At 43.7% G+C, this 72,089-nt stretch overlaps 3 protein-coding genes across 8 annotated transcripts in view; 1 reads left to right on the forward strand and 2 right to left on the reverse strand.

The window, feature by feature from the left end:
• prkar2aa (protein kinase, cAMP-dependent, regulatory, type II, alpha A) overlaps positions 1–3,643 on the reverse strand; it is a 37,898-nt gene extending 34,255 nt beyond the window's left edge. The window contains exons 1-2 of one of the 4 annotated variants that reach the window (XM_086214240.1): positions 3,263–3,643; positions 1,033–1,312 (exon numbers count right to left, since the gene is read on the reverse strand). In XM_086214240.1, coding sequence (XP_086070366.1) covers positions 1,033–1,312; positions 3,263–3,274 — 292 coding nt within the window. In that variant the 5' untranslated portion in view covers positions 3,275–3,643. Of the gene's footprint in view, positions 1–1,032; positions 1,316–2,186; positions 2,658–3,262 lie in introns of those variants that run through there. The other 3 variants (XM_086214243.1, XM_086214242.1, XM_086214241.1) reach the window with 3 other exon arrangements.
• A 2,446-nt stretch (positions 3,644–6,089) lies between these two features.
• mgll (monoglyceride lipase) lies at positions 6,090–39,426 on the reverse strand. 3 transcript variants are annotated; one of them, XM_086214248.1, is made up of 8 exons: positions 39,204–39,426; positions 37,404–37,539; positions 26,096–26,202; positions 22,912–23,048; positions 15,317–15,427; positions 14,696–14,785; positions 12,971–13,186; positions 6,090–12,515 (listed from the first exon to the last, which is right to left on the reverse strand). In XM_086214248.1, exons 1-8 carry the CDS (start codon positions 39,232–39,234, stop codon positions 12,384–12,386), a joined length of 960 nt encoding a protein of 319 aa, XP_086070374.1. In that variant the 5' UTR covers positions 39,235–39,426; the 3' UTR covers positions 6,090–12,383. The 3 variants fall into 3 exon arrangements, with proteins under 3 accessions (XP_086070374.1, XP_086070375.1, XP_086070373.1); XM_086214249.1 differs by lacking the exon at positions 39,204–39,426 and adding an exon at positions 38,856–39,164; XM_086214247.1 differs by lacking the exon at positions 39,204–39,426 and having other exon boundaries at positions 37,404–37,777.
• Positions 39,427–50,078: 10,652 nt separating this feature from the next.
• LOC147256326 (uncharacterized) lies at positions 50,079–63,305 on the forward strand. The gene is made up of 11 exons (XM_086214250.1): positions 50,079–50,463; positions 51,744–52,203; positions 52,311–52,414; positions 52,498–52,770; positions 52,889–52,982; positions 53,097–53,164; positions 53,274–53,489; positions 53,599–53,733; positions 53,822–53,890; positions 54,002–54,067; positions 54,179–63,305. The coding sequence occupies exons 2-11, from the start codon at positions 52,101–52,103 to the stop codon at positions 62,288–62,290; spliced, it is 9,240 nt and encodes a 3,079-aa protein (XP_086070376.1). The 5' UTR covers positions 50,079–50,463; positions 51,744–52,100; the 3' UTR covers positions 62,291–63,305.
• The last annotated feature ends 8,784 nt before the right edge of the window (positions 63,306–72,089 follow it).

Here is a 72,089-nt window from a genome sequence, read left to right on the forward strand (position 1 = left end):
ACTGTTAATTTTGTCTGGCATGCAAAACTTCCAAAGCAACTTAAATTCCTCTTTTTTTTTTAATTTCAGAGGGCATCAGCGGGTTGCGCCCTGGTGTTTTGCAGTTTAGATCTGCTTTGTTATGAGTTTAAAGAAAACTTTTTGGTAGAAATCGTACATAAAATCTTGTGTAAGTGAGGGCAGAACTTTCAGTTAAGAGTCTGCACAGCATGTATTAAGCTTTAAAAATGGCTAAAAACGTATTACTACAAACTTAGATGGATAAATGACCAATTTAAATCCCACCGACTGAAAATGAGAATAGTAAAAAGAAACTATATCATGAATGGCATATAAAATGCAGCCTGCCTCACTTAACAAGAGCTGAGTGCAAGTGTGCATATGCATAGAAATGAATCAGTGAGGACTCTGACTTCCACTTCATTTTAATCTCCTTCCCGCTCCAGCTCCCTCCTTCACATTCCAATCTATCATGTTTCACTCCGTCAACACAAAAGCTGAAAATAATTTTACTACAAAAAGCAAAACATCTCTGTACAGCTGTCTCTGACTTGATTAACTCGACTACCTCTCATCTCATCAAATACAAACCTGAGATACATGCATTACAAGTACTACAAGTGTAGTACACAGTTTGAGGAATGGAGTCAAAGGGGGTCTGGGGTCTGACATGAGAGAGGCACTGAGATGAAAGACAAGATTCTGGATAGATTTGACGCTGACTGTATGCATGTGATTATCAAAGCAGTCAGAGATCAAAGTGGACAGGAAAGCAGACTAAGAATTTGAGCAGTACACTGAGATGAAAGGCAGAATGACTGAGATCAAAGTCAGAAATTGTCATCAAAGTTTTGTGAAGTCACATTATCCATGGCCCAACCACTCCAACAAAGAGCACTGCAAGGGATTAAAGTGCCACATATGTGGTGGTCTGGGATCAAAGTCTAGTTCAAGTCAGAGCCCTGAGATCAAAGAGAGACCTCAGAGACCAAAGTTAGAGAAATTTTGTCAAATAACAAAACATCGACTTACGCTCAAAGTCAGAATCATCATCTTCATCATCTTCTCCGTTGGACTCTGTCTGCATTGGCTCTCCATCAAACATCACTCCCTTCCCTGTCTTGCCACCAGCGCCGGCCCCATCTTGACTTCTGGTCTCCCGTAAACGGGTGAAGTACTGTACCGCAAAATCCACCAGGTCTGACGGCCTTTGTCGCAGCACCTCCACGGTGTAGCCCTGCAGCAGTTCTGTTAACCCCACTGGTATCTCAATACTCATGGTTGTGTGTGGCTCAGTGGCAGCGTTCTCTATCTACTGGAGGAGAGATCATGTGTCAGTGTTAGTTCTGATACGGTCATACTTGAGTTTAAGTCCTGAACAGTGATGTGGTCAGGAGTTGCGTAATTGTTGATTTGAGAGCTGACTTTTACTTTGCCAGTACCCTGTGTGCTTTTGTGTAGTTTGTGAATGTTAAGTGACTGGTGATAGCTGTGCATTAGAAGTGGAATGCACGAGGACTTGCCTTGGTAGCTGTATAAATAATACTCCAGTTCCTCATATGACCACCACCTAACACTACCGTTTTAAAGAAAGGTAGTGCAATGTCATGAATGAGGAATTGCTGTGTGACATTGTCACTGAGGGGCCACTTCATCTAGGGTTGAGCCAGGGAACACAGAGTTCCCACAGCTGCACAGAACAGATATGAACCCATCACTGGCCATGAGGGGGGACTGATAGCCAATGACATTTACTACGTTTCAGTAACATTACAGCATGTCAGAAAGTGAACTGTCAACTTAAGGCTGGTGCTTGCTGACACTAGCTAGCGAAGAGGCTAATTTGCTAATTCTCAAGACAACGAGCTTAGGTAACTACGCTAATCGTTCCCACAGGCAGAAGCACTGACCGTTTGACTAAACTAACTTAGCAAACAGACTGCACCAAACACAGTGCGAGTGTGATAGTGGCATGTCTAGCTGTAAACCCATTAGACATTAGCTAACGTGCTAGCTAGTACGCCACCTTCAAGGAAGCATTAACCGTTAGCTGATGTCCAAGTATGGCGCACGGTCCGTGGCAGCTAAGCAAAAGATAAGTGGCGGGCAAGGTAAACAGAACAGGTCGTTTGGGGAAAACTAACGCTACAAATATTAGCTGACGTTACAAACTGAGTGTCACTTACGTGCAATACTGTCTCCACGGCTAAACTAGCCAGTCCCCTCTTTCACGGTTTTCCTTGTTCTCTCTTATTTCGCCTCTTCTTGGTAGCCAGTCTATTATCCAGTGTAGCGACCGTATCCCTCCACACACTTCACTTGTCCGACGTAATGCCAACAATTATTGCCACCTAGCTAAACGTAGGCTGTAAGTATTAAGTAGGCTATTTTAGCTAGCAAGCCAGCCAGCTGTACAGCGATGCTGGCTAAGTTTGAGTGTAAAAAGCTCTCCGCTTCACCGCTGCAGCCTCTCACGACGTCCACGCACCGGGTAAAGGGTGGGACTTGCTGCTGTGGAAAGTGGGGAGCGCTGCCTGGAGGACAAGCTAACGGATCTGACTTGCTAACTACTTGTTAGCAACTGCATGTACCCTTTCGGCAGCTGCCGAGCGAACTCTCTTCTCTCGTCAAGAACGCCGCTCAACTTAGCATCCGAGTCTCACCTTCTCTTGTAGAATTCTCCGGTCTACCTTAAAAGCGGCACAAAGCACCTGTAGATGGCGCTGTTGACTCGTTTTCAAACTAATTCATGAACCAGTGCGATTACGTTGAAGACCAACGTTGAGAATACAGTCATGATAATTAATTTTATAATTATGTACAGACGGACACCCGTTTTCGATTCTAATGCAGTTTTTCGCTGGTTACGGTTACACTCGAAAAGACTGGCTGGTGGCAGCTTAGTCCACCTGAATTGGAATTTGAAGGGTCAGAGGTCAGTTGTATGAAAACGTCTCTAACTCATGTCTATGGCTTTAGTGTCAGACTTCCCCCAAAGTATCAAAACAATCCAGGGTCACTTTTACTCACTTATTCACTCAATTTTTGATATTACATTTTCTTTAATTTGTAATTTTTCGGGAAATTAACCCTGATCAGGAGCACTCACGTTTGAGGAACAAATAATCATCTTTGATCATGAAACTTAGCTTGAAAAAATGGTGAAACACTAAGAAGAAGAAGAAAAATGTTGTTATTAAGTGAAGCTGATAAATAAGTTATATAAGTTAGTTAGTTTGTTTGTTTGTTTGTTTTTACTTACAGTAGGTAGCATAAAGGCTCTGCATGATCTGGAGTCTCCTTGGTACTGTGGTGCGGGTTCGACCCCTGTAATGCTTTTGGCTTGTGATTCATTCTCGCTTCATTATGAATCAGCTTGAGAATGACTCGACAGCGCCATCTGCAGGTGTATTGTACTCTTAAGGTGGCTCGTGCAACTCTTCCCCGAGACACAAGTTCCTGCAGCCAGGTAACCTATCATAAACTCTGCGTCAACAACATGACACCAAAAGCCTTGATTAAACCTGATAGTATAAAATGAAGAACCATTAAAAAAGAACGGTTTCATGGGGGATTTTAGCCGCACGGGGGCTGGTTACATCACGTAGTTGCCCGCATCTTCATCTGCCGGTGAGGCACTCCTCCACAGCTGAACATGCACGAATGGACCGCTGGCTTCAGGAAGTGTGAGGGGCGTGGCCAGCGGCGAAGCTTTGACATTGATTGACACAAAGGCTGACCAATCAGAGTAAAAGGACCTCAGTCTGGGTGTAGAGGCGGGATTGAAGGATGAACCGCTCCGGATAGGACCCCACCCACCCAAGTGGCTCTGTTAAACGGATGAGTAATAATCTACACGTGTGTTTCCAGCCAGCTTGTCCGGACCCGGACGCCCTCGAACAGGTACCTGATAGCTGTGTGAGCGCTGCATCTTCACCTGTGATGACATGCAAACAAGAACATTTCTTTTGACTCACTTATGGGAGTTTGATTGTTATCATGATCTCAAACTGATAACATCTCTGGATCACACACTCTGGTACACCTGCAGCCTTTGTATGACTTGCAAAGCCTAAATGTGTCAAGTAAGGGCTAAAAAGACCCTTTTGGTCACCATCACCCACACACTCCCTCCCCTATCACCCGCCATCCATCTTTATTCTCTGAATTCAGATCAAACCTTCAGACCACTGTCTGAGTGATATTTCAGGGCACAGAGCTTCTGCGGATAATTATCTCTCTCTCTCATCCTCTCCTGGAGAGACCCAGGGGTCATTGAGGGTGGACTTCCAGGTCTGTCTGTTCTGACAGGTTTACTAGAAATCTGCGTGGCATCTCCTGTCTTCCATTCCTCAGCTCTCTCTCTCTCTCTGTCTGTCTCTCTTTCTCCAAAGTAAAGCCGTTGCCATAGCTACACCAAACCCGGATTTAATTCCTCTTTTTCTGTTTGGCATCAAACACAGACCTAAAACACATCTCTAGACTCCCTCTGCTGGTGGAGCGCTTTGTTTTTTGTTTTTTGTTTTTGTGTGAGTGATTTTCGTTTGCAAAGATTGATAAAAGCAATCATTTATCTTGATAATGTTCTTCATGTCGGCTAATGGATGTGAATTTTCTCATGATACGTCTCATCTCCCGCATCCTCCCGAGGGAGAAGGTTCTTCTGTGGGGAAATTTCCTGCTGGAGCCGCAGGACCATGAACTAGTAAAAGGTGTAGATCACATTTACTGAGAGTGGCACGAATATTCACACATGCAGAGGACAGTTTCGCTCCAGCTTTCCTAGAAGACCAGTCCTCTTGGGGGAAGTCCAGTTCCAGCAAATGCCAAAAATGTCTCAAGGAGAACTCATAGCCTACATACTCAGAGAGGGAGGGTAGCAAGGGAAAAGAAAGTGGGACACAGAAATCGAAGAGGCAGATAGTGTGTGTATGATGTTGGGATGTGTGTGTGTGTGTGTGTGTCCCGTATGTTCCATATGGACTGGGGTAGAGGTGTATATGTGTGTGTGTGTGGGGGGGGGGGAACAAAGTGAAAGCAGTGATGATCCTGGTCTTGCACCAAAGTTACACACATGCAAAGACTGAATCAAAATGGCTCCTTAGTTTCTCCCTCAGCTACTATTTGTTCTAAGAATAACAATAACAATAACAATAGAAACAATTAATATTATCGTGTTTTCTTGTCACTTCTATTGCCTAATTTGCAATTTTCCAGGCCAGCATTAGTCTTATGAATATTATAAAACAAAGGGTTTAATGCAAATAAATCAACTGTCATGTATGGATTTTTTAAATGACTTTTTGTTCAGTCTGTAATTATATTGGATCTAATGTTATTTTAATGGGTTTGAAAATATTTTCATCATCATTTCAGCTTTTTGCTGATACTCTGAGACAACAGACAATTAGAAACAAACCGAGCTGCTGACTAACAAAAGATTATAAAATCGAGCAGGTGTTTGACATGATCAAAACCAGTGTTTCAGAAACTATTGGAAGGTGAAGATGGTTGTGAGATAATCTAGTTAAGAAGGTTTAGTGCACCAGAACCTGTGTAAATGAGAGTAAAGTAAGAAAACTCTCCCGGTTTGACAAATTCCCCGAGCCTGCAGTCAAACGCGTGGATCATTCATGCTCGTGTGCAATAAAATGGAAACACAGTTCGGTCATTCAAGCAGAACCAGAAATTTCTTCAATGGATTTATGATGCACCACCGCCATCTACTGGTTGGCTGCTGCTTTTCAGGCGTCACGTTCTGGCCATTCTGGAGAGCTCGCTGGGCAACATTTGGTGCGGAAAAACAAATGAAATTGAAAGAATTTTACCTGCTGTTGACGTTGGAATCGATCTTTAGATTCAATCTGTAGGATTACGAGCGTTTTCATATTTCTGCAACGATATAAATCAGTCAATCAATCATGCTTTCTTCATACAGAGCACCTTCCAAACGAGTGAAATGAAATTCAGAGTCCTTTATAAGAGCTCAACCGAATATAAGGGACTGAAATAAGACACAGAGATTTATAACCCTGGATGCTAATATGCACTGAATGATCAAATAAGAGAAAATATAGTTAGGATAGGAATAAATTAAAGCAGGATTTAATTGTGAATGGCAAAAAAGCAATTAAAAATAATCAAAATACAGCACATATCAACAAAAGATATATCATTCAATTGTTTAAATAGACATCATCGTAAAACTGAAATAAAATGGTAGTAAAATATTTTAGAGCAATAAAAAAATGGTAATCAGAATGAATAAATGTAAAAAAAAAAAAAAAACCTATACGACTACATAAAAGCCAGACTGTATTTTTAGTTAATTACAATTATATTCTATCATTAAATTTCTCCTCTCCTCTTCATGGCAGCAAACCTACAAAAATATGAACGCTTGAATCATTTGCATTTTATACCTTTTTTTTTTTCCAGCTGAACAAAATATAACAAGCCACATGCATCACAAAATTCAGTTTAATCTGTTTAATCCAGTTTTAAAATCCTCTTATCGATCCAAAGTTAAAATAATAATCCCGTCGGGCTTCATAGTTGAACAGTCGTATCCTTTATTCTGTCAGTGATTATCAATGTCCTCCTAACAAGAGGTTCTCCATCAGTTATCTACATCTTATGTACAAAGAGTCCTCATGCTTGGACGGAATAGTCTGAGCTGCTGCTCAGCTATGCTACAGGGTTTTGTTTTGTTTTGTTTTTTCATTCTACAAGATCACGTGTGTGAACCCCTCTGTACAAATGTCTGATAAAACAACCTGTTATTGAGTACATGAGCACCAGAGAACTGTCAGAGTTAAGATTTACATTTCCTCGCTGAAGTAAACATCCATGTCAACTCCGCTGAGCTCAACCTGACAAAACATCCACCGTCTGGTATTTGAGTGTTTTTTTTAACATCACAAAGTTTACCTCCAGTGACAACGTTCAGGTGATGATGAGTTAAAAAAACAAAACAAAACTGTGGAAAGACACTGTGACAAAGACAAAGGACGACTGAGCAAAAAAAGAAAATTAAAGACGCATATTAATGACACACATTATTATGACATTATTTTGACTTGTGGTCTTTATACACTCCATGAAAAACATGGAAAAGTTATGGAATTCAAAAACAGCAATCTCCCGGCCTGGAAAAAAATCCTGATGAAGTTCATGTTTGACAGTGTGGGAGTATAAAATCTTTTATGGAGAAAGAGTAATTACTTCTTTGTCACATAAATCCATCCACTTCGGGGGGTGGAGCCTATCCCAGCTGATTTGGGCGAGAGGCGGGGTTCACACTGGACAGGTCGGCAGTCTGTCGCAGGGCCATCAGGAGCAATTAGGGGTTCAGTACCTTGCTCAAGGATACTTAAACATGGTCGTCAGGGAAGTGAGGATCAAACCATCAACCCTTTGATCGCTAGACGGCCACTCTACCCCTGAGCCATGCCACCCCAAGTCATGAAAATTTACTTCAAAAATACCTGAATATTCCAGTGTATGTGGTTCTGTTCCAATACATTTAACATGCGCTAGGCTTTTGCAATTTTGGGTAAATATACCGCCAACCATTTTGACGTGTATTTCCTTGTGTATTTGTTCCATGTACAAACACACGTTTCAGAGATTTTGTGGTTGTGATCATTTTTCATTCACTGATGTGCACAATTAACAAGTAAAAGAGCAATTAATTCCTGCACTTTCCAAAGTTTCTAACCACACTGACTTCAACACTACAGGCGTTAAAAGTATCAGAGGATTTAATAAGATTTCAGATGGACAAATACACAGAAAAAAGGAAATAAGGAATGTTGTAAACTTTACATCTATTTGTTTTATTTTCAGTTTATACTCAAATATTGCCTCTATTAGGATGGCCTTAACATATGTGCTTTAAACTAACCTAATACAATTTCTGTCGAAAAAGTAGAAGTTAATTCAAGTCAGTGCTTCAAGTTTTGAATGAGAGAAAAACAGCAGGAAGAGAAATAAAACTCCAACAACCCTCAAACAGATGTGAGAAAACACACAAGTAGATATGATGAATTCTACACAGCTCGACTACAATCGACACACACACGTGACGGGGTCGCACGAACGCGCTCACCCACTCACGTCATATCAATAAGGCACAAACAACGAAATAAACATACCATACAAATCCCTATAAAAATCTCAGAATGGTAATTAATGGAATAAAGATACACAGATGAAGGATGGACACCTGATAACTACAATTCATATTATCATGAATGTTTTTTTTTTTTAGTTGTTTTTTCTGATAGAAGTGCAAGAACATGCGATAATAGCAACCTGGCTGTTAAGATCCAGTTACAAAAAAAAAACAACAACAACCCCAAAACATGAAGATTCAAACATTCATAGTTCGGTAACAAACTGCAACATGAACTTTTTACTCCAACATAATGATGGCTTAAAACACACACACACACACACACACACACACACACACACACACACACACACACACACACACAGAGTAGTAAAATAATCTCTACGTGCAATCAGATTAGAAGCGTTGTCCTACATCTCTGCATATGAACCTTCTCAAAAAAGTGTTAGGATGCTTTAAGCAACAGCAGTAAAAATTACACGTGACCAGTTGACGGTATAAAAAAGTGCCTCGTTCTGATGTGTCATCAATATATATATATATATATATATATATATATATATATATATACACATATATATATATATACACACAGTATATAGTAATATGTATATATATATATATAGTTTTATATATAGTATCCTGTACATAAAATTAATTCCTATAAATACTCTTCGCAAGACAGAGATTCATAAAATGCCACACAGTCTTAATTTGATGTAGTTCCATCGTGCCTTGTTAGCAATGCTATGCTAGCATACAGTATTATATCACCCAGGAATTGTTGAGAAGACAAGTTGAATTCTTCCAAAATGGAATCTGAACTCTCACTGGCTTATGTTCTCAGAGGAAAGGAACCATTCGCCATTTCACAGATTTGATGATGGACTTGGATTTACAACGTTTTTTTTTTTTGGAAAACACCTCTTCAGTTCTCTTGAGTCCATTCATGCAGTTGAATCTCATCTGGTAGAAATACAGAAACGCCAGCCCGTGCGCCTCATTCCTCCCCCCCTATGTATAACAGCTCTTTTCTTAGAAACAGTCATAAAGTCGAGATGAAAAAATAAAATAAAAAAAAAACTTTTATAAACCAGCAGAATTCCAAGCCCTTGTCTTTTTTTTCCTCCCTCCTTAATGAAAACGCACCCTGAAAATGAAGACTACTAACAGTCAGTTATTCTATGTACATGCATGTGTTCTGGAACTGTGTGGCAGTCATGCTTATGGACGTGCCAGAGAATTCTAATCAAATAAAACTACAGTAATGTCAGTAAAGGAGCTTCGCTCACCTCTTTATAATCAGTCTGACTGCTAGACCTCGGGGTAAAAATGAACACACACACAAACAAAATTTTGGTCTTTAAATCCAAATACCTCAAAATATAACCAGCAGTGCAGCCTGATTTAAATTCAGCCAATGTGTGTGTGTGTGTGTGTGTGTCTCTTATTATACTCTGCAAGCCCACGTTACTAATTGTTCGCTCTCTTATCTCAACGCTCACACAAAAGGGGAATCCTCGGAGCGGCGAAAAGGACAACTGGCCCCTGAAAGCGCAGCGGCGTCTGTTGTACATCCTGCACCAGTAAATGAATACATATTTTTCACTGGGTGATTTTGCAGAAAAGAAGGCGCTGCCATGGTTACTGACAGCTCCTCTCATCGCTCTCCTCTCACTCCATCCCTCTCCCTCTCTCTCTCTCTCTCTCTCCACCCCCACAGCTAATGATAGCAGTAATATGCACTCATGTCATCTGACAGGTAGAGCTTTGGAAAGTTCCAAAGCTGCCTGCGTGGTTCTATTGTGTTGATACTGTGCAGCAGGAGTTTCTGCACACCCAGGGATGCTTAGTTGTGTGTGTGTGTGTGTGTGTGTGTGTGTGTGTGTGTGTGTGTGTGTGTGTGTGTGTGTGTGTGTGTGTGCGTGTGTGTGTGTGCCTGCGCGCATCAGTTTTTGAGGGTCTGATTCCCACTCGGACTGGATTTTCTGCTGCCTGAGGACAAAAAAACAACTCGCACTTACACCCTGATTCAATTAGAAATAAACTGACTTCAGCTTATTTCGATGTGTGTGTGCTCCTTTTACATGCATCCTACTTTTAAATGGCTTAGGATTTATTTGTCACTGATGCATCATGTAAAGCCCTTGGAATTGGGTTGGGTCATATGCTATCATGCTAACCTGCCTTCCTGCAGGTCTAAAATCATCAAGTTATTACTTATCAACTTCAATTCTATCAGTACACCTACTAAGATTATATTTTTATCCATCATTTGTTAGTCTGTCAACAGGATTACATGAATGGTGGTGGTGTGGCAGAGGACATACATTTTGGGGTAGACCCATCCAGAACACAGCTTTTTGTCCCCCTCTCTCTTCTTTGCATTGGCCTCAGCTTTCTACAGGCTGCTCATCACTGTGATTCAGGGATCTAAAACAACAGAGGCCACAAACATTAGGAATGTGCTGTGATGGCCATCCTGAGCTGCAAATCCTCGCCGGCAAAAAAAATTGGCTGGAGAGAGCGAGAAGCTTGCAGGGACGTTATTAGACCGTTTACGGTGGAAATTTGCCAAATTGCTCCATAAAATCACTATAATTGGCAGCAGAGGTGCAGCTCTGGCTCACATTATTAGCCCCCCTCTGATCGATGAGAAATGTGTCAGCTCGTGATAAAATTCTGTTTTTAGGAAAACCAAAATCTCCACCGTCACATCCCTACCAAACATCAGAAACCAGTCAAAGTGATGTCAGCAGATCAGAGGGTTTCAGATCAAACTTGGAACAGAATCAGAGATTTTTAAGGAAAACATCAGAATACACGTCAGGTGAAATGACGCATCATCTGTTGAAAAACAAAAATAGAACCAAAAAAGCAGCGTTTGTGATAAATAACCGTAAGAGCCAGTGTGGGTGTCTGACATGATGCTCAGTAGAACAAGGACTTCTGTGATGGGCAGGACAAAGAGTGCTGCTGGTCACCACAGCAACTCAATGAGGAAAAAAAAAAAAAAAGAGGACCAGATATGGTGTAACGGGGTGAAATGGGGTGAGAGATGGGGAGTGAGCTGGTGAGCGTGAGGAGATGGAAAGTTTAGCAGCAGAAATTCCTCTCATTCAATCAGTCTGGCAGTGATCGCCCTGGTTACTACACATGTATGATGGCCTGCTGCCGTGGTAACACGAGGGCAATTGTCACCGTGGATACTACACCCTCCACTCTCCTAAGAATCGCTTTGGAAATTGGGGCAATTAAAAAAATAAAATAAAATTGGGGGCTGTAAAGAGCTGCTGACTGGATGTGGCGCTTTTCTTCATTGTTTTCTCAGTATCTGATCCTCCCGTCTGGAATCACCCTGACGTCTCCTCCTTTGATCGGAAGAGCGATGATCTTCTGTGTGACTGAGCTTAATGACAAACACATGACCCCAGAAAAATGACCTCAACAGTGAATTTAACTTTTTTCCTAAAAGGTCAAAAGAGGAGAGATCTTTGACCTTTGCCCCCTTTTCTCTTTTTTTCTGCATCTTCAGAAAAAGAAAGAGAGAGGGAAAAAAGAACTTTACTCGGATGATTCATCAAAAAATAAGAAAAATAGCTTTCAATAGGTGAGACAATCATCAGGTCACAACTTGACCACTCTTCATATCCACTGCGTCTGCCGAGCACCCGTTTCCAGGGAGGAGACGCATGGAGGACGCGAGGAGAAGAGAGCATGTGTTCTATTTCAAGAGAGCCTTGTGTGTTTGTATGTTTATCAGAAAGCTGCCTGTATCGAGAGAAGGGCTTATTTACGAACGAGCACCATCTCGGAGGAGCCTCCAATCTGACCGAATGCTGGATGAGCAGTAACATATATGTCCCTGTTGTTGGATGACTCACACGTGAGGTCACGACCTCATCATTGCAATTCAAACTGCCGCAAATGAATGTTTAAAATCAGCCCAAATAGACGAGGCCTTCTCATCAGAGAAAATAACATTAAACTGTGTTTTTTTTTAGACCCCATCATCAAATCTAATCTACATAGTGGGGGGGGGGGGGGTATTTTCAGTAGAAAATTTGATATTTTGACTACTAGGAGGAATGACACAAAATACTCAAGAAGTACATTGCATACCAAGAGAAAGAGGTCAGTTTCATACTGAGTCAGTCTAAAAATTGGACAGGAGAGAGCTGTAGTACTGTTAGGCCTGGATGACCACTGGCTGAGCTTTGCCGTACACGTTAAGGTTAGGGTAAGCCTAGGAGCCTTGAGGTTGTGGCAGTGGCGTGGTGGGAAGGCGCTCTGTGATCCAGCTGGTCACCTCCTTCAGCACAGACGCGGCCACCTCCGGGAGGTCGTGGTGAAGGGCGTGGTAGCCTCCCTCATACACCTGGGAAGACACGGGAGGCATTAGAACTGGTTCTAGTAAACCCTGAAGAGGTTATTCAACATTCAAGCCATCTGTGTACCACCACGTGGTTGTGTAGATCAGTGGTATGATGACACGTGGGAGTGGGAACTCGGGAACTATTTCACTCCTCACTTCCCTTTTTTTCTCTCCAGTTACCCCATGTGTGGAACCATGTGACTACTGAGAGTGTGAACGCCCTTCTCTACATTCACAGCACGCATCCTTCTGCAGGTCAAGCAGCCTCAAGTCTGCCTGACCCCCTGGACTCATGACGACATGTGACATATAACAAGGTTGAATTCAGGTTATCGTGAACATAGTAACGTGTATCTTCTATTGCCAAAACAGATTATTTCTCTTCCTTTTCTTTCACCTTATTCAATTTTTATGGTTTGAAAAAAGAAAAGAGAAGAAAAATAAACAAAACAACCCACCTTGAGTTTTTTGTCTGAGCTCGGAGCATTTTCATACATCAGTTTGGAGCCTCTGATGTCACAGAGCTTGTCAGCGTCGCCATGCAGGAGCAGGAAGGGCCAGTTGATGGATGAGATCTCCCTCTCGATGCGGGCCGCTGCCCCCATCAGCTGCATACCGAAGGATACACGCATCCCACCGTGGAAGTTCAACTCGTCACTGTCGTACGCCTCCACCTGGCGATGAGGAGGAGACACGCAGACGAGCCCTAAGTTCATCATACATCTGACCGTTCTTACTTTAAGTACTGCATTTGGTCCAACTCTCTCCCCATATGACATGAGATGTTTGTAAAGTTTGTACAATGTGTGTTTAAGAGGCACGATATATTTTACAGTGACCTAAACATGTGTAGTGGCTCACAGGGAGAAACTTTAGACATCACAGGGCTCCTGGGAAGTAAAGATGATTAATAAATGGACGGGAGGCTTTTATGTTAAGAGAAACAGGAAAGAATGAGAGGGAAGGAGAGAAAGATAGAGGAGAGGAGACATTAAAGCAGACGGGAAGAACAGATCAAAGGGAAGAAAAAGACTTTATGATGCTTTCAATCAACCAGACACAACCATTTCCTTTAAACATAAAACAAGTTCCATGCATGCTCTCACATAAGTCACACACACACACACACACACACACACACACACACACACACACACACACACACACACACACGCCTGTATCTCATGGGCTTCTCTGTAAACACAGCTGATGGCCCATTGCGACACAAGGAGCTGCTCTCAGGCCACATTTGCTGCTGCTGTGACTCAGAAATGAGCAGGCAATGTTTAGCAGCTCAGACGCGTCTGTGACACCCACAAACGCCGTCTTCATGGTGAGAGATTTCCTTCCAAATGGAGGGAACATAGGAACATAGGAATACACACACACACACACACACACACACACACACACACACACATACACACACACACACACACACACACATATATATATATATACACACATATGTATGCTTGAACTGCTTGCTTGACCCAGCAAGGGCAAGGGTTCCTATCTTCTTGTCTGGCTGTAGGGACGATGGCAAATAAGCATAGACACCAAAATGTTGGTGTGTTCATGTTTCAGCCTCACTATCTAATGAACCTATTGTGTCAGTCCAGAGACAAAGTCAAGCAAAGAGGCACGAATGGTTGCTTTTCTGCTGGTCATATTGAGGTTACATTCACATTACCTGTGAGGTCACATTCAGGTTACATTCACGAGGTTTTTTTAAAATCTGCCTGGTACATTTTGTATACTCCTGCTGAGAGAAAAACAAAACCACACACAAACAGAAATGGGGGAACACCTCCATGGCAGAGGTGATAATGCAGGGTTGCACTACCAAGGTGTGTGTGCACCCGACTACCCACCCACCCCACCACACACCCCATACACACAAACAAACACACACAAACAGATAGACAATAAAACGCTGTCATTCAGGAGGTGGTCTTTCCGCGTGGGCTTGTTCAAAGAAGTCAGTGGTTGAGTTCACACACACACACATCTTTCCCATGAGACCTCCGTTGTCTGTGATGCTTGTACCTGATGTTTAAACACCAGATAAGAGAACAGATAGTCTCCTCAAAACACACACACACACACACACACACACACACACACACACACACACACACACACACACACACACACACACCTCATCCCCTATTGTATCTCACCTGCTTTGTGTCCCGTGAGACCCATTTGGACTCAATGGAGCCAAGACTAAGGCTGGGCAGCATGTGATTCAGAACCTTCGCCAGGAAAACCTGCACACACACACCACACACCACACACCACACACACACACACACACACACACACACACACACACACACACACACACACACACATCAAGCACTTCAGTTGACACATACATCAGTAGCTTTGGAGCATTGTTTGGTGTACCTGAGGTACTTCAGTTCTTTCTCCTCTTTCCAGCCAGTACTGGAAAGGGATGTATATTTTCCAGCAGAGAAAAGAAGTGTCACCCTGCCTTTTTCTACTGTATGTTAACATTTCTGCTAGATTTAAAAAGACACATTCATGCTAATAAGAGTGAGATGCGTCCTCTCTTTGAGGTTATCAGGGCTGATTTGGTAAGAGACACCAAGAGGTACTTAAACTTGCTCCTGCCCCTGGATGCTGAATATAGCATGCGCCAGTACTATATTTATTATTTCAAGTGGAGTAAAACAACTTGCTACTGGGAGTACTTCACTGAGAAGTGGTGTCTAATTAGAGAGGAGAGAACAAGAGAACGAGAATGGAATGTCAAGAGTGTAGTGAGCGAGTGATACCTTAAACGGCGTGGCTGAGTCTGGGTTCATCTGGACCATTGGAGCTATCAGAGCCACTCCTGCAAAATCACTGGGTCGCTCGCAGGCCGTCAGGATGGATATGGCGCCGCCCTGAGTGGACAGATCACGATAGAACAAGACTTTGAGAGAATGAATGACCACATGATGTTTACATAATGTTTTGGGCTATAGTTGACCAACCTAGAACCCATGTTCTATTAATGCAGAGAAAAACCACTTCGAAAAGAAGTGTATTTGATGACTTTTGTGAGCAGTTTCTCTACTGCCCCTCTGCTAGCGTTCATTGTTGCTAAGCGAACAAGCAGTCAGTTGTCCAGTGAGGGTTTGGAGTTCTGTAATGCTCACAGAGAGGAGAGAGGGTATGTGTCTAATTGTCTGGCTCTAAAAAAAATGATGCAAAATAAGTGTAATCCCCAAAAAGTTTGTGTGTTCCTTTAAGAGGGGCTGTTTGAATCCAGTTGGGAGTGAATGAGAAGAGATTTCTGAAGGTTTTCCCGCTTTCGACGAAGCTTGAAAATCAGGAAACATGATGGACATCAGTCATCAGAAAATGTGAACAAATCAGTTCTCCTGCAGACAAATGTTTCATGAGATTCCTGTAGAATCTGTACAGAAAATACGTGATTTTGCGTCAGTATTGTCTGACAGTCCTCTTGCTCGGAGGCGACTGACTGATTTTCATCCTCCAGGCAAGTGTGTGCCCTGCCAATTAGCTTCTAGGTCTTGACTTGCAGCCAAAGTCAAAAGCTTGCAACTCCACCGCAGCTTCTCTCCATGCGCCCATAAGAGAAGTCGGGGTACAGCAGGGGCTGGTGCAGCAGACATACCACTGTTCCTGGTAGAAAAGTTCTCTGTCTACTTTTAAAGCCCTGACGGTCAAAAAGGGTGGTAAAGTCACATCTCTGTTTGTCTGTGGTTTGGTGTTGGTGATGCTGCCATGTAGTTGTTTATCACAGCAGACTGGCGTGATTTTGCAGGTTGTCGTTTCTACGCTAGATTTTGACCTGGTTTTGTTCTTACACTGCTTGCAGAGACACCTGGAGAGTCGCAAGCTTCAAATGAGGACAAAGGCTGTGAAAAAGAGGTAGATTCTGGAGCAAAACTGAGCCACTTGTGGGACTAAAAATGGAACAAAGACCCTTCTTCAATGGGGGGATGATGATTTGAGTTTCCTCATCAGTCTGTAACAGAAGACAGGGAGTGTCTTCTGTCCTCTAACAGGAGTGGGAAGGTCTTAGCAAAGTAGGTGAGAGGTTCTGGAGCCAGGAGCAGTGGGAAAACTCCTCAGAGGTCAAGACGAACATAAAACAATCTGTCCTCTGTTTGGACGGGTGCGAGTTTCCACCCTGCACCCTTTGTTACTGTTGCTCTTTACAGAGTGGGAGAGAAATGTGGACGTGAGCCCACAGCCCTCGGGGGTGCAACGGCAGAACAAGGCCACACCTTGGTACCCACGCTGACATTTGGTATTGTGATTCAAATCTGGAGATGAGGGGCCGTGATAATTAGCAGCTCTGTGACGACCGGGACTCACATCAGTTGGTTATGGTTGACATTGGCGTGCTGAGCAACACACACACAAACACACACGCACGCACGCACGCATGCACGCACACACACACACACACACACACACACACACACACACACATACACACACACACACACACACACACACACACACGATTCTCTCTCTCTCTGGAAACTAATTGGCTTCAACTTTGTTTATGTGAGCGTTCTTTGTCACTTGTGTGAATATTCATCAGTCTGGGGCCAAAGACGGGCTCCCTTTAAAAAGAGCCACTAAGTAGACGAACACAAAACATTTCCCACCAGAAAATCTCACCTTCTAAAGACATAAGAACACAACCATGCACTCACACAGCACTGCTTGCATGCATGCATATTGCTCTCACTGACACAGGCTTGCCTGCTCAGTCTCCTCACAGGCATACTCGATATGTGACACACAAATATAGCTCCAGCAAACTGTGGAATGTCTCATGGCTGATGTCCAAAAGGCAGATCAGTCCAATGTATTTGATTCTGGTGTAGTATGACTGATTGTCATTTGGTGAATAGGACCATTATGGTTCCCTCACACATGCATGTTTTGTCTAGTGAGCTACACTGACAGAGATGATAGAGTGATAGACTGTGAAAAGGGCTGATAAGATTCTGCGGGAGAGAGATGGAGGTCGGAAGGGACAGAGAAGCTCAACGAGACAATGATTAGAGGCCTCCTTATGCTTTCTCTCTGAACTTGAGCTGACAGGATGAATGCTATGTTGATGAGTACTTTGAGTTACTTTAATAGCTAACAGGCTGGAATTATAGCCATTATTCAAAAACTGGATACTCACAAAAATAGTCACCATACCCGACAAGTCCTCCAACACATCCTGCTACGTAAGTCATTTGTTCAGCCCTTCTGATCAGATGCTTTTTTTAAACCTAGATGCGTCTGATCAGAGGAGCCGAACAGATAAATTTAAATGTAAAAATTTTGTAATCTGCCTAAGCAGTTTTTATCAAGAATGTGCACAGCTGATATTCCAACGCCACAGTTTGTCTTCATATAGAGAGCAAAGGCTCTGAAGGAGGACAAACTGTAGGAACGCATCAGGGTTGAACGTCTGCTGTGCAGCTTCACACACACAATGATGCGTGCGCTTCAGCACTGCCTTTTGCATCATTGAAAACGAATATTCTGTCTGTTTCAATTCGCACATGCACGTTTCGATTTGCACTTAAACACTGATTATCTATGAGCTGAAAATTGTAGGTTGATTTGTATCCACAATCTCTCTGCTTGCTCTTGTGGGGAGGAGAGGAAGTACCAATCTTTTGGTTAAACTCCTAAATCATGTACATCATAGGGACTAAACACTAATCAGCTGATACACTGACAAGGATGCAGCTTTTTACTGAAATGCTATGACAGACAAATAAGCCACAGCAGGAAATCCTTTAATTAATAAGTAATCCTGGATTAATTTTTTTTTTCAGTTACGTGACAGTACAGCTGAAAAAGAATTAAGTCATTAAGGATGCATCTCAGTCATCCTTGTGGTGCAATGTCTGGGGATCCAACCCACTGGTCTGGAACGGCACTGGTCAATAATTCCCCAAGGCACTTAGCAACATAACAATAGTGAAAAAAGGGTAAACAGATCAAAGTCTGAATCGAGTCATCTCGTTGTGAAATGTGGTAAAGCAGAAGAATGAGTTATGGAAACAGATGGAGGGTGGAAAAGCTAAACAAACAGAGCGAAGGACTTAAACAGTGATGTGGCATTACATAAAACTTTGGCACCCGGGAAGTAGGACAAATGAAAATGGGCCAAAAATATTGATAGAGAAAAAGAGGAAGAGTGGGAGGAAGCAAGAGCTGAGACAACTCTTGTCCAACTTCTGAATTACTGCAGAGTGAAGCAAAGGCTGGTTCTGAAACACATGCGAGGCTTGTAGCTCCTTACTTTAGAAACTCTTTTCATTCATAATCATTGCTAAATATCTCAAGTTACACTTCCCCCAAAAAGTATATTTTGCCTTTCAAGAATCATGTTTTCCTTTCTGCATCACTTCTTTGTGATGCCAGAAAGCAGAAGGAGCCAGCTACACCTATTTAGCTGGAAGCTAATGGCAAACTTGATCTGTTTCTGTGTATATGCAAGCTAAATTTAAGTCTTACTGCCACCTAGTGGTTACACAGAGCAAGCCTGATGTAACAAACATTTAATTTCCATCACAATTATATTGTGGTGTCTTCATGTGATGTACATGTACAATATAAGATAATGCAAGTTTGCATAGTGAGCACATTTCACCTCCCTCTCACTCTCACTCCTGCCAGGAGGTGCCAGGAAGTTTTTCTCAGTGGAATTCTGAGCTCTCCCACTGCTTTCTATTTGCGTATGAAACATTTTCAGGAGACTGTAACTAAGGTACTGGCCATATTTCACTGTAGCCAGACTGTTATCTGTCTTCTCTTCAGGATGTTGTCACTGCAGCAGCGTCCCTGCATATATACAATCTGCAGGTGGTTTTCTTTGTCTTGGGGTTTTTGCGTCATCCCTGCAAGCATGCAAGCAGACGAGCAGAGGAAAAGGCAAACAGAAAAAGGATATGAAGTCATAACAAAGGGAAGCCGGTAAATGAGGCCTTTAAAAACACAGCTACCCCAGGAATTGACTTGAAATTATAGCTTGTTCAAGTTCAGATAAAAACAAAACTGAATGAAATGCAACAAGAAGAGAGGCAGACGTTTGTAGGATGAGCGTACAGACAGGTGACAGAAATGACAGGAGAAAATAGAGCCAGGAAAGGACAGAGGTGACTTCATCTCTGATATTTACAGCCTCTGATGTATGTATAAACAGGCGCTTGGCCTCCATCTGGGATCCCACGGGTGAATTTACACAAAACTATTTGTGTGTCACATTGTTTGGAACTCCATTCTGCATATAAATATACTGCACTGCAACACAGCACCCTAAAAGGTTTGCAAAAACAGCCATGAATTTAATTTTGTTTAAATATTTAGTTAACTGATTCCAAAAAATGTGACCTGATGGACAATGACAGAAGTGGATTGGCTGAAAATATGAAAAAATAAGAAATGTTTCATTAAAAAGCATCTACTGGCACTCTTTCTTTATAAAACTCCATTAATGTAGCAGTTACAAATGATTAAATTTTGGTTTAATTAATTTCTGACTTTATCAGCTGTCGGTTATACAAATCCCTTTTGCTGCCTGAGAGTGAGACATGTTTTAGTCAGTTAGGGGCATCCTTCCAGATTGAACATTTGTGTTTGCTAAGGACCAATACTCACTGAACCTCCTTTTTTTTGGTCTGGTGTCTTCTTCCTCAGCTTAAAGTGATACTTTCCCAAAAAATGTGTATGTGGTGTTTGAAGAACCAGGATTACAGTACATATCGGACAATGCTCTTCAGAGATTAGAAACGGACAGTTTTGTTACTGTTTGTGGTTGTGGCCACGAGGCTTCGTTAGCGTCAGGCCAAAAAAAAATACAATATATGGCTGGCTCTTCCTGGCTCAAGACCTATTTGTTAGTACTTGAAATACACTTTTTGGATGAAGTACTCTTTCGTACAATATAGGATTTTTCTATATTTTCAAAAATTAGCTGTAACCTCTCCTGTCTGTATGAAAAAGCGGTCCTAATAGAGGTCCGTAAGTTTCAACGTCTTGCTCAGAAGCAAATGCAAATATGTTTTTCTTAACCAATGTATCTAATTTTCCACACAGGTCCTCATATCAGCAGCAAACACGTACAAAACTAAATTATCTGCTGTGTAACGAGATAACAAGAGTGGAAAAAAATAGTCCAGTATTGAATTTGCATTTCTCCTCTGTCTTCTCTGCTTGAAGCGTCTCTTCCAGCTGTGAAATAAAAGAATAAATTATTTGCTTTTGTATTCAGCCTCCAGTGTGTTTCATCCAGGTGGTGCTGAGAGAGCCTCTTTTATGTTTTGTGAAAGTGAAATCAGCTTCTTCCTTCTACAAGATACTGGAGACTAGATGAATCTCCGCATGAGCCCAGTTGTGCATGATAAGAGAACCCATCAGAAACAAGCGCGGGCCGACCTACAAACACTGATGGTTATAAATCATTATATAACTCAGCACTGCTGTTGGCCGTATTAGGTCACAGAGAACAACAATGCAGCTCTGTGGAAAAACTGAATAAATGCATCAGTTAAAAATAGTTCCCTGGCTGGCGGACTTCAGACAGTTTGTGTCCAGGCATTATGTCAGTTGTCTCTATGCAACCCCCCCCCCCAAAAAATCATCTGAGAATATTTAAGTGGTGTATGGGTTGGATTCAAGGCCAAGTTAAAATCACAAGCAACTCCCCCCTCCCCATTAAATCATGGAACATCTGAAACAATTAAAGGGAACCTCTTCTAACTGAGGGGTTGTACTGCTGGTGATGAAGGAAGAGAAAGTTGTTTGGATCATTTTTCCCATATTTTGTCTGAAAGTTGTTTTTGCTGCAATGCATCTAACTCTCTAGCCCTTCTAACCACAAACGGCAGCAGAAAGACGCAGTTGCAAATTTCAGGGGCTGCTGCTTTGACTAGGAAGCAGTAAATGAAGGGAGCGACCGCCTTACGCCTCATTTTCCTACTTTGCATATGTACTTTATGTTCCCGCAAGATGATAGAAATGGCTGTTGATTAGCTCGAGGTGATGAGATAATTTGTTTGGTTATTGACTCCTTGATGTGTGGAATATATGCATGACACACTTTGAAGATAGCTGCAAAGAAAGTAAGAGCCTGTTATTTAGCTCTCTTGGAGGCTGTTAGCACATCCATGGTCCATCCAAAAGCTTTAAATGTTACAGAAGTTTCCCTCAATATGAATATACTTGTGGTTTACCATACTGCATTCAGACATGCATAGTTCACCTAGCCTCGCCTCCATCATCGCACACACACTACAAGCTTTTTGAAACTCCCATTTCCAACATTCAGGTCTTGAAGAAAACTATGAATATTCCAAATATTGTATTTAAAGGGTCAGTGCGTAGGATGCAGGGCTTGAAGCATTCTCAATTTAGTGTTTCTTCTCAGCCTATATGACTGCTGCTTCCAATTTAGATTCTACTACAATTTATTGCAATACACAAATCATAAGCCTTATTAGTTGCCATAGCAGTCAGCCGTTCAGAATCATCTGGTGCAAACAGTGCAAATGCATTCGGCAACAAACTTAGAACGACAAGCTCAAGAAGAATCAGCTTATATAGGTTATTACTAGTAAACACTGTAAACAAATATGATTAAAAAAAAGACCTGATCCCTATGAAGATTGAAGGCTCCTGCTAAGCTAAGAAAGCAAACAACTCTTGGTTTCGGGTGATCATACACCAATGAGAAAATAGTATTTCGGCAAAAGGAGCCCTCTAAATCCTACACAACGCGCCTTTAATGGTTTGGCATACTGGAAACACACACTTGTCGACAGCACACTACAGAAACAAGATCAAATGTGGCTAAAAGGGAAGAATTTTATCAGTGTAATTCTTGGGCTGCCGCACACTTTCTCTCCTCCAACAAATACAGGGGCATTGACCAGGTCACTAAACCTGAGACTGCTGTGTTGGAGCCTTTCAAAGACCAGTTGCAGTAAGTTGTGCGTCACTGCATGAAAGGGAAGCAGGATTTTAGAGACTGATCTTTTCATCACAAGTTTGTCATTGATGACTGTATGGGGGGGGGGGGTAAAACATCTTGGCCATATACCACTGAGAGAAGAGAAAGTGCTGCATTTGTCATATAAATTGTCTCAAAAATGGTCTTTTCATTGTTGTGCTGTTGTTTTATGCTGCTTTCTCTCTTTGTATGTCAAACGCAGCACAAGGGACTAGGAAAGTAATTTCACACCAAACAAAACAGGCAAACACATCAGCGAGAGTTCCACTTCCCTCCAACCAATTATCTGAGTAACAGTTCCATGTTGACAGGAAAACACTTTTGCTGCTAGAAGATGATACACAAAATGTCTCCTTGGGCTGATGCAGATCGTGGGAAATGTCCTACCATTGAGTGACCCACAATGAAGACAGGTAGGTCGGGGTGGCGGGACTTCATCAGGTCGATGTGCTGCAGGGAGTCCCTGATGTAGACCTGGAAGTCCTTCACGTTCATCCTGTCTCCTTCACTCTGACCGTGGCCGACTGTGGAGGCAAACCAGACTGGTTTTCAACCATAGACACCCAATAGAAAGAATTATTGTTCTGCTAAAGTTAGTGATGATGAATAAAAACTCTCTAGAAGGCGTATAAGAACTTGAGTGATTGGTTGGTTGAAATATCTACATTTCTTTTCATAATTGTAAAAAACACTGAGCTTATTGGTAAGCCATTGGTTTCTCCTCCTCTAAATCCAAAAAGAAGCGTAGAAAAGACGGAAAGTGGATGCAAGAGTAAGAGTGGAGATAAAAATGAATGCAGAGGGGGTGGAGGTGGAGTGAAAAGATGGAAGAGAAACACATAGATTCATGTATATGCATGCATATACATGCATGTCCTTGTGTTCTCCTCCAGCTCTCTGCACCAGCGGCTGAGCGAGGTGATGTGAGTTGTCATGACAACCATTGATTCAATAACACCAGCGAGCTCCTAATCACTCACAACATGTGCTTTGCTCACCTTCATCATCCTGTAATTTTAATCTATAAATATATGTGTAGCACACGAGCAAGAACGTCTTTACCATGCTCCAACAGCTCTGCGATTACCACAGTATGCACATCAATGTTCAATCACAGCTGCAGCGATCAATGACCTCACACTCACACAGACACACACACATACACACACACACACGCACGCGCGCAGTCACAAAACACCCAAAAAGGAGACATTTGAGAGCACAGAGTAATGATTTTTTTTTTTTTACCAGCAGCTAATTTATGTTGTAATTTTGAAAGATGCATATATGAAATATGAATGAGGGTGCTTTATTTATCTATAAATTAAATTACAGTCCTGCAAATGTAGAGAATGCAAATGGAAAAAGGGACATGACCATTTTCAGTGGAAACAACCAGAAGTGTGTCCTCGGTGTGTGCTTGATTGTTTACCTAATTGACTCCTCTCTCAATTAAGTCTTAAACCTTTTGTTTTTTTAGCCTCTAATTTACCCCCCCCCCCACACACACACAATGACATAATTTAACTTATTATTTTGTCAACAGTCCAAACCCTCAACAGATATTCAATTTACATGGGAATTTTTTTTTTTTTTAACCAGCAAACCATGAAACTATTATTACATTGTTGTTCACACTAAATGTTTCAGTAATAAATGGAAGCTTTGGTTGCAGTTTGGCAGCACTGCCACGGAACTCTTTCTAAGATGTTGTGTGGAGAAAGGGTTTCCTTTGTATTTATAATTTGTTATGATGTGTTTGGTGCTTTATACCAGGGGATAAATGGTGCCTATGTAATGTCCTCAACTTGATCCAGATGGCCTCTAAAAGTTAGTCACTTGCATCTTGTAATACTATATGTCTGTCCACCAAATAATTAAATTCTGTGTTATTAGTTTTGGAGATATATTTAGAGATATTATTACTAATACTAATAATTATTACCATTTTCCTGAAAAGAAAAGATAACTTGAATTGATAATCACTGAAGTCTTCTACTCTGATACTTTATCTTGTCACTCCTGAAGGAAAAATATGACATTTGAACTAAACTTAATCTCTCGGTGACATCAGCATTCAGTCGATCATGTTCTGTAACATCGAGTGAGTGAGTCTGTACTTGTTCTTAAGGAAATGACATTAATTTGACTGGTCAATAGATGCAGTGTTTGCTGGACTGAAGAAGCCTCCACTCTGTGCAGGCTGTGAATGACAAAGGCCCATAAATAGAAAGAAATACATGAGAGAGAAGAAAATGTGATGGAGAACAAGCAAGTGAAAGATCTCAATTGGTGAACTCTATCGGGAGGTGCCTGAGGGTGTGTGTGTGTGTGTGTGTGTGTGTGTGTGTGTGTGTGTGTGTGTGTGTGTCTGCAGGGGCTTGTTCCAGTTCAGTATTTTCCATTTAACAGTGTGACATTTTACTGTGAGAGACTGAACAAACTGCTCCTGTGTGAGCTGCCCCGCTCGTTCTTGTCCTTCAGTCTCTATGAGGTCTGTCTGCTGCTGATTAAGAAACCTGCCTCTGGAAGTGCATCCAAATTTACTTTATTTCTTTGTCTTTGTATGCTTGATGTATCTGCTGTAAACAGTTCAGAGCTTTTTTAGCTGCTTCTGAAGTGTCCAGTACAACAATAAAAACGACAGAGCAATAGCCGAGCTGAGCTGGGTTCAAACCCCCTCGGTGGACCAATGTATCATTAACACCTAATTCACCTCTACTACAAAATAAACTGCATGTTTTACGTATGTATGTATCTGCCATATAACTGTTAAAACATAATGCTGGGCTCAAGAATGTTCAGTACACTGAAAAACGTTGAAACTGTAGTCTTGACGTGTCCTCTGTGACATGCATCTAACTGTCATCAACAGCTTCTCCAAACCCTGCCAAGGTAATCAGTCTTCGCTGGATTTGTCTAGAGCCAGTTTACGCTCCTAAAGTAAGCTTGTTTCACCTGTCTGAACTGTTCATGTGCCTGCTGCCTGGATCAAACACTTGATCTCTTAGGATCTATTACCCTGCTGGCATATCCGGTTCATTCCTCTACGCCACGAGTCTCTTTGCCCTTTAACTCCTGTTGTGGCGTTCAACAGAATGCACAAGTTGGGCCGGATAAAATAGAAATGCTGACCAGGAACAGCAGGAAAGGGGTGGAGCATGTAATAGAAACAATGTCTTTAATGTCTTTGTGATGTGACACAGCTTGTGGCTCCGCACCTAAAACAATGAGCACTGCACTACCATTGAATATGACTCGAGCAAGAAACTTCTCATGGTTATTTTCTCTGGCAATAAGACTCACCTTCACCAAGCTGACTAGTCTCAAGTCTCAGCTCAGAACCACCAGCAAAGAGTTTCATTGAACCTGCAGCTTCATATACACGTCACAAACCCCACAACTTCTGTTACCGTCCCGGTGATGCTTTTTGATTTGGTCGAGATTGTTCTTAGTGTGTGTGTGTGTGTGTGTGTGTGTGTGTGTGTGTGTGTGTGAGCTACTGCTGAGCCTGAGCGTGAGTGTTAATGTATGCAGGCATTACTGTACTGGGGTGTGAGTTGTGGCTCACCATGGTCGTGTGCAAACACCAGTAGGGACAGGTCCTTCAGGCTCCGCGCAATCTCATCATATGGCCCACAATGCTCGCCGGCACCATGGGCAATAAACACCAGAGCCCTGAGGATCGAGATGAGAGAAGAGAAACAATAAGTTAATTTCCGGGCTCAAACCCAGACGTGGCCTCTTTATCTCTTCCACGCACAGACAAACAAACAGCAGATGTTTGGAGGTTTTTTTTCCATTCTTCTTGATAAATCAAACTGTGCTGGTGGAGGGAAATCTTGTGTATCTTTTTCAACCAGAGCATTTTTGATGTGAGAGATCAGGAAGGACAGGAACTGATGGGGGAGAAATGATAATCTAAAAAAAGAAAACAGGCTTCACTGATAGTGGTTTAGGTCTCTGCAGAATCTTTTCCCAAGTGAAATCTGCGTTCATCAGTTCATCACCGACTTCCTTTAACTGCTTGTGTGTTCGTTCATGTGAGAGATATAAAGACTGGATAAGACAAGGCAGAGGAGGATCAGTGGAGGACAACAGAGAAGGAGAACCTGTGTTTGGAGATATCCATTAGAGCGTCTACTTGCCAAAAGACAAAATATTTTCAAAGGGATATTTAATATACAACCACACCTACATGCATAACAATTTAGTAAACATTAAAATGAGACCGTATGCAAGTATTTCAGCTGATTCAGTGATCAAGTTTAGCTTAAAGTATAGTTTTCTCTTTTATTTCCACAAAAATAAACATTTCACGGCAAATACCCTGATGCTCCTGAGCTGGTTTGGGGCACAACCATTTTGTATGCATTGACATGTGCTGGAATTTCATTAATAAGATGTGTTTTTATTGTGCTATTTGGAAAATGGGTTTTATAATGATGTTTCTCAGCCTAGTTTTTATCTACCTCAACTCAGTTGTTGGGGAAATACATTTTGGTGCTTTTCAACCGCAACTGGCTGAAGTAAACTTGCGCCAAAGCCACGTGATGCAACAGTATCAATGATCATGTGGTCAAGACTTGTTAGTCCCATATGGTATTCAACCCCAGAGAGGAAATGATTTGTTTCAAAAGTACAGAAGGCTGTCTGCACAGGTAGGAGACAGACCAAACAAAATATATATTCAAACAAGCTGCGTGTGTGGAGTGCAGAGTTTGAAGAATGCATTCAAAAGGTCGGTGGGCTGAGACGACAGTCAGACTGACTGAGATGACAGAGAAGACAGTCTGGATGACAGTCAGGATGACTGAGATGACAGTTTGGATGACAGAAAGACTAAGATGACGGTTTCACAGAAGTTTTGAAATGACAGGATTCTGGATAGCTTTGATACTGTCTGTCCTCTGTGTGATCAAACTCATTTGGACTGTTAGTTCTTTAATTCTAGGTATATTCTGAACTGATCAATATTATTTTCATCAAAAACAAAAACACAACAGATATATACAACAACAGATAAACCACAGAGATATCTTTTGCCAATTCATGCAGTGCAGAGTCTCCACCAGCTCAAAGATGTTTTTCAAGGTTCTGTGTCTTCTATCTGCATGTTAAGCTTTCCTTTAGAAAGCAGCAGCACTGAGAAGCCTGTGAGAGCTTCAATCAGCGGCAGCAGACAATTAGCTCAAATGCATTCAGCTACAGAGAAAAAGGGCAATGAAGTGACACACAGGGAAAGTGTGTGTGTGTGTGTGTGTGTGTGTGTGTGTGTGTGTGTGTGTGTGTGTGTGTGTGTGAGTGTGTATAAAGGGGGGGGTGGTAAAGAAGAGTGTGTCTGTTCATCAGGCCTCATTTTCAAATCATTCTGATTTCAATCCTTTTACAAAGCCATTGCCTTGGAATAAGACTTCCTCTGCACTTGTTGGAACCGAACAAGTGTGTGCACAATATGAATGGTTTTCTTTGTATGGACATAATGGTTTTTAACACACATGCCAAGGGGCAGCAGGGGATTAATGCAGCTAATCTGGGTTCATTGTGGAGACGACTGTCTCCAACAGGCTGCACACTCCAACCAGAATTTTAATGTGACATTTGCTGTCACCCTGTACGTGACTCTTTGGACTTCTTGCTTAGGTATCTTGGTTGAGAAGGTCAATTTCAGTAGGCGGTACCAAGCCCTTTAAAAGGGATTTTAATCTTAAAACATACTTTTTCATTCAACTACAGCCGAGCAACCAGTACATATTCAGGCGTCAAGAGCATGCTGTGCTCTAGTTCCACTTTGCTGTCCTGGTTCAGTCAGTATTCATTTGTTTAGGCTCATTCTCACTAGTGTGAGATGTATTTAGATGTGAAAGATCTGTTTATCTTACATGACAAATGAGCAGTTCGTCTTTGCTGCAGTAAAATCCAAAAGCTTTTTAAAAAGATATTTTAACATTGCAGCATTCTTGGCAAAATAGGCCATAGGGGCCTGGATTTAAGATTGGTTTGACGGATTTGGCATCTGAATCTTGGGGGATGTTTACTAGAATCAAGTCAATTCACAAGTTCTGGCATTGTGGTTCTGATGCTGAAGACAACAGGCCCAAGTGAAGGCCGGACTGAGGATATAAATATTCAAGAGGACTTGGGTATCCCAAAAAGTATCTTGGCTTGCACATTGTGTAGAAATTCATTGAAGAATCAGAAGAGGGATCATTCTAAAAAGAAGTATAATAGTTAAAAGGGTTCTTTATGCTTCCCAGACACAGCATGGCATCTTAAAATCACGTGCAGTCAACAAGCTAAATCCCATCCATCCATCCATCCATCCATCCATCCATCCATCCATCCATCCATTTTCTATACTGCTTATCTGTTAAGGGTCACAGGTGGGGCTGGAGCCTGCTGACACTGGGTGAGAGGCGGGGTTCACCCTGGACGGGCCGCCAGTCCGTCGCAGGGCCATCAGAAGCAATTAGGGGCTCAGTACCTGGCTTGCGGGGGAAGTGAGGATTGAACCAGCGACCCTTCGGTTGCTAGAGGGCCACTCTACCTCCGAGCCATGCCACCCTACAAGCTAAATATTGAAATAAACAGCTTAAACCAGTACTTCACCAAAAAGTGTCCTTCAAGAATTTCCTTTTTTTTTCTTCTGCCAAAAACATCCATTTTCATCCACTGTGGCTGACTGAGCATACAGCCAGATAAAAAGATGTGAATGATATGGAATGTTGCAATTGAGTGTTTGTACTGTAAATAGGTGTTTTGGACAGTCTGTCACTGTAAACTTTATGCTAAATATATGTGGCTGGCTTTTACTGCATTCTGGAGTCACAAAAAAAAAATGATGCAGGAGGGAAAAAACACATTTGTGAGTCCAAGAACTTTTTTGGGGGGGATCTTGAAGGGGGAAACTTTTTTGGGGTCCCGTATCACTTTCACAAATGATCATGATTGATTGATCAGTTAGTAACACATTCCCTGTTAATTAAGGACTCGATTTTGCTCCAACAATGAATACCTAGTTTGAGAGCGAAAGCGGGGGCAGCTTCACATTCTTACTAATCTTCATCGTGTAAAGCTGTCCAACATTCCTTGTGTGATTCTTCTGTTAAGAGGCTATAAGGAGAAAACAGGCTTTTATTTCATGTTCTCATTAACTGCCTTCACTTGCTCATCTCTCATGGGAAATGGAGACCCACTTGTCTCCCACACGGTTTAGCGGCTGGAACAACATGGCTTCTAACCAGCATTATAAAAACGTTCGGAGAGAATTCTCTCTCCATCCATGCAAAGCCACTCCAAACAACCACAGGGAAGGAGCCTAATCCCCTGGATGCAATCATGCCTGGGGCTAACTAACCTGCAACACCACATTCTGCACCTTAAACTGGGATTATTCTTTTTAAAAGGTCCAACATTTGAAGCAGCTTCAGTGTCCAGCTAATGCTCACATGTACATTGAAAGCTGAACATCATTCAGCAGGCAAGTAAACATGTAACTATTTAATAGTGATGTATATTAGGAACATTTGTGCTTTTCTTACTATGACAGCTATAAATAAGGCATCGTAACTCCCAATACTCAAGTTTTGTTTCATCTGTGCCAGTTTGAGCTGCCAAAAAAACGAAAACACTCCTACTCAAGGGTAGAGTTTACATACAAATATTGGCTCACAGTTAATTTATCATGTTGTGAGGATGGCTGACCTACAACTTGATCATTCATTAGATTTAAACTCAGTTCTGTTGTTGTGTTATTGTTGTCATCTGACATTTACAATTCTTGAAGCTGGTGTAGCTGTGAGGTGCATATTTAACACCATATGGAGTCCATTAACTTTTGCTTGTGTATGTAGAAACTAACATGAGAGATATATTAACACGGGAGACATTGCTGTGCAGACCAGGCCGGAGTCAGAGGACGCGACGCAACTGAACACTGGCATGTTAATCTGATTAATGGATTTAAGGCTGTTCAGAATTTCAGAGTGTGTGTGTGTGTGTGTGTGTGTGTGTGTGTGTGTGTGTGTGTGTGTGTGTGTGTGTGTGTGTAGTTTAGATTAAAGCCTGCTGTGAAATTGTTTTGGAATTGAATTTATTCGTGTGTGTACTGGTGCAATATTGCAGCACATACAAATACACAATCTTGGTGCGAGGGAACAAGATTAGCAGACAGGGAATAAATTAGCTACAATCTCAGCAGGTCAATGTGCCCTTGTATTGTATGGCAAAAAGGGAAAATTTCAAATGAAAGCACAATTTTCCCTGCAGTAAATAATCCTCTGCTAAAAATGTTCAACATTTTACTTAATTCTAGATATTTCACCACTGTATAAGATGTGAACATGATGTGACATGATGGGGAAGAACCAAGTGGAAGGTGAGACAGAGTCTGAGAGGAAGAAGAAAGGTGATAAACAGAAATGGTTCAAGAATTTTGGATGTTTTTTAGAGGAAATTGTGCTGCACAGGGGGAAACCCCACACACGAGGAGAGGAAAAGGAACTTATTGTGTGATGGAGAGAAATGGAGGCAGACAGACAGCAGGCAACCTCAGCAGGAAGGTTTGCACCAGTGAAACCTTACAAACAGACAGTGGAGATGAAACCAATCTGCTGCCCGGTGAAAGGCTTATGATTGGTTATTCAAAAGTCATACAAGTAAAGCTAAGAAACACTGGCAATTCCATGCAATTATCTGTGTTTATAGTGACAAGTTTAACAGGAAACTAAATATTGGGAGTGCTTCTGGAAACATTCTCTCTAAGTGAGGGAAACAAGTCTTCATGGGCGAGATTTACAAGCCGAATAGGTTTCCATACCGCAGTGTTTCCCATACAGGCTCTACCTGGGTGGTCCCTCAGGTCAATTAAGACCCAGCCAAGTACATAAAACCCTCCTTTTCTGATTGGGTGGTTGCAGAGATCATAATCATTAAGAAAACTTTTTTTTTCTTTTTTTTTACACAGTGACTCTTTGAAAAAGTGTGTGCGTAGAAAACTTATAAACTAAAAAGAATGTCATTTTTGAAATTTCTCACCGCAATTTACATGATTTTTATGGTTCCGCAGCATCCTGCCACATTTTGCAACACACCCTATGGAAGTCTCTGATGACATAAAAAAGGCACAGCTGTTGCTTATTTACTCCATCTGTTATGAATGAGCGCATCATTTATATGTGACATCATGGTATGATTGGTGCTCCGCCCCCAGACAGACGGCACTGCACTAAATCATACTGATGTTGTTCATCTGTACATACATTTTTTTTATAGAATCGACAGATAATTATTCACACTCTCGTACGAACTATACATGGTGATCCTCATACCTCCTCTAACATATTCAGAAAATGAACAAACCATCATCAACGTCTCATCATAAATGTTCTTCCCAACTGGCAAAAACAGGTTTTCCAGATCACTAATCCAGGAGATGATATAGAAGCTAAATACTCCCTCTAATCAAGATACACGGACACAAGTTTAATCAAAATATGTTCAAATGTTTTGAGAATAAAATCAAAATTAAAGATGACATAAGATTAGATTCAATCAACAATACTCTTCTAATACCACTCCAGAGTCGAGGCAGAAGCCAAAACATTTCAGCCATTTTAGCCAAAATCTGAGTGAATTTCATCGATGAACTAACCCAAACATCCCGCCAAAGGCCAAAAAGAGTCTTCTGAATCCAAGATAGGCAATTTTAAGACAGATTTCCAATATTTAAACACTTTTTCCTTGTAATATTACCTATTATTCTGCCAAATTCCGATACATTTGTGACATATCCTGCCAACATCACAAAAAGACAAAACGAAACATGTCAGACTGAACAGAATGCTCCAGCTCCATGTGGCACTGCGGCAGCAAAATGACCCCAAAATTAAGTGAAGGGAAGGAAACACATCGATCCAACCATCATGACCCAGTTACACAAAGTGTGTGTGTGTGTGTGTGTGTGTGTGTGCGTGTGTGCGTGCGTGCGTGCGTGTGCGTATGTGTGCATGCGTGTGTGTGCTGTATGCCAAAATGTATGTAAATACAGGTGTGCATGTTCTTGGCTGCTGGTCTCCCTGTGAGTTCAACTCTCCCCTTGGTCATCTGCTGGATGATCTGTCAATCATTGTCAATGCCCCTCCTCTCCACACTGCCACCTTTCACCTACTTCCTGACTCTAATGAAAGGGCCTTTCAGGAGCTGCTGACCCTTGACCCCGACCGTCTCATTCTCATCCAAACATCACTTATTCAAAAGTCCCGTATGGTCACTTATTACAGTAGCATCTTATTTCCCTTGTCAGCGTTATTAATAAATTCACATGTTCAACAGTATGTTGTTAAAAGAAAAAATAAGAAAAATGCTACAAAATCAGAGAGGAGTTTGTCTCTGCTTCTCGAATCTGCACGACAGACTGCTGGAGAGACAGCTTGTGTTTTCAGGGAATATTTACTGGTGAGTACATACTGTTCACTTTTCATGATTTCATACATGATCTATGGAAAAAAAAGAAAAAATACTGCCTCATTTCATAAGACATTTCTAAAAGATGTGATAACATTTAAGAACATGACAGGAGCTACAAAAGTTATTTTAAAACTATTGACGTGTGACCAACATCTGTTGACAACATTGTAGTATCCATTTTAAGATTTGTATTTTCCCTCTTTAAAACTATATATCCCCTATTTCACTTAGTTTTCACGTACTGCCCTTCGATGACATCACTACTGTCCCTCTAGGAGATCCACGGCCAGTCCATATTTGTCCTACACGCTCTTTCTGTTTGGGAACGTACAGAAATCAGTCTGCTGCCCTTGTTTTCGCACTGTTCCCCCCCCCCCCCCCCCCCATCCATTTACATCAGACCATCTGCAACTGTCAGTTAAACGATCTGTGCAAAAGGGGAAGTTGGGGATGTTTGGTCCACCAGACACAGAGTTATTGATTAGACATGTTTCCTGAGACATATGGCAAACTGGCTGCTGTATCTGTCCTCGTTTGACTGATGGCTCCCCTGAACGTAAAACACCAGCATCTGGATGTGCTGCTTTTCTAGCTGAGAATCTTCTTGACTGGAGTCGCTACCTCCCGAAAAAATAGCCAGAGGACTGTTATTGTTCAGTATAATGATGTGTGTGACATTTGTGAGGCATTTTTATCATTATGTGCAGTGCAGGAACCCCTGCTTTGTGAGCCACCTTTGGCCATCAACATCTAATCACTTGCTTGTGGAAATGCTCACTATTTTATGGCTGATCAACAGTAGAGAAGATACTGATTGAGATTTGATAAACTGCAGAACTATATTGATTTGTTACCCTCCAACCTTTACAAATAAAACTGGATCTGATTAGAAGTGGGGGGGGGGGGCGTGGACTTGGAAGAAAGGAGGGCAGAGGATGAAAACCATTTGGGGGTGCGCTGGTCTGAAAATGGCTTTAAATTGATTTCAATTAGATTGTTTCTTTTACTCCTCAGCAAGAGCCAATTCATTCAAACCCCTGCTGATAAGATGGAAGCCAGGGTGTGATTTTGCTGAATACCTTCTGCCTCACTAGCCTATAAACCCACAGGAGCTGCAGGCTCAGCTAAAAGATTTTAATTAAGGGTTCTGTGAGAGATTAGAAGTAGCTTTAGCAGCTTTATCACTGGGGTATTCAAACAGTGGTGCTCTCCATTTGAGCTACATTGCACAGGAAAAATACACAAACTATATCTGTAGCATCAACGCTCTCTTTGCCATGACTCTATTTTAGCATGACTGACTGGCTCTCTGTGAGAAATCGCTTATATAATCCACGCAAAGCCTCAGTGCTCTACAGTTATAACAGAGAGCTATTTTTAGCCTCTCATGATTCAGCCTTTTAATTCAAATACACATTTTCAGGAAGAGGGTAAAGCTGCTACATGATTACATTAGCAATTAGCATCATTTTTTGCAGTAGGAGTTATTTGATAGGCTGCATTTACCCTGCATGTCCTGATGCCCACTAATGTTTTTTTGAGCTACAAAGACAGCTCACAATTAAGTCCCGTCCCCGTTAACATTGTATGGAGGTCAATTCTGTCTGCTAGCTGAGAACTGGAATTACTTTAATGCTGGTCAACATCACGCTAACATGCAGCTGACGTTGCCTTAACCATGAGTGCTAACAGGTTAGCGCTCTGTATGGTTGCCATAAATGTAGAAAAAACATCACCAGTCCATTTACATTCCTAACAGCTAATTAGAGAATAATGTGGGGACATAGTGAAATCTGGCATTTCCAGCTTCACACAGGAATTTTTAATTGACAACATGATTCTGAATTTATTTCCACATGATTCAGGCCTGAAAAATCTAACAATATGTGATTCCACACTCGATTTTTTTTTGTTTTTGTTTACATCTTCATGATACATCTTTGATCTGTGCCACATAAGCAAAAATTTAAAAAAAAATAAAAACACACTTGTATAGAACCAGGTGGCATAAATGTGGCTTGATTAATTCCCAAATGTTCAAGATTTAAATAAATTTGAGCACGCAAGTGTTTGCTGAAGTGGGAGTGTGAGACTAGATGTGTCTCTGTTTGAGAGGATGCTACTCTACCAAAGAAAAAACTGCGATGGTCAACTTCTAAGAGGAACAGCCTGCGCGCACAAATAAAGATGGCAGGATCGATGCAAACTTGAGTTTATGGAACCAGCGTTGGTTAATGAGTCACTGCTCTAGCGAGGCTAAGCACGTGTGAAATGCTCAGTAATATCTTGACTGCAGATGTTTTGTGGGATGTTTCTGCAGTCTGTCACGTCTCCTAGCGTCTGTGCTGTCACACTGAGCGTTCATGTGCGACATCTGTCTTCTGTTTGCTGCTCTGCCAGAAAATTGAGGGACAAATTACATAGCAAGAAATTGTGGAGAATGTTGTACTTAAATGTGTCACAGTTGGTGTTTTTTTGTTGTTGTTTTTTTTTTTTTCAATAAGCTGGACCGGACTCGTTGTGTTCTTCTTTGTCGATCTGGCCAGGAGTCTTTCACACACCAGAAGGCCCTAATGAGTCAGGATCTCAGGCCTTCTGTAAGTGAGGTGGTTCAGTAGAGTCAAAGGAGAACCAGAGAGTGTGAGGAGACAGATGTTGACATGTCATGGCAAGTGTTGCCTCAGCCTCTAACCTCACTCTGTCTGGTTCAGACTCATGTGTTCCCTGGCGTGACGTGTGCTCAAATGCTACTAGATGTTATAAGTGTTTAATACACTTTCAACTCTACCGCTTCCATGACGACACCCTCAAATCTGTAACTCTTCACGTATCGCCACCCCTCCACCCAAAAGCTAAACCAGACTCCAACAGCGGAGAACAGAAACCACCTCCATCCACAGTGAACCAACAATGAGAAAAAATAACACAAAATGTGGTGATACTTCCCCTCCCAATACAATATCAATATTCAAGCTCTTAATATAGATTTTTTTTTTCAAATGAAAATTCATGTTTTTAATGGACTGTGACTACAATACACCTTTCACACCTCAGCTACCACCCTCACCTGTAGGAGTGAGTGAGGCAGTCGAGGAAGCGGCCAGTCAGAAGCTAAAATGGAGGTGAAAAATAAAAACGCCAGGAAATTTAAAGGGGATGGACAAAATAATAGATGGGGTAACTGCTTCGAGGTTGTTTATAACGGGGTCATGACCCAGTAGGGTGCGTCTGGTAGGCCTGACCTGGGCCCTGAGGAGATTAACATAATCATAATATTCTAACAAGCTCGGGTTACAACAATGAGACCGGCATGTACAACCCCCCCTCCCGCACACACTGATTTTATTTTGCTTTCTTAATAACCTGTTGATGTTTTTGTTGCCTATTTTATGAGACAACATGTTTCTTCAAGGCTCTTCATCACCCAAAAAAGCCCAACATTTCTAAAAATCCCAATTAGTGTCTCACAAAGATGGTTTTGCTCATCACTTCGTTGTGACTCCATGCAGGATGCAGAAAGAGCTAGCCATGTAGATTTAGCTTTGACGCTAATGCCCCCACATAGCTACCACCTACAAACAAATAATCCATAAACATCAGGTTTCAAACTCTTCAACAAATCGTCTTGTATCATCCACATCTTCAACTGCGTGTTCAGTAATCCACAAACACTTTGATTTGAGCAACAAACATAAACCCTAGACCTTCAGATTCATGCTTGTCCAGTGGAGCACAGTTTGAAGCTTGTTAGTCAGTTAAAATTAGTTATGAACGGAGAAAACGCATCTTTGTGAGCTCAAGACACCTATTCGTGAGGCCTGGAAATGCAAAATAAACTTTTTGGGTGTCATGTAACACCTAACTACTCCTTTTGCTTTATCAAAAATATTTTCAGAGGCTGATATTCAACTTTTTTTTTTCTTTGATATTTTTCCATGTTCTTTCAGCTTTGGAAAAGCAGATTCAAGCAAAGGGTTTCTTTATTCAGAAGCGATCAGACAAGAGCCTACTTCCTGTCGAACTTGTTTGCTGACTGAGTTATCAGATTCTCTGCGTATCCACTCAGCCCGGGTTGGGATGTGCGTTTTCACAGTCTGATCATGAGGCTCCTGTCCTGAGGCGCTACTAGGGGACACAGACTGGTGCCTAAACATCCAGCACCATCAAAAAAGTAAGAAAGCGCTCATGTGACTGCAGGAATGAAGCATGTGACCGCGCTTACTGTACTGTAGGTGACGCGCTTCATCTTGAAAAGTGCATCATGAATGTGCTTCCTCAGCTGTCTGCGCTACTGCATTTCCCACCTAAAGGGAACTATGTGACACATAGCTACACAGCGCGCGCGCGCGCGCGCACACACACACACACACTGATTCGTTCACCGCCAGTTCTACCGCTCCGCGCTCACTGACCTCGGCTCGGCGGCGGGCTCCCAATAACGGCAGAACAGGTGCAGTCCGTCGGCGTTGACGATGTGCTGCAGGTCGGTGTAGGGGACTCCCTGCGGACTCCGCCGCGGAGTAGCTCCCGGCTCGGGCATGGACGAGTCTGCAAGAAAGACACGGAGCAGCGATAAGAGCACATCGCTGCCGTAGAGGAAGCAGCTGACGCCGGCGACGAGGAGGCAGGTGGCCACGGTCAAAGCGTGCATTGTTTATTTTTGTTGTTGTTTATTTCTCGTGGTTTTCAGCTCAGGAGCAGGAGATAAGGGTGCCGGATCTAATCTGACACAAACACACATACACGAACACACAGTCACACGCACGCACGCACGCGCACAGACACATACAGGCACTGTTGTCAAAGCGTCGTTACGTCACGTGACCATATGTTCTCTCTCTCTCTCTCTCTCTCTATGGTCTCTCTGAAATTAAAGAAAAAAACGTCTCTGTGGAATTCACACGTGCTTTGTGTGTTTTGTGTGTGTGTGTGTGTGTGTATGACATTTAGGATGAAACTGTGATTATAAAAGAGGAGCGACAAATGTTTTGCACTTTGCCTTCCTCCAAATACACGACTGCGTTACCACACCGAGACACCGACACTCTATTCCCTGAAGGCTATGATGCTGTAGCCTCGTGTAACACTTTATTGGTCTGATTCCTACATCTCTATACACTCCGGCGCGCGCGGGCACGCGTCATTGCGCGCGCACGTGTCACGTTGCAGCCAAAGCTCTGACAACATTGAAAAAAAGAAGCACTCCATCTACAGAATCTCTCTCTCTCTCTCTCTCTCTCTCTCTCTCTCTCTCTCTCTCTCTCTCTCTCTCTCTCACACACACACACACACACACACACACACACACACACTTCAACAGATTATCCTGCAATGGAGTAGCGACACTCCCCCTTCTATCTCCTCCCGCATCACCCAGCTGACGAGAATCACTCTCAATCTTTTGGTCCAACAACACATAAACACACCTTCATGAGGGCATGTGCAGCATGACAATGAAGGGGACGGTGTGTGTGCGTCTGTATGTGTGTGTGCGTGTGTCCCTACTGACAGTAAAAATAGCCCCGGTGTGAAGCTATGATCGGATTTCAGCTCGGTGGTCTGCCTGCTTGTGTGCTCACGGGCGACTTCAATATTTCATGTGTTTAAGATGATTTGTCAGTGAGGAGGTGAACTACACATTGGTGTTTAGGTCTAAATGGGAGCGACCCGGGTCTGAAAAGGCGGGTAGATACTGAGGGTACTGAGAGGAATTCATGCGCCTCAGAGGTGGAAATAATCACACATTAAACTTGGATTATTGGAATCTTCGTCTGTTTACAATCTAAGCAGCGCTCGCGCGCGCGCGCACACACACACGTATATTTATATTTTTATATATACAGTATATATACACACACACACACCTTCGCAGGGCTTCATCTCCACTTTAATGGACAGTAAAAGCGGCTATTTCCGTTTGCAGAGGAGATTATCGACAAGTGCATCTAGTAAAACTGGTCTGCCGTCGCCTGCAGGTTTGTGGAAATCGGACGTCAGTGTTTTGAAAATGAAGAACGAAAAACCAGCGAGGATTCTTCATCTGCGCAAAAATCTCTGTAAAAACAATAACTTCTATGCTTCCAGAGCAGAAAAAAAAACTCCAGCACTGTGATGCAGAGGTGTCCTTCAGGTCAAGAAGCGGAGCAGCGGACAGAACAAGTCCTCGTAATTAGAAAAAGAATAACAGCACTATTATAGAGAAACGAACTGACCTCCGCAGGAGCCTGGGCAGTGAAGTTTCATCCGCTTTTCGGACTCTCAGTTGCCGCTCTGCGTCCGTCCTGTCTCCCCTTTATTCTCTCTCTCTCTCTCTCTCTCTCTCTCTCTCTCTCTCTCTCTCTCTCTCTCTCTCTCTCTCTCTCTCTCTCTCTCTCTCTCTCTCTCTCTCTCTCTCTGGTGCTCCGCGCTCGCTACCCGCCAAGGGAAGAATGCAGTCAGGGACGTTTAGGGTGAAACCTAATAAGAATTCTCTCTCTCTCTCTCTCTCTCTCTCTCTCTCTCTCTCTCTCACACACACACACACACACACACACACACACGCCGAGGCGGGTATACGGCTCGTCTCTGCTCTGAGCCTCATTTACTGTTGGAAGAAAGTCATGCTTGACTCTCCATGGTTCTCTATTTTGTACCTAGACCAGTGGTGTGTGTAGCCTGGGTGACAGGATCCTCTACACCAATTTCTCTCTCTCTCTCTCTCTCTCTCTCTCTCTCTCGCTCACACACACACACACACACACACACACACACACACACACACACACCCTGTGCTGTTCAAAGGACCTGTTTTGTCAGATGAAACTAACTCCTTACATTTTTTTTCCAGATTCTTTTCGCTCAGTAACATTATAAGCTACCTTTTGACCTAGCATTTGAATAACTTTAGAGGAACATGTGAAGTTTACTGGGAATAAAGTTATCCATCCTTTCTAGAGCGAGACAAGTAAATTAGTACCCGTCTTTCCACTGTGTATTAAAGACCCCCACCTGACGGCTAACTGCTAATTAGCATAGCTGTGATAAAGGCCAGCGGCGCGGTAGCAACCCATTTCAAAAACAATGAAATACACTTTTCTGTGCTTGTATTAATAAAACTGGGCTTGTGATTAGTACCCCCACCCCCAAAAAGTCAAATTTTGAATGTTGTTAGTATTTAAAAACCACATGAATACCTGGAACTACTTTCCTGAAAGGCGTAGTGATCTGACACAGCACTTTGAAATCCCCCCCCCCCCAAATTTCGGCAATAAAGTAAAACACAGAGCTTACAAAATAAGCAATAAGCACTTACAAAATAAGTACATGATGAAAATGAATATAAATTAAAACCCTAGCAGTATGTTATGACTGTGTAACATAAAGTTATGTAGTAACTACCAAATATCTTGCATTGTTACACCCTCCGGAACAGTAGGTGGCATCAGGAGATACAAATTAAAATTAAAGCTGCAAGCAGCGTTGTTAGGGCCTGAGCCCCCGCCTAACCGCGGCCGGATCGCCGGTCCGAATCCAACGGTGTAATCGGCAAATCCCTAGGCCTTGTAGTTTAGGAGATACGAGCCTCAGTTCGCTGCACAGTGCGACTGCAGAGCTGAGAGCCGGCCATTTTAGAGCCCCTCCCTTCTCTGCTCGCTCTCTGCCATCTGTGTCAGAGTGGAGAGCAGAGGAGGATTTGGCAGTTTAACTGTGAAACACAGTCATAACTCAGCATATGTTGGTCAAAAGTTGAATGTAAAGACATCAGTGCGTAGAGTTTTTTCTCAGGAATTCAATGGTGTGCTTTTTGAAGGTGTGAGTGTTTTAGTTTAGAAGATACAAGTGTTTGTTTGAGAGTATGTACATGAGGGCAGAGAAGCTCCAATTGTGGTTTCCATGACTACAGTAAACAAATCTCTGCCATCTGTGCAGGAGTGGAGAGCAGCTGAAAAGTGTACATTTTTAGTGTGTGAAAAGCAAATAACTCCGCATTTGTTGCTTGGAAGTGGAATATAATACCATATTTTTGTAGAGATTTTTCTGAGGAATCCAGTGGTGTGTTTTGTGAAGCTGTGAGAGTTTTAGTTTAGACGTGAGAAGCATTTGTTCGAGAGTTTGTACCATGAGAAGACACGGCCACCCCATTGACTTCCATTGTAAGTGTGAAAGGTGTCTCCCCCACTTTGACGGCTTATAAAATCCAAACCGAACGCGTAGTATATTAGCCTTTAAAGATTTTTGAAGAGCACAGTTGGGAGAGAAATGTGTGAAAGTTTGGAAGCGATGCCATTTACGGTTTAGGAGGAGATAGATTTTGTTCGGGGAGTAAAAAATTCCTTTTTTTGACAGTTTTGTCCAATTTGTGGACATTGTGTTGTAGATAGGTGAGAGGTCAGAGTGTATGAATTTTTCGTCTTAATGAGACGATTCCAACGGTGTTGGTCCCATGTCTGTGGGACATTCGTGGAAGCAGTTATAGCGCTCCCAATTTTTTTTTAGTTTTTTTGCTCCCTAGGTGGCGCTATTGAGTTTTGGTGAAATTTTTTTTTAAAATATAAAATTTTTTGCCAGACCGGACGTGCGTGCCAAAATTCAGCGAATTTCATGCATGTTCAGTGGGTGTAATTAAGGGTTTTTTTGGCGGCGGAACCGGAAAGAATAATAATTAAAGCTGCAAGCAGCGTTGTTAGGGCCTGAGCCCCCGCGCGGCCTACGGCCGCGTCCTTGACACCGGCCCGAATCCAACGGTGTAATCGGCAAATCCCTAGGCCTTGTAGTTTAGGAGATACGAGCCTCAGTTCGCTGCACAGTGTGACTGCAGAGCTGAGAGCCGGCCCTTTAAGAGCCCCTCCCTTCTCTGCTCGCTCTCTGCCATCTCTGTCAGAGTGGAGAGCAGAGGAGGATTTGGCAGTTTTACTGTGAAACACAGTCATAACTCAGCATATGTGGGTCAAAAGTGGAATGTAAAGACATCAGTTCGTAGAGTTTTTTCTCAGGAATTCAATGGTGTGTTTTCTGAAGGTGTGAGTGTTTTAGTTTAGAAGTTACAAGTGTTTGTTTGAGAGTATGTACATGAGGGCAGAGAAGTGCCAATTGTGGTTTCCATGACTACAGTAAACAAATCTCTGCCATCTCTGTCAGAGCTGAGAGCAGAGCTGAGAGCAGAGCTGCCAGCTGGCCCATTAAGAACCCCTCCCCCGCTGCACTTTCTTTGATCTGTGCTAGAGTGGAGAGAGTGGAGGATTTAGAGAAATGTAGTGTGTAAAAGCTGAATAACTCGGCCTACGTTGGTGGAAAGTAACACAAAATACCATATTTTTGTAGGGATTTTTGTCAGGAATACAGTGATATGTTTTTAAAAGCTGTGCGATGTATGGTATAGACGTGAGAAGCATTTGTTCGAGAGTATGTACCATGAGAGGACACGGCCTCCCCATTGACTTCCATTGTAAGCGTGAAACGTGTCTCCCCCACTTTGAGGGCTTATAAAATCCAAACCGAGCGCGTAGTATATTAGCCTTTAAAGATTTTTGAAGAGCACAGTTGGGAGAGTAATGTGTGAAAGTTTGGAAGCCCTGGCATTTACGGTTTAGGAGGAGATAGATTTTGTTCGGGGAGTAAAAAAAGTCCTGATTTTGACAGTTTTGTCCAATTTGTGGACATTCTGTTGGAGATAGGTGAGGGGTCAGAGTGTAAGAATTGTTCGTCTTGATGAGACGAGTCCAACGGTGTTGGTCCCATGTCTGTGGGAGTTTTGTGTGAGGAGTTATAGCGCGCGAAATTAAAAAAAATTATCTTTTTTTTGTGTGGCTCCCTAGGTGGCGCTATAGACTTTTGTGGCGTTTTTGTTTTTGATTAGTGAATGTTGAGACATACCGAACGATTGTGCCGAAATTCAGCGAATTTCATGCATGTTCAGGGGGTCAAATTAGATTATGCGCGTTATGCGCATTATGCGCATTATGCGCATATAGCGTGCACTCATTGAGAGCAAGAACAGTATAATACCAGGTTTTGAATGGGTGTGTATGTGAAAACTGGCTCCGGGCCGTCTGGCCCAGTTGCCTCATGGGTGTTGGGGGGGCCTGGGACACTGTTTAGTGTGTGTTTTTAGTGTTTTTAGTGCTGCTAATGTGTTGCTCTGCCGAGCAAACATAATAGGGTCTTCGCCAGAAGTACCTTCTGGCTCAGGCCCTAATTATTAGGGCCTGAGCCAGTCCCTGGCGAAGACCCTATTATGTTTCGAAGTCACACTCGCCACTTCAAAAGTAAATTTGACGCCCTAAACATGCATGAAAACTCACCAAATTTGGTAAGCACATCGGGTGCGGCGAAAAATTCGATAATTAAAAAAAAAAGAGGCGCTCTACTCAATAGCGCCACCTACATACACAAAAAACCACGCCACAGACTGTAGGAATGTCCTACAGACATGGGACAAACACCATTGAACTCGTCTCATCAAGACGGATAAATCATACACTCACACCCCTGACCTAACTGTAACAGGATGTCCACAATTTGGACACGAATGTCTAATTTTGGACAATTTTGCGCCCCGAACAAAATCTATCTCCTCCTAAACCGTAAATGCCAGGGCTTCCAAACTTTCACACATTACTCTCCCAACTGTGCTGATTAAAAGTTGTTCAAGGTTAATATACTACGCGCTCGGTTTGGATTTTATGAGCCGTCAAAGTGGGGGAGACACTTTTCGCCTTACAATGGAAGTCTATGGGGAGAGCGTGTCCTCTCAGGGTACATACTCTCAAACAAATGCTTCTCACATCTACACCATACATTCCACAGCTTTTAAAAACACACCACTGTATTCCTGACAAAAATCCCTACAAAAATATGGTATTTTGTGTGACTTTTGACCAACGTATGCTGACTTATTCAGCTTTTACACACATTTCTCTGAATCCTCCACTCTCTCCACTCCAGCACAGTTCAGACACAGTGCAGCGGGGGAGGGGTTCTTAAAGGGCCAGCTGGCAGCTCTGCTCTCAGCTCTGCTCTCAGCTCTGACACAGATGGCAGAGAGCGAGCAGAGAAGGGAGGGGCTCTTAAAGGGCCGGCTCTCAGCTCTGCACTCACACTGTGCAGCGCACTGAGGCTCGTATCTCCTAAACTACAAGGCCTAGGGATTTGCCGATTACACCATTGGATTCGGGCCAGTGTCAAGGACGCGGCCGTAGGCCGCGCGGGGGCTCAGGCCCTAACAACGCTGCTTGCAGCTTTAATTAGGGCCTGAGCCAGAAGGTACTTCTGGGCGAAGACCCTATTATGTTTCGAAGTCAGAGAGACACGAAGTCAGCGCTAAAAGCAGTAAAAAAACACACTTAGGAGCATCACAGGCCTCTAAAAACATCACAGGGGGGTCCGGGGGGGGACAGGGGGGTGAGGTCCCCCATTGAAACCAATGGTGGCAAAAATTTTATCTGAAATTGCAAAGTTTTTTTATTATTAGGGCCTGAGCCAGAAGGTACTTCTGGGCGAAGACCCTATTATGTTTCGAAGTCAGAGAGACACGAAGTCAGCGCTAAAAGCAGTAAAAACACACACTTAGGAGCATCACAGGCCTCTAAAAACATCACAGGAGGGTCCGGGGGGGGAGAGGGGGGTGAGGTCTCCCATTGAAACCTATGGTGGCAAAAATTATATCTGAAATTGCTGCGTTTTTTGGGTTATTAGGGCCTGAGCCAGAAGGTACTTCTGGGCGAAGACCCTATTATGTTTCGAAGTCAGAGAGACACGAAGTCAGCGCTAAAAGCAGTAAAAACACACACTTAGGAGCATCACAGGCCTCTAAAAACATCACAGGAGGGTCCGGGGGGGGACCGGGGGGTGAGGTCCCCCATTGAAACCTATGGTGGCAAAAATTATATCTGAAATTGCTGCGTTTTTAGGGCCTGAGCCAGTCCCTGGCGAAGACCCTATTATGTTTCGAAGTCACACTCGCCAATTAAAAAGTAAATTTGACCCCCTAAACATGCATGAAAACTCACCAAATTTGGTAAGCACATCGGGTGCGGCGAAAAATTCGATAATTAAAGAAAAAAGAGGCGCTCTACTCAATAGCGCCACCTACATACACAAAAAACCACGCCACAGACTGTAGGAATGTCCTACAGACATGGGACAAACACCATTGAACTTGTCTCATCAAGACGGATAAATCATACACTCACACCCCTGACCTAACTGTAACAGGATGTCCACAATTTGGACACGAATGTCTAATTTTGGACAATTTTGCGCCCCGAACAAAATCTATCTCCTCCTAAACCGTAAATGCCAGGGCTTCCAAACTTTCACACATTACTCTCCCAACTGTGCTGATTAAAAGTTGTTCAAGGTTAATATACTACGCGCTCGGTTTGGATTTTATGAGCCGTCAAAGTGGGGGAGACACTTTTCGCCTTACAATGGAAGTCTATGGGGAGAGCGTGTCCTCTCAGGGTACATACTCTCAAACAAATGCTTCTCACATCTACACCATACATTCCACAGCTTTTAAAAACACACCACTGTATTCCTGACAAAAATCCCTACAAAAATATGGTATTTTGTGTGACTTTTGACCAACGTATGCCGACTTATTCAGCTTTTACACACTATATTTCTCTGAATCCTCCACTCTCTCCACTCCAGCACAGATCAGACACACTGCAGCGGGGGAGGGGTTCTTAAAGGGCCAGCTGGCAGCTCTGCTCTCAGCTCTGCTCTCAGCTCTGACAGAGATGGCAGAGAGCGAGCAGAGAAGGGAGGGGCTCTTAAAGGGCCGGCTCTCAGCTCTGCACTCGCACTGTGCAGCGCACTGAGGCTCGTATCTCCTAAACTACAAGGCCTAGGGATTTGCCGATTACACCGTTGGATTGGGGCCGGTGTCAAGGACGCGGCCGTAGGCCGCGCGGGGGCTCAGGCCCTAACAACGCTGCTTGCAGCTTTAATTAGGGCCTGAGCCAGTCCCTGGCGAAGACCCTATTATGTTTCGAAGTCACACTCGCCACTTCAAAAGTTAATTTGACCCCCTAAACATGCATGAAAACTCACCAAATTTGGTAAGCACATCGGGTGCGGCGAAAAATTCGATAATTAAAAAAAAAAGAGGCGCTCTACTCAATAGCGCCACCTACATACACAAAAAACCACGCCCCAGACTGTAGGAATGTCCTACAGACATGGGACCAACACCATTGAACTCGTCTCATCAAGACGGATAAATCATACACTCACACCCCTGACCTAACTGTAACAGGATGTCCACAATTTGGACACGAATGTCTAATTTTGGACAATTTTGCGCCCCGAACAAAATCTATCTCCTCCTAAACCGTAAATGCCAGGGCTTCCAAACTTTCACACATTACTCTCCCAACTGTGCTGATTAAAAGTTGTTCAAGGTTAATATACTACGCGCTCGGTTTGGATTTTATGAGCCGTCAAAGTGGGGGAGACACTTTTCGCCTTACAATGGAAGTCTATGGGGAGAGCGTGTCCTCTCAGGTTACATACTCTCAAACAAATGCTTCTCACATCTACACCATACATTCCACAGCTTTTAAAAACACACCACTGTATTCCTGAGAAAAATCCCTACAAAAATATGGTATTTTGTGTGACTTTTGAGCAACGTATGACGACTTATTCAGCTTTCACACACTACATTTCTCTGAATCCTCCACTCTCTCCACTCCAGCACAGATCAGACACAGTGCAGCGGGGGAGGGGTTCTTAAAGGGCCAGCTGGCAGCTCTGCTCTCCACTCTGACAGAGATGGCAGAGAGCGAGCAGAGAAGGGAGGGGCTCTTAAAGGGCCGGCTCTCAGCTCTGCACTCACACTGTGCAGCGCACTGAGGCTCGTATCTCCTAAACTACAAGGCCTAGGGATTTGCCGATGACACCGTTGGATTCAGGCCGGCGATCCGGCCGCGGTTAGGCGGGGGCTCAGGCCCTAACAACGCTGCTTGCAGCTTTAATTTTCTTCTTCTTCTTATTATTATTCTTTCCGGTTCCGCCGCCAAAAAACCCCTTAATTACACCCCCTGAACATGCATGAAATTCGCTGAATTTTGGCACGCACGTCCGGTCTGGCAAAAAATTTTATATTTAAAAAAAAAATTTCACCAAAACTCAATAGCGCCACCTAGGGAGCAAAAAAACTAAAAAAAAATTGGGAGCGCTATAACTGCTTCCACGAATGTCCCACAGACATGGGACCAACACCGTTGGAATCGTCTCATTAAGACGAAAAATTCATACACTCTGACCTCTCACCTATCTACAACACAATGTCCACAAATTGGACAAAACTGTCAAAATGAAGACTTTTGCTCCTCCCCGAACAAAATCTATCTCCTCCTAAACCGTAAATGGCATCGCTTCCAGACTTTCACACATTACTCTCCCAACACTGCTCTTCAAAAATCTTTAAAGGCTAATATACTACGCGCTCGGTTTGGATTTTATAAGCCGTCAAAGTCGGGGAGACACGTTTCACGCTTACAATGGAAGTCAATGGGGTGGCCGTGTCCTCTCATGGTACAAACTCTCGAACAAATGCTTCTCACGTCTAAACTAAAACTCTCACAGCTTCACAAAACACACCAGTCAATTCCTGAGAAAAATCTCTACAAAAATATGGTATTATATTCCACTTCCAAGCAACAAATGCAGAGTTATTTGCTTTTTACACACTAAAAATGTACACTTTTCAGCTGCTCTCCACTCAGGCACAGATGGCAGAGATTTGTTTACTGTAGTCATGGAAACCACAATTGGAGGGTCTCTGCCCTCATGTACATACTCTCAAACAAACACTTGTAGCTTCTAAACTAAAAGACTCACACCTTCAGAAAACACACCATTGAATTCCTGACAAAAAACTCTACGCACTGATGTCTTTACTTTCAACTTTTGACCCACATATACTGAGTTATGACTGTGTTTCACAGTTAAACTGCCAAATCCTCCTCTGCTCTCCACTCTGACACAGATGGCAGAGAGCGAGCAGAGAAGGGAGGGGCTCTTAAAGGGCCGGCTCTCAACTCTGCACTCGCACTGTGCAGCGAACTGAGGCTCGTATCTCCTAAACTACAAGGCCTAGGGATTTGCCGATTACACCGTTGGATTGGGGCCGGCGATCCGGCCGCAGTTAGGCGGGGGCTCAGGCCCTAACAACGCTGCTTGCAGCTTTAATTAGGGCCTGAGCCAGAAGGTACTTCTGGGCGAAGACCCTATTATGTTTCGAAGTCAGAGAGACACGAAGTCAGCGCTAAAAGCAGTAAAAACACACACTTAGGAACATCACAGGCCTCTAAAAACATCACAGGGGGGTCCGGGGGGGAGAGGGGGGTGAGGTCTCCCATTGAAACCAATGGTGGCAAAATTATATCTAAAATTGCTTCGTTTTTTTCTTCCGATTATTAGGGCCTGAGCCAGAAGGTACTTCTGGGCGAAGACCCTATTATGTTTCGAAGTCAGAGAGACACGAAGTCAGCGCTAAAAGCAGTAAAAAAACACACTTAGGAGCATCACAGGCCTCTAAAAACATCACAGGGGGGTCCGGGGGGGGAGAGGGGGGTGAGGTCCCCCATTGAAACCAATGGTGGCAAAAATTATATCTGAAATTGTTAAGTTTGTTTCTTTCTTTGCTATTATTATTATTCTTTATTATCTCGCCCAATAAAACCTTAATTACACCCCCTGAACATGCATGAAATTCGCTGAATTTTTGCACGCACGTCCGGTCCGGCGAAAAATTTTATATTTTAAAAAAAAATTTCACGCAATACTCAACAGCGCCACCTAGCAAGCCAAAAACACGTTTACGTCAATAACTTCCCAGAGGAATGTCCCAAAGACATGGGACCAACACCGGTGGGTTCGTCTCATCAACACGAAAAATTCGTACACTCTGACCCATGACCTAACTCCAACAGGATGTCCACAATTTGGACACAAACGTCCAATTTTTCACCATCGCACCCTCCGAACAAAATCTATCTCCTCCGAAACCGTAAATAGCATCGCTTCCAAACTTTCACACATTAATCACACAACTGTGCTCTTCAAAAATCTTTAAAGGCTAATATACTACGCGCTCGGTTTGGATTTTATAAGCCGTCAAAGTGGGGGAGACACGTTTACGTTACAATGGAAGTCAATGGGGAGGCAGTGTCCTCTCATGGTACATACTCTCGAAAAATGCTTCTCACATCTATACCATACATCGCACAGCTTTTAAAAACATATCACTGTATTCCTCACAAAAATCCTTACAAAAATATGGTATTTTGTGTTACTTTTGACCAACGTATGCCAAGTTATTCAGCTTTTACACACTACATTTTTCTGAATCCTCCACTCTCTCCACTCTAGCACAGATCAAAGAAAGTGCAGCAGGGGCGGGGTTTTTAATGGGCCAGCTGGCAGCTCTGCTCTCAGCTCTGACAGAGATGGCAGAGATTTGTTTACTGTAGTCATGGAAACCACAATTGGAGCTTCTCTGCCCTCATGTACATACTCTCAAACAAACACTTGTAGCTTCTAAACTAAAACACTCACACCTTCAAAAAGCACACCATTGAATTCCTGAGAAAAAACTCTACGTACTGATGTCTTTACATTCCACTTTTGACCAACATATGCTGAGTTATGACTGGTTTTCACAGTTAAACTGTCAAATCCTCCTCTGCTCTCCACTCTGGCACAGATAACAGACAGCAGTGGGGGAGGTGAAGCTACAGCGACAGCTGTCACCTGTGATAGGATATGGAGAGCCTACGTCTTCATAAACTACATGCTCTCAAACACAGACATCACAACTCACAAATACACCTCATGCTTCTTCAGAAACATATCCAATCTAAGGATGGTATTACATTGCACTTTTAAGCAATATATGCAGAGCTTTCTGCTTTTCACACACTAAAAACGTCCAAATCCTGCTCTGTTCTTCACACCAACACACGGCAGACATTTGGCATCAGTTGTCATGGAAACCGAAAGTGCACCATATCTTCCCTCAAGGCACATACTCTCAAAAAAAATTACAACATCTAAAATACAACCTCCACACCTTCATAAAGCACACCATTGAATTCCTGACAAATAACTCTACGACAATATGGTCTTACATTCCACTTTTGACCAACATATGGTAAGTTGTGACTGTTTTTCACAGTAAAACTGCCAAATCCTCCTCTGCTCTCCACTCTGACACAGACGGCAGAGAGAGAGCAGAGAAGGGAGGGGCTCTCAAACCCCAGCAACAAGGCTCTGTGAAGTCTCAGCTCTCTCCTCAATGGTCAGATCTGACAGCTCTCTGCCAATCAGTTGCTGTGCTGCAATGCACTTCATGACGTGTCATCATGCCACCTCTCTGCCAATCAGTTGCTGTGCCACAGAGCACTCGGTGACGTCTCCTCATACGAGCTCATAAAAGCCGACGGCTGCGGTCGCCATTTTCTCTTGCTCTCGCGACTGGAGGTAAGTGTTTTCTTCTCTGTTGCATGATTTATTATTAGCTTCAGCCATGTTGCCATTAATTCAGTCTTTTCATTTGGTTCATCGATATGTATTTCCCCTACTTACATGTGCTCCGTGTATGTAGTAATGTTAGTGTGCAGTTACAACCCTAAACTCCGCACTCCGCCGGCTTGATGCGACTGGGCCGCTAGCTCGTCGTCGGCCATTTCGCACCACCGCGCCTGGGCCGCTTGCTCGTCGTCGGCCATTTAGCACCACGGCATCTGGGCCGCTAGCTCGTCGCTGGGCCATTTAGCATCACGGCATCTGGGCCGCTAGCTCGTGGTCGGCCATTTCGCACCACCGCGACTGGGCCGCTCGCTCGTCGTCGGCCATTTAGCATCACCGCGCCTGGGCCGCTCGCTCGTAGTCGGCCATTTAGCACCACGGCATCTGGGCCGCTAGCTCGTCGCTGGGCCATTTAGCATCACGGCATCTGGGCCGCTAGCTCGTCGTCGGCCATTTCCCATCACCGCGACTGGGCCGCTAGTTCGTCGTCGGCCATTTTACATAATCTATCTACAGCTATATGGTTTTGTGTATTTTTTTCCTGAGGAAAAAAAAAAAAAATATATATGTATATGTGTGTATATATATGTATATGTGTGTATATATGTGTATATGTGTGTATATGTGTGTATATGTGTGTATATGTGTGTATATATGTGTATATGTGTGTATATATGTGTATATGTGTGTATATATGTGTATATATGTATATGTGTGTGTGTGTGTGTGTGTGTGTGTGTGTGTGTGTGTGTATATACGTGTGTGTATATACGTGTGTGTGTATATACGTGTATATACGTGTGTGTGTATATACGTGTATATACGTGTGTGTGTATATACGTGTATATACGTGTGTGTGTATATACGTGTATATACGTGTATGTGTATATACTTGTATATACGTGTATGTGTATATACGTGTATACGTGTATACGTGTATGTGTATATACGTGTATACGTGTATGTGTATATACGTGTATATACGTGCATACGTGTATGTGTATATACGTGTATATACGTGCATACGTGTATGTGTATATACGTGTATGTATATGTGTGTATATGCATATATGTGTGTATGATTGCATGTATGTGCCTACATGTATGTATTGCACACGTTTGTATATCTACATTTTATTTCTAATTTTAATATCACAATATTATTCATTGCACAATATTATTCATTGCATTGGTGCTATTATTGTAAAAACACCCTCATGTTTACTTTACAGATCTTGACTTGTCCCTTGCTGCTCTGCTGCTTTGTGCTACACCTACAACTGTTCTTCAGGAAATCTCTACTTTGAAAAATACACATACACATAGTTGCTTAATTTTATATAACACATATCTTTTGTCTAATTCACCACTTTTGCATTTGTTCACAAACTCACACACACACACACACACACACACACACACACACTCTACATTTACTGATTGCTCATCTCCCACAACCGAGGTAAGTTGCACTTCTTTAATTCACCCACTTCTGACGATCACCGCCGTCCCGTTTGTAAGTACAACTACCATTCTATACTTGTACGCTTTGTCTGTGAATGCTTAGTTTCAAAATTTGTCTTTTGTAGATGCCCCGTTCCAAGTCCCACCGGCTTGCCCAGGCGGCCAAGCGGAGGATGGCGCAGCGGGAGCCTTGGACCCCTGGGCCACCTGTCCCCGAGTTTGTTGCTCGTATGTATTAACTCTTATTGTAATACCTTGCTCCTTCCACTTAAACACTGACCACAAAAAAATTTTCAACCATGGCCTAACATTCTTTTACGTCTCCAACTTAACAGGGCGCGGTACCGGACGCCGCCATCGCGTGCGGAGATGGCCATCTTCAGTCTACACCAACCACTCCGTGAAGTTGGTCACTCCTGCACAGTCTCCCGGCCAGAAGGTAATACTCTCTCTCGCTTGATATCGTTGCATACATTTACACACTCATTTGGTGACTCTGCTAAACATGTGCTTCTGTGACAGATGGTGTTCGTCCTCGGAGACTCCCACCTGCGCGCCATCGTCGACGGATTCGTGAGTATGCCGCAGGGTTCTCTCACTTTTGGCTTCTTATCCGTTCCAGGTGGAGCCGCCTCTGACCTCCGGACCGAGGTCATGCATGCTGCCCTCCCCTGGACCCCGGACTTGGTGTGCGTGGGGGCCCCCAGCAACAACCTCACAGCCAGCAGGACTGTTGGTGAGGCGGCGTTGGACTTCCGTGCTCTCCTGACCACAGTCAGCAGCCTCTGGCCGACGGTGAGCTTCTGTTTCTCATATACCGTTACTATTATGTCTTCCCTCTTGCCAGTCACACTTGTTACTTATGTCACTATTTACAGTCATACATGACATTTGTTTCATTTCGCCCTTCAAGGTGTTAGTGATGGATTTCCCTCCACGCTTAACCATCGATCCGGCCTTGCAGGACCTGCTACGTCAGGAATACCGCCGTGTCACAGCGCGCATGGGTATGCTACACTTTTCCGTGTCTCCTTCTTCAATCAAATTCAGACTTAAACGTTCTACTATTTAATGCACATTACACCATTATAATAGATATTTCTGCTTTCCACACCTCTCAGGTATCCCATACGTGTCTATGGCGGAGCACCTCCCAGTCCATCGGTTGGAGCTGTGGTGCCACGACGGTGTAAGTACAGCGTAATGTCGTCTTTTACACATGTCGCATTCTTTAACTGCCCTCTTCTCTCATGCCACGTGACCCCCATTAAAGTCTGCTTTGTTTTCCTGTCTTTCAGGTGCATCTCAGCGACTCCGATGGCATGCCGGTTGTGGTGGACCTGCTGTGGAACGCCGCGGTCCGTCAGCTCGCCCCCCCTCCACCACAGCCCACCGTGTCACCCCGCACATCGCCACGTGTCAGGGTGTCTCCCAGGGTGATCGTGACGGGACACATTCCTGTGCCTCGTCGTCGTGACCCCCGGGAGTGGACCCTCGTTGGACGGGCATGCGCGGTAATGTATTTCACTACTACGTTATCCTCATGCACTTTTCTGAACTCTTTTTCTCATGAACAACATCTAACATATATCCTCCTTCCCCTCTTTGCTTTCTGTTTGAAAGACTGGTACACCTCCGGCCCGACAGTCTCCCATCCCGTCCAACCCGGTGTGGTTCAGCAGTGACATGCTGGATGCCATGGAGAAGGTTTCACCTTCTTCTGGCTCTGGCTGCACTGCTGCTCCACCAGCTGGCCAGGTAACTATACCACCCATTACATGTACTTAACTGTTTATAGCTTACATGCTTTTAGTTGTTCTAAATAAAAATTCTCTCCTTCTTTCAGTCTCCCCCTGGCAAAGGGAAGCGCCAGCGCCAACGTGTTGCCTCAAAGAGCAAAGGAGGAAAGCGACAGGTTGGTATTTTGATCTTTTCTCCCAATAACTGCAATATAACTTAGACCTGCATTTTGACTTCAACATATAAGTCCACTTCTTTTGTACTTACTCTCCTTTTCTTTATTTAGGTGCTGGCAACACCACCTGCCCGTCTGACCGTGTCCGCCTCCAAGCCCCGTCCAGCAGTGCAGCAGGTTAGCCTTGCTTTAATTACATACACTTTACTTCTTCTTGCTCATTCAAATCACCAACATTTCCTCTCCTACTTCATTTACATTTAACATTCTCTTTTCATCTTTTATCAGGTGGAGGCGGCAGCCAAGGCGTGCGTGGAGGAGTCTGCGGTGCCACTGACTGCTGCCGTGGTGCCAGAGGGTCCGAAGAGGGAGGTTGCCGCAGCTCACCCTGCCTTGCTGACGGGATCAACGGTCCAGGAGCCAACGCAGACGACGCACACTCCCAGCAAAGCTAAGTCTGCTTGTTCTATGTTGCATGATGTTAAAGCTGGTAATGCAGATTCCAACAGCAATGATGTGGTACTGGTAGCTCCAAATAGTAGAGGGATTAGGCTGGTTAAACTTGTGAAGGGCTCATTTCATCAGGGACATGAGCAGTTCAGATACGGAGGTCTGCAGTGTATGGCTATTGCTTTGGTCAGCATAGCCAAACACACACTTAGCTGTGTCTTTTCCTGGCAAACATCTGATCTGGATCGAACCTTGTTTGAAGGTGATGAGTTATACACCTTCTTGCGTGACAGTGGCTCTTTTACACATCCCTCAAATCTGCTATCTGTTCCTGATCTGCCACAGCACTTGGAAGTTGATGGACAGATATGCAGCTTCCATTTTGGGGATGTACTGTTAGGTGAAGTTGGTGTGACTGAAGGGGAGCTGGTTGACTTTGGTGTCTTTATCAGTCTGCGTGATGGACTGGCCAGGACCTTTAGTCAGTACAGCACATGTCTTATGACACTGTGTGGTAACACCACTTCGATCATCCATCAGGATGGACAGTTTGCTGTTGTCGACAGTCACTCACGGAATTATAGTGGCTTGTCACATTGCCGTGGTACCAGTGTGGTTCTGCATTTTGCTAGTATTGATGACCTGCACCACTACATCTGCTGTTTGGCTGAGAGTCTCAGTTCAAACCAAAAGCTTTTCGAACTATGTGGTGTTGTTGTGTGTCCGGGTGTAAATCCAGTTCCATCTGGTGTTTCTGCAGAAACTCTCATACAGCCCAGTACAGCCCCACAGTCAACTGTAACTGAGCAAAGACAAAACGATCTCTCCATACACATATCTGAGGATGTACTAAGTGTAGCTGAAAGTTTGGAAGTGTGTTACATTTCTGACCATACTTCATCCCCTGAAGTGAGCAGTGTGTCCAAAGCAGAACCACAGAGTACTCATGGTAGGAAGCGCAACCTTTCTTCTGACATGGGCATGTCAAAGAAATTAAAGATGTCTCATGACTTAGACATGGATATACAATTTGTTAGTGCTGTCAAAAATGACACGCTGGTCTTTAGTCCTCTTAGTGTAGATGTTTGTCAGTTGTTGTGTCGCAAGTTGAATGTGGACTTTGTGAAGTTCAATCCTCCAGTCTCAAAAGACATTGGATTGATCGGTTCTCCATGTAAACATGAGAGGATCGTTGGTGATGGGAACTGCTTCTTCAGAGCCATCTCTCAGGCTGTGAGTGGCTCACAGAAGCACCATCGGAAGATTAGATCAGCTGTTTGTAAAGAGCTCCAGGGGAATGAAGGTAAATATCTCATTCTTTTAAGAAGTGAGTATTCCTCTGTTTTGCAGTATCTTGAGCAGTCCAGGATGACATATGTGAACACTTGGGCCACAGAGGTGGAAATTCAGGTTACTGCTGATTGGCTAGGACTTTGTCTGTGTACTTTTTATGATGGACGATGGCTAAAATACAGCTGTGGCACTCCCTGCTTGTCAGACCAGTGTATTTATTTACACAACATGGACGGGCACTTTGACAATGTGGTTTGTGTGAGGAAGCCTGGACAGCTGACTTGTTATGGTTACTGCCAAGGGAGTGAAGTTTACAGTTACAGCTTGAGGAACAAAATGGTCAACTTTGATTGCAACAGGTCAGCTGTAGGAGATGATTCGGTATTTGTAGTTACTGATGTAGGTGTTGATGATGATCACATTGTGACTCATATAACTAAGTCGACAGAAAGCAGTCAGTATAAAAAGTCAAAGTATTTGAAAGTGAAGAAACTCACACAGCAGAAATTAAATATGTTGATAAGGAAAAAACAGCAGTTAAGGATTCGGAGATTGTATTCTCAAAATGTACTCTTTAGGGAAAGGGCAAAATTGTGGAGTCAACAAAATTATCTCTCTGATGTGAAACAAAGAGACATTGTCAAAGCCTACAGTAAACAATATAGTCTGATCAAATATAGACACAATGTACAGCATAGGGAGCGTGTAAAATCAAAGAGCGTAAACAAATATAGACACAATGTACAGCATAGGGAGCGTGTTAAATCCATAAGTGTTAAGAAATATAGAGACAACGTCCAGCATAGGGAGCGAGTTAAATCCATAAGTGTTAAGAAATATAGAGACAATGTCCAGCATAGGGAGCATGTTAAATCCACAAGTGTTATGAAATATAGATACTGCATTCAGCATAGGGAGCGCGTTAAATCCCTCAGTGCCATGAAATATAGACACAATGTCCAGTATAGGGAACGCGTTAAATCCAACAGTCGAATTAAATATAGACAGAATGTTGTGCATGCTGATAAAGTAAGATCACGGAGTAAAGTAGCAAGTAGGCAAAAATACAGACAGAGCTTCGAGTATAGACAGAGAGTGAAAAACTGGACAAGGGAAGTCAAAAGAATAAGGTACCATAAAAGTTCAGAGGTTAAGCAGAAAATCATTGCTAGTGTTGCCTTGACAAGGCAACAAATATTACAAAAGTCTCATGATTTTAATTTTGTGATGGATCGGTTTTTGGATAAGGTTAGAGACGGCCCTGAGTTCATTTGTTGTGTCTGTCATCGGTTGTTGTTCAGAACTCAGGTGCTAGGTTGTAGCTATGAAATGTATGCTGGAAATTCTGCTAGAGTTGCAGTTGCTAACCGATGCATAAGTGACACGTATTTGCATAGGTGTGCTAGTGATTGTGTTGTGCCTTGTGGGTTGGCAGCTTGTAGAGGGGAACTTTGGATCTGCCATACGTGTCACAGTAAAATTTCTAAAGGGCAGATTCCAGCTGAGTGTTGGGTCAACAACCTGACACCGGATCCCATTCCGCCGGAACTGGGATGCTTGAATAGCTTGGAGCAACACTTGATTGCGCTGCATATTCCGTTCATGAAATTGTTGGCATTGCCCAAAGGGGGGCAGAACGGAGTACATGGGCCGGTAACATGCGTTCCGGCTAATGTCGTGCAGACAACCAATGTGTTGCCTAGGACTAGCGTGGAAGGGTCCATGATGCAGGTCAAACTTAAGCGCAAGTTGACCTACAAGGGACATTATCGATATCAGTTTGTCGATAGTACACGAGTAAGACAGGCGCTGCACTTTTTAAAAAGGAATAATCCTTTTTACAAGGACATTGACTTCAATGAGGATTGGGTCAATGACTTTTGTCGCCAGGACGATGGCGAGACTGAGGAGGTTCAGTCTGACGGTGAGGACGGAGCTGTCGTAGATGGGGCAGAGTCTTGTGAGCAGAAGCAGGTCATTTCAGAGGGTGCGGTGACAGCTCCGTCAGGTGGTCAAGACGACGTGATAGATGATTCAACAGAAATAATTCAAGATGAACTGTTGCATGACAGACAGCAGCACTGCATGTTTCAGGACACTTGTCTTATGCCTGTTGATATTGGTCAGGAAGCATTAGACCAGTATTTCGAGGACATAATCAACGTGGCGCCTGCGGAAGGGAATAGTCCAGTTAGGCTGCTTTCTGACCACACGAACGAGGCCAAGTGTTTCCCCGTCTTGTTTCCTCTGGGTAGGAAAACATTTCACGACGGGCGCTCGCAAGCGTTGACATTGACGCGGTACTTCAACAACCGGATTATGCATGCGGATGGCCGCTATTCCGGCAACGTTGAGTACATTTTCTTCAGTCAGTACATGTCTGAGACTGAGCAAGTGTCCTCAAAAGTTTCCGTGGCAGGGCGTAAGGGTAGGGCAGGTCAGAAGTCCCAGAAGGTTAGCGCAGCGATGCTGATGAACGAGGACACTTTGAAGCAGATGTTGCAGGTCGACGAGGGCTTCAGATTTCTGAAGCCCATTCGAGGAACGCCTGCCTTTTGGCAGTCTGTTCAAAAGGACCTGTTAGCATGCGTCCGTCAGCTGGGGATTCCGACGTGGTTCTGTTCGTTTTCGTCTGCTGATCTGCGCTGGCAGAATCTTCTGACCAGTATCCTGAAGCAGGAGGGCAGAACGCAGACGGTAGAGGATTTGGAGTGGGCAGACAGGTGCGAGCTGTTGCGGAGGAACCCCGTGACAGCCGCGAGGATGTTTGACTACAGGTGGCATTGCTTCTTGAATGAGGTTCTCAAGTCTCCTTCACAACCGATTGGCAAAATCACAGATTACTTTTATAGGGTAGAATTTCAGCAGCGCGGCTCCCCTCATGTCCACTGTCTGTTTTGGATTGAGGGGGCTCCCCAAATTGATAAGAACACAGATGAGGAGGTGGTGGCATTTATTGACCAATATGTCACCTGCGACTTAAACCCTGACGATGACACGTTATCGGCTATCGTGGCATCGGTTCAAGCCCACTCCAGGCGACACACCAAATCCTGTCTGAAACACGGAACGTGTCGCTTCCATTTCCCAAAAGTTGTTTCGGCACGAACTTTTGTTTGTAAAACGGAAATTAAAACCTGTACCTGTGATCCGAAGGCCAGAGAGAATCCTCAGTCAACAAGCGTGCCGGTCTGTAATTGTTTTCAGGACACGAATCCCATTAATAAGGAGACGGCACACGCCATTTTGAAAGCCGTGAAGAAGGCTGTTAAAAAAGCGGACGCAGGAGAAGTGGCCTATGCTAGCGTGGACCACTTGTTCCAGACTCTGGGCATTAATCAGGACATTTTTGAGCTGGCTTATAAGCGCCTGCACACAAAGACTAGGGTAGTCTATAAAAGAGGGGTAAAGGACGTCTGGGTGAACCAGTATAATAAGAAATTGTTGAAGTGCTGGAATGCTAACATGGACATTAGCTTTGTCACCGATGCCTATGCAGTAATCATTTACATCATTTCGTATATAACCAAAGCCGAGAGAGAAATTGGGCTTTTATTGGCCAACGCACAAAAAGAAGCATCCAAACAATCAAATCTCTCTGCTAGAGAGGCTTTGAAAAAATTAGGAAGTGTGTATTTGCACAACAGGGACGTTTGTGCCCAGGAGTCGGTGTACAGGCTAACGAACATGCATCTGAGGGAGTGTTCCAGGAAGGTCGTGTTTGTGCCAACAGGGGCAAATGTAGTTAGGATGAGTTTACCCCTCAGTGTGTTGAGGCAGAAAGCCGCTTGTGGTGACATGAGGTCAGAGGATATGTGGATGCCAAATATAGTCGATAGGTATAGGAGCAGGCCAGATGACCAGGTGTTCGAGGACATGTGTATGGCTACGTTTGCGTCTGAGTATCGTCTTCTCAGCAAGAATGAAAAGTCCAAGAACATGATTCAACTGAAGAATGGACTTGGCTTCATCTCGAGGAGAACGCGGTCTCAGTTCGCTGTTGTGCGCTACATGCGCTTCGACTTAGAAAAACAGGAGGAAGCACACTATCAGAGTCTGCTTCAGATGTATCTCCATTACAGAATTGACGCAGATCTGAAACCTGAGGGGTTTCATCTGTTCAGTCAGTTCTATAAGGATGGAGAGGTTAGGTTTAGGGACGGTTCGTTGAAGCCGGTTCAAAGTGTCGTCGATGAGAACAGGGCCAGGTTTGAGGTCGATTGTCCTGAGTTGGATCACGCTGAGGAGATTGCTCAGCAAGGTCAGGTGGATGAGGATGTTTGGGGGGAGCTCTGTCCTGAGCTGGAAGCGGAACGCCTCGAGTGTTTAGAGGAAATGAAAGAGCAAAGGCAAGGCGAAAATGCTGATGAGCATTTGGCCGACGCCTTACAAAATGTTCCCGATTTGGCGGCTGCCAAACCAAAAACAGATGTGTTTTTGGAGAGGAACAGGAGCATTTTGCCCAGAAGTGACGGCTTGGCCTTAGTTAGGTCTCTGAACGAGACGCAAATGGCTGTCTTCAACAAAGTTAGACAGTGGTGTCTGCAGAAGGCCATGGGTAAGAACCCAGAGCCTCTGCATGTGTTTTTGACAGGCGGTGCAGGGACGGGGAAAAGTCACTTAATTAGGGCCATTCAGTACGAGGCCGGGAGACTGCTGGCAACACTTTGTCATCAACCAGATAGCATTTCGGTTCTGTTAATGGCCTCCACGGGCATAGCTGCATACACTTTAAATGCAGCAACAATTCATCACTCGCTGAGTATTGGCACACACTCCAGCTTGCCTTACACACCCTTGGGAGAAGACAAACTGAACTCTCTAAGGGCCACATTTAGAGACCTCCAAATTGTCATCATTGATGAGATTAGCATGGTTGATCACAATCTGTTGGCATACGTTCACGGCAGGTTGAGGCAGTTAAAACAGACCGGTGACTTTTCCCCATTCGGTAATGTTAGCGTCATAGCCGTCGGTGACTTCTACCAGTTGCCTCCCGTTAAAGGGAAGCCGCTGTACGCTGGTCAGGTTGGTGTGGACCTGTGGTGCCACTTTAGCGTGGTGGAGCTGACTACTGTCGTCAGACAGAAGGACAGCTCCTTTGCTGAGATGTTGAACAGGCTTCGGGTGCGTTCAAAGAAAACCCCCATGTTAGACGGCGACGTCCAAATTTTGAAATCGCGAGAGACAGGGGAAGATAGCTCGGCCTTGCATATTTTCACCACAAATGTGCAAGTGGAAGAATTTAATTTGAACCAGTTGTTCCGCACGTGCCCAGATTATGTTGAAATTGACGCTAAAGACTTTACGCCGAACCGCAAAACCGGCAAATTGGAACCTGGAATCATTAGCAAGGGGCAGGGCACGTGTTTGGAATCTAAATTGTGTTTGGCCAAAAACGCCAGAGTCATGCTCTGTCGTAACGTCGACGTCCAGGACGGTCTGGTCAATGGCGCGTGTGGCACTGTCAGCTACATTGAATTTGGCCCCGACCCCACATTTCCTCTGAGAATTTACGTCAAGTTCGATGACGAAAACATTGGCAGACAGAGGAGGACAGAGCGTCCACACGCAGCAGTAGAATACAGGCATTCTACTGCTATTGAACCAGACAGGGAGAAGACCAGGAAGCGCGGTTGTGTGCGGGTGCAGTTTCCCCTCAGGCTAGCGTGGGCTTGTACAGTCCACAAAGTGCAGGGGTTGACTGTAGACCAGGCTGTTGTCAGTTTAAAGAAGGTATTTGCACCTGGGCAGGCGTATGTAGCTCTCAGTCGTGTTAGGGCCTTGTCGGGACTGATCATCAAGGACTTTGAAGAAAAGGCCATTTACTGCAAGGACACCATTAAGGAGGCCATGGCTAGCATGCCTCCATTTTTGATTGAGCAGCCTTCATCAAATACACAGTTCGCGGTGTATTTGATGAACGTACAAAGTTTAAGTCGCCACCTGCTAGACTTGGTGTCCTGCACGCAGCATTTGCAGCTTAACTGCATTGCTGTCACAGAAACATGGCTCACTGCACAGTCCTCATTGGACTGTGTGCAAATTTCCGGCTACGATTTCCACAGTCGTCCTCGGTCTCTGTGTTACAGCGCCGCTGACCCCACATTCTCCAAATTCCAGCAGTTAGAACGCGGTGGCGTCGGCCTGTATAGTTTAGCCCATTCGGACGTCGACATTCTGCAGGTACCCGATTTCAATCTGGAGTGCTTGGTGTGCCTGCACAAAAAATTGAGCATTTCCCTGGCCGTCATTTACCGTCCACCAGCGTATCCAAATTTGCTGTTCAAAGGCAATGTGGGGAGGTTGCTTGACTGGTTAACTCCAACAAGTAACACTGTTGTAGTCATGGGAGACTTTAATGAGAACATTTTGAAAGGGTCATCAATTTGTAAATTTATGGAAGAAAAAGGGTTCACCCAACACGTGACACAAGAGACCACAGAAAAGGGGACGCTAATTGACCACGTTTACGTTAAAACGTCACAGTACGACGTGGAATGTGCAGTCTGGCCAGCCTACTTCAGCGATCACGAAGGGATCCTGTGTAGGTTTTCTGTTTCAGATGATCAGGGGGAGTTAGATGACCTCGCCAGTTTGTTTAGCTTGGATGACTTTGAGGATTTCCAGGGCGATTCTGACCACCAGGATGACTGAGTGTCAAAGCTACATGGCTGTCCCAGGTCAAATACTAGCCTCATGTCAGCTCAGTTGGCTCTGTGTGTGCTGGTAGGACAAGTTGACTCGGACCTGTTGTTGATAGGAAGCCTGGCATGATTGTTGGCATTTGTTAGTGTAGAAAGTCCCACTCCACCTCTCTGTGCCCTTTTTAACTTTTTAAACCTTTTTAACTTTGGTTATTTATTCTGTGCATGTCTTGACATGCACGGTTTTTAAGGTATTTATTCATGTATTTATTATTAACTTATTCCACTGTCACGCACTGCACTTACTGCAGTTTTGTAGTGACTATGAGTTGGTAGTTTAGCTCCACGAATCATGGTTCCACTGGTGCTGCGTGACAATCATGGGTCACAGCACGTTGTTGTAGTTGATATTTATAGTTGTTGTTTGTTATTTATAGTTGTTGTGAGTCACTGTCTGTCACATTATTGCTGTTGGTCTCTTATAAATGTTTTTATAAATGTATCATGCATGTATATTTTTGCCTGTTGTCTCTCCTCTCAGCCCCCTCCCTCTTTGTCTCTCTCTCTCTCTCTCTGTATCTCTCTCCTCTTCTCCCACTGCCCCCGCCCCTCACCCCCAAGTCTATCTCCCCTCTCCACCCCAGCCCCGTCTCTCTCCCTCTCCCTCTCAACCCCAACCGGTCCAGGCAGGTGGCCGCCCACTTTGAGCCTGGTTCTGCCTGAGGTTTCTTCCTGTAAAAGGGAGTTTTTCCTCACCACCGTCGCCAAGTGCTTGCTCATGTGGGAATGTTGGGTTTCTTTCACTAAACTTGTAAATAGTTTGTTCATTGAACCCCAACGGGGAGAAATTTAATGGAAATTGTCCATGTTACTTTAATAAATTTGAGTTTACTGTTGTAAATACATTCTATTATATCACTTCATATTTTTCATTTAGCTTTTTATTGTACATGAAGTGACTACTTATGTTGATATTTACCTTTTTGTTGAAACTAATCAGTTAATAAATTCCCATGTTCACCACAGCTGATGTCTGTCTTTTATTGTCACAAGAACAGTGTACATGGACAATGAATGTTGAACTTTCTAATCCACAGTCAAATGTCCTGTTTTCAATGCTGTATTTTGCCACATTCATGCTTGATGATATTCAGCAACTTAACTGGAAGAACCACAGTAAAGTGACAGCCAACAGGTCGCACAGACAATGATGAACACAAGGGTCAATATGAAGCTGTCACATCTGCAGTCACACTTTGGGTCCAACTGGAGCTTCTACCTCCTCAACTTCAACTCTCACCACTTTGACACCAACATGGATGGAGGAGCACTTCTCCATCACCCTGGGATTGATGATGTCATTCAACACCTTCACTAGGAGAAGCACATCAAACTTAGACAAAGGTAGCACAGAAGATGACAGGCAGACGGATCAATGCTGTCAGCTCAGCACTTGGAGTCACAACTGAAAAAGATGGTCTAAAATATTACTATTGGCCAACATATGGAGAGTTAATGACTGTTTTTAACAGTAAAACTGGCAGAATCCTCCTCTGCCCTTCAATCTAAAAAAGATGGTAGAGATTTGTTTACTGTTGTCATGGAAACAGAAAGGGGAGCTTCTCTGCCCTCATGGTACATACTATCAGACAAACTTCTAGCTTCTAAATTAAAAGACCCACGTCTTAAAAAAAACACACCATTTAATTCCTGACTAAAAACTCTACGCACTGATGTCTTTACATTACACTTTTGACCAACATATGCTGAGTTATGACTGTGTTTCACAGTTAAACTGCCAAATCCTCCTCTGCTCTCAGCTCTGACACAGATGGCAGAGAGCGAGCAGAGAAGGGAGGGGCTCTTAAAGGGCCGGCTCTCAACTCTGCACTCACACTGTGCAGCGAACTGAGGCTCGTATCTCCTAAACTACAAGGCCTAGGGATTTGCCGATTACACCGTTGGATTGGGGCCGGCGATCCGGCCGCGGTTAGGCGGGGGCTCAGGCCCTAACAACGCTGCTTGCAGCTTTAATTAGGGCCTGAGCCAGAAGGTACTTCTGGCGAAGACCCTATTATGTTTGCTCGGCAGAGCAACACATTAGCAGCACTAAAAACACTAAAAACACACACTAAACAGTGTCCCAGGCCCCCCCAACACCCATGAGGCAACTGGGCCAGACGGCCCGGAGCCAGTTTTCACATACACACCCATTCAAAACCTGGTATTATACTGTTCTTGCTCTCAATGAGTGCACGCTATATGCGCATAATGCGCATAATGCGCATAACGCGCATAATCTAATTTGACCCCCTGAACATGCATGAAATTCGCTGAATTTCGGCACAATCGTTCGGTATGTCTCAACATTCACTAATCAAAAACAAAAACGCCACAAAAGTCTATAGCGCCACCTAGGGAGCCACACAAAAAAAAGATAATTTTTTTTAATTTCGCGCGCTATAACTCCTCACACAAAACTCCCACAGACATGGGACCAACACCGTTGGACTCGTCTCATCAAGACGAACAATTCTTACACTCTGACCCCTCACCTATCTCCAACAGAATGTCCACAAATTGGACAAAACTGTCAAAATCAGGACTTTTTTTACTCCCCGAACAAAATCTATCTCCTCCTAAACCGTAAATGCCAGGGCTTCCAAACTTTCACACATTACTCTCCCAACTGTGCTCTTCAAAAATCTTTAAAGGCTAATATACTACGCGCTCGGTTTGGATTTTATAAGCCCTCAAAGTGGGGGAGACACGTTTCACGCTTACAATGGAAGTCAATGGGGAGGCCGTGTCCTCTCATGGTACATACTCTCGAACAAATGCTTCTCACGTCTATACCATACATCGCACAGCTTTTAAAAACATATCACTGTATTCCTGACAAAAATCCCTACAAAAATATGGTATTTTGTGTTACTTTCCACCAACGTAGGCCGAGTTATTCAGCTTTTACACACTACATTTCTCTAAATCCTCCACTCTCTCCACTCTAGCACAGATCAAAGAAAGTGCAGCGGGGGAGGGGTTCTTAATGGGCCAGCTGGCAGCTCTGCTCTCAGCTCTGCTCTCAGCTCTGACAGAGATGGCAGAGATTTGTTTACTGTAGTCATGGAAACCACAATTGGCACTTCTCTGCCCTCATGTACATACTCTCAAACAAACACTTGTAACTTCTAAACTAAAACACTCACACCTTCAGAAAACACACCATTGAATTCCTGAGAAAAAACTCTACGAACTGATGTCTTTACATTCCACTTTTGACCCACATATGCTGAGTTATGACTGTGTTTCACAGTAAAACTGCCAAATCCTCCTCTGCTCTCCACTCTGACAGAGATGGCAGAGAGCGAGCAGAGAAGGGAGGGGCTCTTAAAGGGCCGGCTCTCAGCTCTGCAGTCACACTGTGCAGCGAACTGAGGCTCGTATCTCCTAAACTACAAGGCCTAGGGATTTGCCGATTACACCGTTGGATTCGGGCCGGTGTCAAGGACGCGGCCGTAGGCCGCGCGGGGGCTCAGGCCCTAACAACGCTGCTTGCAGCTTTAATTAGGGCCTGAGCCAGAAGGTACTTCTGGGCGAAGACCCTATTATGTTTCGAAGTCAGAGAGACACGAAGTCAGCGCTAAAAGCAGTAAAAACACACACTTAGGAGGATCACAGGCCTCTAAAAACATCACAGGAGGGTCCGGGGGGGGACGGGGGGTGAGGTCCCCCATTGAAACCTATGGTGGCAAAAATTATATCTGAAATTGTTAAGTTTTATTATTATTTTTTTTCTTTGTTTCATCCGACGCCTCTTTGACGCTTAATTTGACCCCCTAGACATTTATGAAATTCGCTGAAATTCGGCACACACGTCCGGTCTGGCGAAAAATTTTATATTTAAAAAAAAAAATTCGCAAAAACTCAATAGCGCCACCTAGGGAGCCAAAAAACTCAAAAAAAATTTGGAGCGCTATAACTGCTTGCACGAATGTCCCACAGACATGGGACCAACACCGTTGGAATCGTCTCATTAAGACGAAAAATTCATACACTCTGACCTCTCACCTATCTACAACACAATGTCCACAAATTGGACAAAACTGTCAAAAAAAGGATTTTTTTACTCCCCGAACAAAATCTATCTCCTCCTAAACCGTAAATGGCACCGCTTCCAGACTTTCACACATTACTCTCCCAACACTGCTCTTCAAAAATCTTTAAAGGCTAATATACTACGCGCTCGGTTTGGATTTTATAAGCCGTCAAAGTCGGGGAGACACGTTTCACGCTTACAATGGAAGTCAATGGGGTGGCCGTGTCCTCTCATGGTACAAACTCTCGAACAAATGCTTCTCACGTCTAAACTAAAACTCTCACAGCTTCACAAAACACACCACTGGATTCCTCAGAAAAATCCTTACAAAAATATGGAATTATATTCCACTTCCAAGCAACATATGCAGAGTTATTTGCTTTTCACACACTAAAAATGTACACTTTTCAGCTGCTCTCCACTCCTGCACAGATGGCTGAGATTTGTTTACTGTAGTCATGGAAACCACAATTGGAGGGTCTCTGCCCTTATGTACATACTCTCAAACAAACACTTGTAGCTTCTAAACTAAAAGACTCACACCTTCAGAAAACACACCATTGAATTCCTGACAAAAAACTCTACGCACTGATGTCTTTACATTCCACTTTTGACCCATATATGCTGAGTTATGACTGGTTTTCACAGTAAAACTGCCAAATCCTCCTCTGCTCTCCACTCTGACAGAGATGGCAGAGAGCGAGCAGAGAAGGGAGGGGCTCTTAAATGGCCGGCTCTCAGCTCTGCACTCGCACTGTGCAGCAAACTGAGGCTCGTATCTCCTAAACTACAAGGCCTAGGGATTTGCCGATTACACCGTTGGATTCGGGCCGGCGATCCGGCCGCGGTTAGGCGGGGGCTCAGGCCCTAACAACGCTGCTTGCAGCTTTAATTAGGGCCTGAGCCAGAAGGTACTTCTGGGCGAAGACCCTATTATGTTTCGAAGTCAGAGAGACACGAAGTCAGCGCTAAAAGCAGTAAAAAAACACACTTAGGAGCATCACAGGCCTCTAAAAACATCACAGGGGGGTCCGGGGGGGGACAGGGGGGTGAGGTCCCCCATTGAAACCAATGGTGGCAAAAATTTTATCTGAAATTGTAACGTTTTAATATTATTATTCTTTCTTTCTTCTCCCGCCACTTTGACGCTTAATTTGACCCCCTGAACATGCATGAAATTCGCTGAATTTTTGCACACACGTCCGGTCCGGCAAAAAATTTTATATTTAAAAAAAAAAATTCGCAAAAACTCAATAGCGCCACCTAGGGAGCCAAAAAACTCGCAAAAAATTTGGAGCGCTCTAACTGCTTGCACGAATGTCCCACACACACGGGACCAACACCGTTGCACTCGTCTCATCAAGACGAAAAATTCATACGCTCTGACCTCTCACCTATCTACAACACAATGTCCACAAATTGGACAAAACTGTCAAAATGAGGACTTTTGCTCCTCCCCGAACAAAATCTATCTCCTCCTAAACCGTAAATGGCACCGCTTCCAGACTTTCACACACTACTCTCCCAACACTGCTCTTCAAAAATCTTTAAAGGCTAATATACTACGCGCTCGGTTCCCATTTTATAAGCCGTCAAAGTCGGGGAGACACGTTACACGCTTACAATGGAAGTCAATGGGGTGGCCGTGTCCTCTCATGGTACAAACTCTCGAACAAACGCTTCTCACGTCTAAACTAAAACTCTCACAGCTTCACAAAACACACCAGTCGATTCCTCAGAAAAATCTCTACAAAAATATGGTATTATATTCCACTTCCAAGCAACATATGCAGAGTTATTTGCTTTTCACACACTAAAAATGTACACTTTTCAGCTGTTCTCCACTCTAGCACAGATGGCAGAGATTTGTTTACTGTAGTCATGGAAACCACAATTGGAGGGTCTCTGCCCTCATGTACATACTCTCAAACAAACACTTGTATCTTCTAAACTAAAAGACTCACACCTTCAGAAAACACACCATTGAATTCCTGACAAAAAACTCTACGCACTGATGTCTTTACTTTCAACTTTTGACCAACATATGCTGAGTTATGACTGTGTTTCACAGTTAAACTGCCAAATCCTCCTCTGCTCTCCACTCTGACACAGATGGCAGAGAGCGAGCAGAGAAGGGAGGGGCTCTTAAAGGGCCGGCTCTCAGCTCTGCAGTCACGCTGTGCAGCGCACTGAGGCTCGTATCTCCTAAACTACAAGGCCTAGGGATTTGCCGATGACACCGTTGGATTGGGGCCGGCGATCCGGCCGCGGTTAGGCGGGGGCTCAGGCCCTAACAACGCTGCTTGCAGCTTTAATTAGGGCCTGAGCCAGAAGGTACTTCTGGCGAAGACCCTATTATGTTTGCTCGGCAGAGCAACACATTAGCAGCACTAAAAACACTAAAAACACACACTAAACAGTGTCCCAGGCCCCCCCAACACCCATGAGGCAACTGGGCCAGACGGCCCGGAGCCAGTTTTCACATACACACCCATTCAAAACCTGGTATTATACTGTTCTTGCTCTCAATGAGTGCACGCTATATGCGCATAATGCGCATAATGCGCATAACGCGCATAATCTAATTTGACCCCCTGAACATGCATGAAATTCGCTGAATTTCGGCACAATCGTTCGGTATGTCTCAACATTCACTAATCAAAAACAAAAACGCCACAAAAGTCTATAGCGCCACCTAGGGAGCCACACAAAAAAAAGATAATTTTTTTTAATTTCGCGCGCTATAACTCCTCACACAAAACTCCCACAGACATGGGACCAACACCGTTGGACTCGTCTCATCAAGACGAACAATTCTTACACTCTGACCCCTCACCTATCTCCAACAGAATGTCCACAAATTGGACAAAACTGTCAAAATCAGGACTTTTTTTACTCCCCGAACAAAATCTATCTCCTCCTAAACCGTAAATGCCAGGGCTTCCAAACTTTCACACATTACTCTCCCAACTGTGCTCTTCAAAAATCTTTAAAGGCTAATATACTACGCGCTCGGTTTGGATTTTATAAGCCCTCAAAGTGGGGGAGACACGTTTCACGCTTACAATGGAAGTCAATGGGGAGGCCGTGTCCTCTCATGGTACATACTCTCGAACAAATGCTTCTCACGTCTATACCATACATCGCACAGCTTTTAAAAACATATCACTGTATTCCTGACAAAAATCCCTACAAAAATATGGTATTTTGTGTTACTTTCCACCAACGTAGGCCGAGTTATTCAGCTTTTACACACTACATTTCTCTAAATCCTCCACTCTCTCCACTCTAGCACAGATCAAAGAAAGTGCAGCGGGGGAGGGGTTCTTAATGGGCCAGCTGGCAGCTCTGCTCTCAGCTCTGCTCTCAGCTCTGACAGAGATGGCAGAGATTTGTTTACTGTAGTCATGGAAACCACAATTGGCACTTCTCTGCCCTCATGTACATACTCTCAAACAAACACTTGTAACTTCTAAACTAAAACACTCACACCTTCAGAAAACACACCATTGAATTCCTGAGAAAAAACTCTACGAACTGATGTCTTTACATTCCACTTTTGACCCACATATGCTGAGTTATGACTGTGTTTCACAGTAAAACTGCCAAATCCTCCTCTGCTCTCCACTCTGACAGAGATGGCAGAGAGCGAGCAGAGAAGGGAGGGGCTCTTAAAGGGCCGGCTCTCAGCTCTGCAGTCACACTGTGCAGCGAACTGAGGCTCGTATCTCCTAAACTACAAGGCCTAGGGATTTGCCGATTACACCGTTGGATTCGGGCCGGTGTCAAGGACGCGGCCGTAGGCCGCGCGGGGGCTCAGGCCCTAACAACGCTGCTTGCAGCTTTAATTATTATTCTTTCCGGTTCCGCCGCCAAAAAAACCCTTAATTACACCCACTGAACATGCATGAAATTCGCTGAATTTTGGCACGCACGTCCGGTCTGGCAAAAAATTTTATATTTTAAAAAAAAATTTCACCAAAACTCAATAGCGCCACCTAGGGAGCAAAAAAACTAAAAAAAAATTGGGAGCGCTATAACTGCTTCCACGAATGTCCCACAGACATGGGACCAACACCGTTGGAATCGTCTCATTAAGACGAAAAATTCATACACTCTGACCTCTCACCTATCTACAACACAATGTCCACAAATTGGACAAAACTGTCAAAAAAAGGAATTTTTTACTCCCCGAACAAAATCTATCTCCTCCTAAACCGTAAATGGCATCGCTTCCAAACTTTCACACATTTCTCTCCCAACTGTGCTCTTCAAAAATCTTTAAAGGCTAATATACTACGCGTTCGGTTTGGATTTTATAAGCCGTCAAAGTGGGGGAGACACCTTTCACACTTACAATGGAAGTCAATGGGGTGGCCGTGTCTTCTCATGGTACAAACTCTCGAACAAATGCTTCTCACGTCTAAACTAAAACTCTCACAGCTTCACAAAACACACCACTGGATTCCTCAGAAAAATCTCTACAAAAATATGGTATTATATTCCACTTCCAAGCAACAAATGCGGAGTTATTTGCTTTTCACACACTAAAAATGTACACTTTTCAGCTGCTCTCCACTCCTGCACAGATGGCAGAGATTTGTTTACTGTAGTCATGGAAACCACAATTGGAGCTTCTCTGCCCTCATGTACATACTCTCAAACAAACACTTGTATCTTCTAAACTAAAACACTCACACCTTCAAAAAGCACACCATTGAATTCCTGAGAAAAAACTCTACGCACTGATGTCTTTACATTCAACTTTTGACCAACATATGCTGAGTTATGACTGTGTTTCACAGTTAAACTGCCAAATCCTCCTCTGCTCTCCACTCTGACACAGATGGCAGAGAGCGAGCAGAGAAGGGAGGGGCTCTAAAATGGCCGGCTCTCAGCTCTGCAGTCGCACTGTGCAGCGAACTGAGGCTCGTATCTCCTAAACTACAAGGCCTAGGGATTTGCCGATTACACCGTTGGATTCGGACCGGCGATCCGGCCGCGGTTAGGCGGGGGCTCAGGCCCTAACAACGCTGCTTGCAGCTTTAATTTTTCTTTCTTTCTTCCCCGCCACTTTAAACCTTAATTTCACCCCCTGAACATGCATGAAATTCGCTGAATTTTTGCACGCACGTCCGGTCTGGCAAAAAATTTTATATTTTAAAAAAAAATTTCACCAAAACTCAATAGCGCCACCTAGGGAGCAAAAAAACTCAAAAAAAATTGGGAGCGCTATAACTGCTTGCACGAATGTCCCACAGACATGGGACCAACACCGTTGCATTCGTCTCAGCAAGACCAACAATTCATACACTCTGACCTCTCACCTATCTACAACACAATGTCCACAAATTGGACAAAACTGTCAAAATTAGGACTTTTTTTACGCCCGAACAAAATCTATCTCCTCCTAAACCGTAAATGGCATCGCTTCCAAACTTTCACACATGACTCTCCCAACTGTGCTCTTCAAAAATCTTTAAAGGCTAATCTACTACGCGCTCGGTTCCCATTTTATAGGCCGTCAAAGTGGGGGAGACACTTTTCACGCTTACAATGGAAGTCAATGGGGAGGCCGTGTCCTCTCATGGTACATACTCTCAAACAAATGCTTCTCACGTCTAAACTAAAACTCTCACAGCTTCACAAAACACACCACTGGATTCCTCAGAAAAATCTCTACAAAAATATGGTATTATATTCCACTTCC

Source organism: Aulostomus chinensis, chromosome 9 (genome assembly GCF_037954235.1).
Source record: "Aulostomus chinensis isolate RoL2024-O1b breed Wild chromosome 9, RoL_Achi_v1.0, whole genome shotgun sequence".
NCBI lineage: Eukaryota > Metazoa > Chordata > Actinopteri > Syngnathiformes > Aulostomidae > Aulostomus > Aulostomus chinensis.

Excerpts from the sequence above, each read along its gene's own strand:
- mgll (XM_086214247.1), bottom strand. The coding sequence starts at position 37,642 with ATGCACGCTTTGACCGTGGCCACCTGCCTCCTCGTCGCCGGCGTCAGC. Across the intron at positions 26,203-37,403 it reads GAGCCCGCCGCCGAGCCGAG|GGCTCTGGTGTTTATTGCCC; the intron begins GTCAGTGAGCGC and ends CTCGATCCTCAG. Across the intron at positions 15,428-22,911 it reads TCATTGTGGGTCACTCAATG|GGCGGCGCCATATCCATCCT; the intron begins GTAGGACATTTC and ends CTGTCCACTCAG.
- LOC147256326 (XM_086214250.1), top strand. The coding sequence starts at position 52,101 with ATGCCCCGTTCCAAGTCCCACCGGCTTGCCCAGGCGGCCAAGCGGAGG. Across the intron at positions 53,891-54,001 it reads GCAAAGGAGGAAAGCGACAG|GTGCTGGCAACACCACCTGC; the intron begins GTTGGTATTTTG and ends TTCTTTATTTAG. Across the intron at positions 54,068-54,178 it reads CCCGTCCAGCAGTGCAGCAG|GTGGAGGCGGCAGCCAAGGC; the intron begins GTTAGCCTTGCT and ends ATCTTTTATCAG.